Genomic DNA, 72,089 nt, shown 5'->3' on the forward strand with positions numbered 1-72,089 from the left:
TCATTTGCTGAGTAAATGTATGTATTGCAGTCTTTAAGTTTGTAATCTCCTCGGCAACAACAAGTGGAGCCTTTTCTAGCAATTGAATCATTTTATCAAGTGACTCCCACAGCCTTGCACACTTGAGACCAAGCTCTGCATTATTCCCACGATAAGTGGTGCATTCACAAATGGCCTTCCATATCTCATATTTTGTGTGACTATTGTACCCCTCGTAATTTGAGAGAAGGTGTCTAGCTTTGGACCCACCCATGCATATTTTGTTTGGATTATCCTGACCCGGTCGTCCTGACTTTTTAGTATCCTTAGTTAACTTCACAGCACCACCATGAAACCCCATGCTTGAAAGGACATCTTCCAGCTTAGTGATGCATTCATTTGCGAAGATGTTTAGGCTCCATATTCCATGCATAATTGATATGTAACTTCAATAATTTGTCCATTATACGTAACCTAGAATGAAGCGTGCAAATATGAACACGGGAAAGTGGAATCTCTAATATAGGGCTCCATGAGATATCTTCTTGATCACGATTAGGCGGACAATTGGTATTACAACTCATAATGCGATTAACCCACTACATAGGTTTCTTTGGATCTTTGTTTTGCATTGTACTCATTGAAGGTGGTTGTACATTTTTCTTACCCTCTGCAGCATGAGATTTGGTTGTCTTGGTGGCTGCAACCTTGCCTGAAGCTTTGCGACGTTCAATATACTCTGATTTTGAATGGAAGCAATAAATACATGGAAAAAAAGTATTTGCTCCTAGCTTGCATCCTAGCATACACTTCAATGTCTTTAAATCCCCTGCCATGTGCCATTGAACTGTAAATGTTCCTACATCTTCCACATGCAAAGTCTCTCCTTTTGATTGCAATGATATGATGTTTGGGATGCCTGTTCGGGTAAGATACCGGTGCAATGTATCATTCGTCTCCTGTGGAAGCTCAAATGCTGACAACCACCATATATTCTTATCTGATTGCACTCCATCATAATCTTTTCCCTGAGATTGCCTTCCTGTGTTGGAATTTGAGGCTTGTGCACTACAGTCAAGAAGATTATCAACCTGTTCTGGATTTCCTTTGATAGCCCTGTTCATAAGTGTTAGGCTGACTTTCTAATTTTCATCCTTTTATAATTTGACACTCATCAAGCTTTAACACAAACAGAGCCTGACCTTGGCACTCCTCAATGCTTAGACCATAATAAGAAATCATAGCTCTTTGAAGAGTTCTTAAATCAATAAAGACATTGTTGTACTTGTTGTATTCAAATACCTGAAGAAGCTACCAGTTGGCTTTCGACAAAGGAAAAGAAAGCGTCAGTCCCTAGAAACCTTGGCAAGTCTAAGTGGAGCAAGAAAACGACGTGTACAAGCAACAAGGTAACTTCTATTCTTGCCATTCTTTTGCAGGCCATTCTGTTTTGTGAAACGTATTGATGCTATTTTGTATTTATGTTCCATGTAGAGATATTGCTGGGGATATTAGAAGCAAACCCGAAACAAAATTTATGGAGAGCTACAAAATATGGTAAGCCCCATACAGATTATGGATGCATGTGATAGTGCTGGTGTCAGTAGGAAAGGATATGAAGCCATTTACAGGGTGTTTACACTAGGTCATCGTGCTAAAGGACTTCTACGACCCATGCTACCAACTCCATACAGTGTAACCATGGCAAGAAAAAGTGCAAACTCAGACATTGCAAACATGTTACGTGGCTACCATCATGTGCAGGATGCTCTGCCTGTATGTACTTCTAAGGTATTTGAATACAACAAGTACAACAATGTCTTTATTGATTCAAGGACCCTTCAAAGAGCTATGATTTCTTATTATGGTCTAAGCATTGAGGAGTGCCAAGGTCAGGCTGTGTTTGTGTTAAAGCATGATGAGTGTATAATTGTAAAAGGACAAAAATTAGAAAGAGTCAGCCTAACACTTAAGAACAGGGCTATCAAAAGAAATCCGGAACAGGTTGATAATCTTCTTGACTGTAGTGCACAAGCCTCAAATTCCAACACGGGAAGGCAATCTCAGGGAAAAGATTACTATGGAGTGCAATCAGATAAGAATATATGGTGGTTGTCAGGATTTGAGCACAAGAGACGAATGATACATTGCACTGGTACCTTACCCGAACAGGCATCCCAAACGTCATATCATTGCAATCAAAAGGAGAGACTTTGCATGTGGAAGATGTAGGAACATTTACAGTTCAATGGCACATGGCAGGGGATTTAAAGACATCGAAGTGTATGCTAGGATGCAAGCTAGGAGCAAATACTTTTTTTCCATGTATTTATTGTTGCCATTCAAAATCAGAGTATATTGAACGCGGCAAAGCTTTAGGCAAGATTGCAGCCACCAAGACAACCAAATCTCATGCAAAGGGTATAAGAAAAATGTACAACCACCTTCAATGAGTACAAAGATCCAAAGAAACCTATGTAGTGGGTTAATCGCATTATGAGTTGTAATATCAATTGTCCGCCTAATCGTGATCAAGAAGATATCTCATGGAGCCCTATATTAGAGATTCCACTTTCCCGTGTTCATATTTGCACGCTTCATTCTAGGTTATGCATAATGGACAAATTACTGAAGTTACATATCAATTATGCATGGAATATGGAGCCTGAACATCTTCGCAACAACGAATGCATCAATAAGCTGGAAGATGTCCTTTCAAGCGTGGGACTTCATGGTGGTGTTGTAAAGTTAACTAAGGATACTAAAAAGTTAGGACGACCGGGTCACAATAATCCAAACAAAATATGCATTGGTGGGTCCAAAGCTAGACACCTTCTCTCAAATTACGAGGGGTACAATAGTCACACAAAATATGAGATATGGAAGGCCATTCTTGCAAAAACAGTGCTAACGTCATATCCCATGAAAGGAAGGTGGTGCCTACATTACCAACCTGCAATTCATAAACAGTGTCATCATCTTCAACCCTGTAATTGCTAGATGTAAGCCCTTTCAAAAATCCGTTGAGCCTGAATCGGAATGACTTGTCACCATGGTACAGGTGCTTGATTAAGTGGTGGTGGACTCAGGCAATTGGACCACATATTGTGCCACTACATCATTCATGTACTAGACCTGCTGTTGAATAGCCTCTCCGTGAAGGTCTATACTTCTCTGCATATCAATCACCCCCTCAAAAATGGAGATGTTCTGACCTGCACCTGCTGAGAGCCTAATTTTCTCAAGCTTTGCGCGTAGTGAGTTAGAGCTTGAAGCCATGGCGGGATATCGAAGGAAAATAGAAATTGTGAGATCTTAAGAATGAAATGAGCTTTAGAATCCAAAACTTTTTCTTATAAAGCATTCCATTTAAACATTTAATAAATTTTTAAAAACATACTTAAAATTTTCAAAATTAATAAAATTAAAATCCAAATTGGAGTGAAAAATAGAGAACATTGGGGCTATGGTGCAATCAAAATTTTTGTATTCAGAAGTACACCACTACAAATTATCGCCAAAAATCACTTAAAATGTTACCTAAGTCTGCAACTTAATAGTCTTTCAAGCTAAGGACCCTAGGGTGCTCCAATGACACACAGAGTGTATGTTTCTCTGACCTGTGATGCATAGGTCGATTAGAAACAACAAACTTGAATTGGTTCCTTACATTAAAGGACATGATAATACGCTCTCTCAACTGAGCAAAATTCCAATCATCATTAACTACCACTGTATGCTCCTCTCCTGGGTGAACTTCAATATGAAGTTCTACCTCCTCCCTAGCATAGAGATCAGAGTCCAAAGCTTCCCATTCACCATGCGAGCGTTTCCACCTTCTAATTGGGTACACCATAGTTAGATTTTGCTTGCCTATCTGATACCTGCATCTTACCATTGACATTAGCACTTTATTACATCGCCCTGATGTTCTACCACCTTGGTGATCCAATCGCCTTTTAGAAATGTATCTAGCTTCAAAGACCCCATCTTTACTTATCCACATTGTTGGGGTGCGATGGAACTTGCCTAATTTGAAAATAGCAATAAACACATGAAAAGGCATGAAAAGAGATACACTTATCCTGTGGGATCCATATGCAGGCTTTAGGCTTGACTAAATGTCATGGAGAATCGTGCGCTGAAAGCTCTCCATTGTGGTGGGGTCTGGAATGGGCCATTCCGGGCTATAGGAGGAGAAATTGGCTCAAGTGCTCCAAAACTTTCCCTTTGTGGCATATGTTGCAGCAAAGAAAAATACTCCTCTATTTGCAAGTTCGGAACTTGTTTCCCCAGCATACATAAGCCTACCTAGATCAACATGACATGCTTCGAAGGTCCCTGTAAAACATTCTAGAGGCTGCCATTCCACACATGTTGAAGGAAAAACATCTGTATACAATAGAATACATTGGAGTTCTTCATATTCCCATAGTCTTCATGCAAGCATTTCTCTAAAGCAAAGAAACTATAAACAAGTTCTGAAACTTATAGTTAGTTGGGAACTGTGGTGAGTTCTCATCTTCAAGATGTATTTGGCTTGAGGTGTAAACATGTTGCACCTTTGTAAGCCGCTTTTCATCCTTGTTGCAAACTTTGAATTCTAAGATCCTTCCTTTCCAGTGATGGCTTTTGGAAGCTATATACCTTCGGGGAACCTTGTGTGCACCCCTCAAACTGGGTTGCATTGTTATCCACATGAACCGCTTAAAAACGGTAGGAATCCAATAACCTTCATCATCCTGTACTTTGGAAATAGCCATGGACTCGATAGTGGAGGATGGCCTGCGTACACACTGAAGAGCCATAGATTGCCCAAATGACAAGAAAGTTAATGTTAAGAATATGGCAAAAAAGCAAATACCTGCTCAGAGAGAGAGAGAGAGAGAGAGAGAGAGAGAAAGAGAGAGAGAGAGAGAGAGAGAGAGAGAGAGAGAGAGAGAGAGCTAGCTAAAGCTTCAAAGAAGATCGCTGCAAATCCATACACACACACACACAATACACACACACACACACACATGCACACACACAAAGAAAGCTAAAGCTTCAAAAGAAAGCTAATGAGAGATTGCATTAGGTGCCTGCTTGCAGTGAGAGAGAGAGAGAGAGAGAGAGAGAGAGAGAGAGAGAGAGAGAGAGAATGAAATGAAATGAAATGAAATGTTATATTAACGTCTTCAAAAGGCCATAATGATCTATGAGACCAAAAAGTTACATCATGGTGGATCTGATACAATGTCTGGATAAAAAACCACAAAATGAAAAATAAAGTTGATACTACTGGCACGTAGAAAATGAAACTGGAACTGGAAGGTAAATAGAGCTTCCTCTAGAGAGAGAGAGAGAGGCTGATAACAGAGCTTCCTCTGAGTAGCTGGTAGCAAAGAGCTTTCCTCAAGTTGGAGATGAAGATAGGGCTGCAAGTGAGGGTGTAGAGAGTGGTAGATGGGAAAAGTGGGTTAGTCTAAAAGGGAGGAGAGAGAAACACGCCCCTACTTTTGGAGAGATGTGGAGGGAAAAGGGAAGTGAGGGGGGGTAACTTTTTAAAACTGCAGATCTGAAAAAGGTAAGATTCTACCCCACAAGATTTAGGCTCTTAAGCAACCCAACATTTTTGTACACATGTATTTTTTCTATTGGCCTTCACACTAATTATCTCTTTAATCTCATGGCAGCTTAAAGGGCCCCCATAGACCTCAACCTTCCCCTAATGACTAGGCAATCGACAATTGCCTATCTTTCACTACATTTGTCTGATTCTATTTTGAATCAACGATTCATCTAAGCCATCATCCAATTCTTCTTGGTAATCAACATGAATCAACCTTCCAATCGTTTGTAATATAACTGTCCAATCATTTGATTCCTACAATGATCACGGATTTCTACTCCGATCATCAGATTGCTTACACTGATTACACATACCGCGATTGAACCATTGCACCTTTGCATCCTTTTTGTATAAGGCATGGATATTTCCCTTATGCATGATAATCCAACAGGTAAGACCTTGCTATATTATGGATTCGAGGAGACACATTGATAACTTTAATGGGAAAGGGTTGAAAACACATGGTAGACAAAGTGAACATTTTATTGATGAAAAAGGGGCTTTGTGACATTATAAATAAGAAAAAAAAGAAATCAATAACCAAGGGGAGATAGTGAAACATTATGGCTCACTAAAAATGAAAAGCATTTTCCCCATAATAGCTTTGTGGTTACATCTTATCACCGAGGCTAAAAAATGGACATGAGGCTTGGGATACACTTGATACAATCTTGAGAAAAAGGGAAGCACTCAAATATAAGCTTCAAGTTTCATTTCTATGAACTTAAAATGAAGTCATTAGATAGACTCCTAGATCACATAAACTACATGAAGAGCCTTACTCCTCAACTTGCAGCTGTAGGTGCACCAGTGGTGGAAGAAGAAGATGACATTGCGGTACTTCTCAAAACCATTCCCAGTGAGGATTATTCACATCTTGTGTCTGCTTTGAATAACTTTCCAGAACCTAAGCTAGATGGCATGGAGAAACACTACTTGAAGAGAATACAAGAGGTTGCAAGAGAACCAAAGCTTAATCAACAATCATGATGATGAGGCATTCTACACAAAGAAGAAGTCCTTCACCAACAATAAAGGCTCCTCTAGCAACAACTCCAAGAAAGGCTATATTGACAAAAAAACAAGAATTATGGGTTCTATGGAAAGAACAACCACATCAAAGAGAAATACTTCCTGAAGAACAAAATTTAGCTCTCCTTGTAGGAAAAGAAGAAAAAGCTAATGAAGACCTGGAGAAAGAGGCCTCTCATGAGTGAGGATAATTATGCTATTAAAGATTAGGCTTTCTAAAGAGGCCAAGGACGATAACCCTCATTGTTGACTACCCCATAGCATGGGCCCTCACTTGTTTTTGTCTTTGTGAGAGGCAACAAACTACTTTCACACTCATAGTGTGTGGTATCTACGTAACTGACCACAAGGTAATGGGATATTTGTTGAGGAGAGATTGGTAATGTTCACCAAATATCCTTAGTGATTTAGGTATGTAAGAGTCATATGTCTAAGGTCAAAAGTCTATGTAACATTGAGCATTTACATCTTTACTAGTCCATGGATTCTCCTACTGAATCCACAAGTCATCCTAGCAGCAAGGAGCATTGAGAAAGTAGGGTGATTTGAATTTTGGGACTAGATTCAGGGGAGAGAATGTAGGAGATGATTGAGGAGGTGTATGACTTCATCAATGTATTTTTTGTTCTTGTATTTATTATAATTCAAGTAATTATTTTCTATTTATAGTTAAAGTTGGTGGATAATATACATTGGGAGATTTTATTTGATGGTTATGTACTCATGCATATGTATGATTATGATATGTACTAGAAGATTATGTTATGTTATGTATTAGTATGTATTGCACATTTCTTATTAATGATGTAATTATTTATGCATACTTTCTTTTGTTTGTGTATGAGATTATTAGAGATTAAGAAGAGGTGTTTTTTGTGATGATTTGCATAACCAAATACACCATCAAGTTCATGAGACAAAAGATAAAAAGAATTTAGGGGGGCTTGCTTATGCATTGAAAGTGCACGTTGAAAAGTGGCCATGAGCAATGACAGCATTGAGGATTGATGAAGCACAAGGTTGTACCATGGTATGTACAATTGTATGATTATGTAGCCTATTGGGCATCGAGTGAAGTTAATTGAGTTATTGTTAGCATAGTCTTGACTTCCTATAAGTGCCATCCATGTCTCCATTGTAAATTGTGTCTCTACGTAAACATGTGTGATCCACTTGTCATCACTGTTGTATTCACTATTCATGGATCACTTTATGCAAAATCCTTAAGACTTGCTAAATCACTTTCAGCTCTACAAGCATATAAGTATTCACAACTTTGGGCATAAAAGGATCTTCTAGGCTTGAATCAGGGTGAAATTCATTGCAGTGTTTAGACCACAAGATCCCCATGAACATTCACATTTACAAAGGTTCCAAATCCCTTCACCTTTTCAACAGAGACCTTTGCCCTCTATTAAGGAATCCTAATACATTTATTCACATGACATAACCACTACTACATCTTCCACATCATAAGGTATCCATGGTCCACTTCATAGACCCTAATAATTTTACATTTTTCAAAACACATGGCCTACATACGTACTCTTTATTATACATAATGTACTCCCTCTCCACACGGCCAAACGAGAGGGAGAAAAGTGGCCAGGAAGAAAGGAGGATTATTAGTTAAATGAATGTAAAGATTTTCATGCTTGGTCTGGCTACAGCAATGTGTAGGTCACCTACTTGTATATATTTATTGGTCACCTAGTTACATACATAAATATATACAAAGTCAACTACACTTCAAAAGGAGAAGATTAAAGGACTTCCCACATATAGGGTGTTGCCAAGGAGTCATGCATGATGTGTTGATGGATGTGTTGAGATGTGTAGGGAAGTCAATACATTGCCACTGCTGCTCTCAAACTCAGTGCTTTGCTAGAGTTACTAGCTTTTCCTTTTTTCAATCCCAAACCCCAAATTCTCAATGCGTGACAAAGTTAGAGACTATAGCCCCACCCCTCCTTCATAGAGTGTGCGCACAATTGCTATCAGAAAGCCCGGCAATGTGTTGCCTAGTATGGCATGCCTTACTTCTACTATTGACAATCTTTCTTACATCCATGATTCTTATCTAACTTGGATTTTTAGTTCCACCTCTAAGGTTCATTAACTTAATACCCTCTTCTATTCTCTATTCCCACTAAGATCTACAACAGCACAAGATTCTTATCTAACTTTGCCTTTTAGTTCCACCTCTAAGGTTTGAGAACTTAATACCCTCCTCTTTCTTACATCCATGATTCATATCTAACTTAGCCTTTTAGTTCCACCTCTAAGGTTTAAGAACTTAATACCCTCTTTTATCAATTATTGCCACTAAGATTGACTGCAACACCACAAGATATAGAAAGCTTCCACAACTTACGGAACATGACACACACTCACTCAATGCTTGACACTTCTCCTATTTCAACCCACTACTACATATATATTAAGACTCACACCTATACTTAGCACTAAATCCATAGTGTAAGATACTCTCACTCAAGTTCTCTATATGCATGCTAACCTATCTCTAACTAGTTAGAAATTTTCAACACACAATACCTTTAAATTCATCACTTTGCATTATTGCCCACTGCAACTATGATGTTATCTCCCACAAGCTTTACGAATGAATACCAATTGTTAAGAGTACTCATGCATCTAGCAGCCCCATTTTCAAACATCCAAGGTACAATATAAGTTGTCTCACTACACACTTGTTCAATGGCAACAAATAGCACTATTGAAGAAGTGTTAGTGAGACATGTGTAGTGAGAAAACCAATACCAATTGTTAACACTAGTTTGGTAATAGGATATAAATGTGTCCATGGATAGATTTCTATCCTCATTATTACTGACCAACTTTATGGAATTGTTTGGAATACATGGATAGTGAAAATCATAGGTTTCTTTGTTTCATATCATCAGGTACATAGTAAAGGAGAATTGGGATTTTTTTGGAATCATGTTGGTTACCTCTAGGCTTTTCAATTCCATAAGAATTCATAGGTATGTTTGGGCTATATTGTGATCAAAGGGTTAAATTAGCCAATTTCTCATTTCTTTTCAAAGCTTTTAGATGTGCATTAATGGTTCACAAACATATCTATAGTGTAATACAATCCATCTTAGACTCAAAAATCAATTAGAACTACAAAATTTAGGTCTTAATAAAAATTCTAAGGTATTTAGTTGTTGCAAAAAAAAACTCTGAGGAATTTTATAACTAATCAAACAATTATAGAATAGGACCAAATCTTGGACATATGTTCTATACAATGTTATGCTTTGCTAGTGCATTTTGTGAGAGCCAATCACAAAATGCACTAGCAATCACATTTTGTGAGAGCCAATCACATATACGCATATCCTTTTAGGCACTTTGTGTTTATAAATTTTGAACCAGATACATTACGAGAGAATAAGAGTCTACTTCACAGAATTCTAGGCATCTCATAAGGCTCTAAGTGGAATATCTAGCCATTTTATATAATAATAAACACCATTCATAAGTTTCTCACTAGATAATCCAAATATAAGAAAGGGTTCATATATGCTATTTTGCTATCAATGCCGTTTTGAAAGTTAAGACCATCATCTTGTTTTCTAACTAAATTAAGATGTGTAACTATGGATTCTTGACCAATTACTTTAGCGAAAACATTCATTTATTAGTATAACTAAAGTAAATCACCATATAAGCTCACACTATTATCTTATTTATGGTTTCAAAGACTGAACAACTAAAAAGAGATCCTAAGAAAGAAAATTAATTGAATAAATTATTAATACAATCGTTTTTTGAATCATGAAAATTTTATCTATCTCTTAAATTCTATGTAAGATTTAGGATAAATTTATATTGAGTCTAGATCATTTTTTTCTTACATTTGGTAACCTAGTTTATAAATTCGCATCCTATTTGGATTATAATACTGGATATACATCTATTTATATAGTAATTTATCAATTATATATAAGGTTATTTTTTTCATCGTAATAATTTTCTAAGGTTGCCACATTCATGAAGACATGCGTTAGAAGAGAAATGCTAAAATACCGCTCACATTCACAAGATATGATTTCTTTTAGCAAACCCTTGAGAAGACATATTTATGTTCTGTTGAGCTATCAAACTAGTGTTAAGACTAGTGTCCTGTGTATACTAAGCCCCACTGTCAATTATCCAAGGTGCAATATTCGTTGTTGTATCACTACACACTTCTTCAATGGCAACAAATTGCGCTATTTCTACAACACAACTAGAATTTTCCTTGGCCGTGAGTTTGTCATTCTTAGTTTTTCCTTTATTCTTTTGCAATTTGGTCTTTCGTATCTATCACAAATTAATGAGTTTAGTTATTCTAATCTCTTCATCATCATGAAGGGCTTGATCACTCTTTGCTTCCATCCTCCCTAGTTAAGTCAAATTCTACATTGGTATCAGAGCCTAGCTAAGTCCAATTACTGGAGGGAGTTTAGCAAAGTGATCATGGTCTATCTCTATTTTTCTATTATGTCACTTTACATTTAGGGTATGTTCAGGACTCTCCTTATTACTCAAAGTGGATTTATGGGAATCTCCAAGCTATGTGTTAGACAAAGAGCTCAGCTTCCTCTTTGAGTCTGTGTTGGGAACATATAATTAGAGAGGAGGAGGAGGAGGAGAGTGTTCCACTACTTAATATTGTAGCTCCCCGAGCTGCACTGTGTGGACCACAACTTCATTCAGTAAGAGCATCTCAGATTAAGGCAGCCTCATCAGCAAATTGCTAAGTGGAAGGGAACGTCTACAGAGAGTAATGATGGACTAGAGAGGCGACTATCCTTAAAAGAGTACAGAAAAGCACTGGTAGAGATAATTTAATTCCTAGATGAAATTTATGGTTCAGGAGCTTGTCAACAGCGCCCTGCAATGAGTAACACCATTCGTCCACAGCCTGCAGTAGGAGCTTGAGCTCACAAATCCTTGGAGGTGCAGCACCGCAGCTACTCTGGTTGAGGTGGCGGCCTTCATCTCTCTCTCTCTCTCTCTCTGTGGGCAAAAGCATAAACGACCTGCGACAACAGAACTGGGATATCCATCATCGGAGCAGATTGAGGGAGGCAGTCAGCAGGCCGTGTACCTTCTGTCTCTCCTAGATTTTCTTATTATTATTATAAAAAGCCCAAAGTATTCAAAAAGCCCTTTACACCAGCTCTTTCATAAGAGCTTGTTCACATGATGAGTGTAGAACTTAACACTTGTTTTTGGGTTTCCCTTTAGCAAGAGTAGCATCATCAACATGGGCTCCACCATCAACGAAAGCACTGACACATTGGAGTCCTAATTCTTAGTGCTTACTTCATCACTAGTTGTTGGTAGCAAACACAAGATCAAGAGCGAGTGTTAATGAGAAAGTGATTTTGCATAGATGAATGGGGATAATTACTCTCATGTGTGCACGTGTGCACATATTTGAATGGTGGTCTAAAGGGTCATAAATCAACGAGTAAATTACACAAATGTTAAGTTGTTTGATGAAGTAAAAGGTCAAAATGATGGTTTCCCAATTATGTAATCAATGAGCTATCAAGGTGAGGTGTCATAGCCCACATGGGTTGTCACATGGCACAAGAGATAATCAAGGACTGTGGAGAGATTTAGGGAAATGATTGAGGGATGTACTTGGCCGTCTTTGATGTATCCAATCATCTATTTGAGAGCCTCAAGCTAATGTCAAAAGAGTATTTGGATATCTTTGAGTCATTAGTGTTGCTTTGATTATAGTACTTTATTGTTTACACTCGAGTTTTTCAAATTTTTATTATATTAATCTCTTATTATATGAAGGCGGTCACTTGCTTCAATCCTCCCTAGCTAGGTTAAATTTCTAGCATTTTTTTATACCAGGCTAGAGTTGTGATACCATTGTAACCATTATAAGAGAAGATGCAATGTGTGGTGTATACACGAGAACACTCACAAGAAGTAGGATCTTTCATAGCACAAAACTAATACAAAACTCAAATTGTACAATTATCATGAGGTAGTGTATGACCTTACAATGTACTACTACCATATATCTAACAAACCCCCCGAGAGTACAAATGTGAGGTTTACAAAAGGGAAGAGGCCCAAAGCTTTACAGAAGGCCTAAAACTTTTCACATGATAAAAAGACCTCTGACATTATCATGTGTTGTCACGTAAGCTGTAATGCCTATGACCGACGGCAGACCGGATGGCCATGTCCGGGGTTCAGTGGGAGAGGACGCCCATGCGGAGTCATGGGCGGCCAGGCTAGTGTGGACGGCAGGTCACACACTATATAGCCTGGGGGATGAGGGGCAATCCTCATTCTTCCTCTATGGCTGGGTGGTGAGCCAGAGGCCGTCCCCTCTCATGGTAACGCCCGTAGCGGCGTTACGGATATGTAACATGTGTACTTCAATACATCAGATTGATCCTGCATGGAGCCTCTCTTTGATATAGTGATAATACACTATGAAAATATTCCTTGCAATTTCCTTTGCACTCTGGCTATTAGTGAGGATAGGAGTAGGAATGTCTAAAGGGGTACGTACAAAGATCCTCTATCAATCTTCTCAACCATACATATTCAACGGTCACAATGAATGCTTCTCTGTATTTAGCTTCACAGGACAAGGTTGCCACAATTGGTTGCTTCTTGCTTAGCCAAGATATGTATGAATTGCCAAGAAAGAAACAATTTCTAGAGGTGGATTGTCGTGGTACATAATAATCACCTACCCAATCGAAAGAATCATTGAAGGCCTATAGTTCTAAATCAACCCCCTTGGCATAGAACAATCCAAGATCTTCATTACCTTTTGTAAGTATCAGAAGATATGTTTCACTGATTGTTGCCAGTGTTTTATGCCTGGGTAATGCATGAAATTTGAAAGTTATGACACACCATACTGGATGTTTAGCCATGAGTTACATAAATAGATTAGGCATCACCAACAACTTGATCATAAGTGGTTATGTCAAATGGTTTACCGGCATCTGTTTTGCAGACTAAGCTTTATACTAGGTTCCGTTAGTGTAGAGATTGCTTTACAGCTTTCCATATTGAACCTCTTCAGTAGTGCCTTAATGTACTTTGACTGCTTAATGACTATACCATTATCTTGCTGTTGTATAAAAATCATACCAAGTAGTAGTACAAAAGACTAAGATATGATGACTCAAAATTTAGGGCAAGGTCAATCTTGAAAGTTATAATGAAATGCTCATTAGCACATGTCACTAATATGTTATCTACATGAATGACAACAAAAAAAAAATCATATTTATCCTTTTTCACAAATAAAGTGCTTTTCGTAGGACTGTTTGGAAATCTTGATCTAGTTAAATAGGCATGGATCTTTTGGTACCAAGCTCTAGGATCTTGTTTCAAACCACATAAAGATTTATTAAGCTTGCATGTGTTATGTTCTTAACCAATTTGGAAAAATGGCATGAATTTCATCTTGCATGGATTTCACCCAATTTGGATCTTCTTGAATCTCTTCAAAATACTCAAGTTTATCTACATCATGTAGGGAACTAAAAAATACAAACTCAGCTAAAGAATTGGTGCAAGCACCGGATCTAGTTCTACGCTACAAAAAGGAGCAAACAATTTGCTATCCTACAAGGTTCTTCTAAACCACCTAGGCAGCTAGTGTATCATCTAGCTAATCTAAAGTTGTTGCATCAAACCCTTGGGCAATCCTTCCTTGTAACAAACAAGGATCACTAGGCATAAGTAATGACCTATCAAACATGTCCAAAGAACTGGCATAGGCATGCTTATTGAATTCCATCTTTGGATAGATAGAACCCTCTACAAAGACGACATCCCTACTTGAAGATTGTAGAGATGATAACCTTTTCTTCAACACTATAACCATTAAAAATGCATTTTATTACCTTATCATCAGCTTAATTTTGCTTTGTGCTGGCACAAGTGCATATATCAAACAACCAAAAACATGCATGTATTCAACCTTCGGTTTCTTATTGAGCCAAGCCTTAATTGTTACATTATTGGCTCTCTATGGTTTGTTGGGGATGCCCATCCGACCATTGTGCCATGCTTGCAATTAGTATCGTGAGTGATGTCATATTGAATACTACATTGTAAGTGTGATTGGCATATGCTTTGCGGGTCTATGCTATGTATGCTGTGATTGGGTGATGCCATGTGTACCCATGCTAGTGTTGTTGATATTGGTGTTTGATTGCCTCACCTAACATGTTGACTTGTTAAGTATAGGTGATGAGTACGAGGATGCCAAATGAGGAATTGTACTTGTGGGAGGGTCACCGAATGAGGTGTCGCACACAGGCATGAGTGTGCAAGGGTCACTGAACGAGGTGTTGCATACGCGAGGGTCACCGAACGAGGTGTCGCGCGGATTTTGTCATGTGCATGGGCGTTTACATCGCCTCGACATTTATGAGTTATATTTCATTATTGTTGGTTGGCCATGTGCCATTTATTTATACTCGTATATTTATGCACCCCGATGTGCACGGTGTAGTGCGTGTGAACTAGAGGTTTACTATTGTTTTTGGTACACACTAGATGTGTGTGAGAATCCTCTAAAAGGATTGATTATTTTTGTACAAAGAGCCCTATTTTTGGCAAAAGCTTCACGATTTGGCTCAAGGGCTATTTTGAGGAATACATGATTAAATACAGTTCATGTCGTGCAAGGAGCCAGCACGCATGAGGGGGAGATTTAACCCAATCCTTGTTGATTGATGGTGATGTTTATTTTGCGCACAGTTTTCAAGTCTATGGCTTATCTTCCATGTTCATTTCCATGTCCATGTTTAATATGTCTGAATCTGTTATTTGTTTGAAGTTGAATATTTATTCGTGATTGTTGTGTGCAATTTTGGTACTTTGATTCTCTTTTGTGTGGCAAGTTCCTAACAGTGGTATCAGAGCCAACCACACTCAAAGAGAAGGCATCTCATGGAAAAATTGGGCAAAAGCATTACATAAAGGTCAAAGGCTTTGTATATGGTGGAAAGAAGAAAATCAAAGGTCTCAAGCTTGTATGGTTTGGGCAAGGCATTGAATGCATGCAAAAACCACTTTGAATCCCTGCAAAAACGATGCCTAGAGGAAGAAACGCAGTTTTCTGTAGTAGCAGTGCATCTCACACCGATCCAACCGTACAGATCTGATCAGCATCAAGCAAAACCCAAGCTCCTCTTCCCAAAAATTGAAGAGCTCTAGCATCAAAGAAACGCATCTCTGTGGGCCGAGCAAGTGTGTGTGGTTTCTGATATCTCTCGACGGTATTATCCGGGAGAATACGAGTATCATCGGTGCACTTGAATCTCGAGTCGACTCGACTCTTTGCAAATTTCGGGTTCAACGATAAGTATTATCATCATTTATCATCTTTGCTGAATTATTTCTATCATAAATTAATCAATTTCTCTATCTCTCAACTTCATTACCCCTGTTACAATGAATTCGCAACCCCCAACTGTGGAGGATCAGCTGCTAGCTCTTCAAGCTCAGATTTTAGAGGAGAGGAAAAAGAGGGAGAAGTTGGAGAGGAAGTTGAGAAAGAGGAGTAGAGGGGAGGAGTCTGATTTAGTTGATGAAATCCAGCGTACGGTGGAGGCTACCCTTAGAGCCCAGGATTCTAGAAAGGAGAAGAAGATTAGTTGGAAGGCCTTTTCCTTCCAGAATTATGATGGGAAGAAGGATGCCAAGTTAGTTCTCTCTTTGCTTAGTTAGTTAGATGACTACTTTTCTGGGGAAGACTTCTTTGAAAAAGATAAAGTCAGATGTGCTGCTAATCATCTTATAGAGGGAGCTGCATTGTGGTGGAATGCTACCAAGATAGGCCATCATAAGCCTCGTACTTGGAAAGAATTTCAAAAGGCAATTAAGAAAAACTTTTTGCCACCACAATACAAGGCCAAGAGGCAGCAGTGGGATGGCTTACGTCAGTTGGCGAAAGAGACCGTTCAAACGTATGTAGACAACTTTTGGCAGGTTCTCCTACAACTTAAAGCCATTGAGAAAGTGCATGAGAAGGACCAAAAGAGGAAGTTTATAGCGGGATTGAAACCTCACATTAGGGCCAAAGTGAACATGTTCCATCCGCATTCTCTCAGTTCAACAATCTCTTTAGCCATTAATTGTGAGGAAGAATAATGTTCGGAAGGAGAATCGTGTTACCCAGTAGTTTTGTCCTTTTAAATCTCAAAAGCAAGTTTCTTCATCTAAATCTATTGACATGACTCAAGGATGGCACCGCAACTTTGGTCAGTTCAAGAATAAAGAAAGCAACGAATTGGAAAGTAAGAAGACCGATAATATTCCGAAGACAAACAAAGAGGAGCCCAAGCGTGTCGAGTCCGATGTTTCAAACGCAACAAGGAAGCCCATGTGGCATTTGAGTGCCCGGAGAAGAAGAAGAATACACCAAAAGCTAGTGTCAACATGATCGACGATGAGGAGGAGGACGACTAGCTACCCGAGCAACTCCAAAGATGAAGATCTCTCATATCCAAGAGGTAAGCCTAAATCTTTACAAGTCAAGTCTAAATCTTCCTGACCTAAGTCCACACCACATATGTTGTTGAAAATGAAAGGAAAGATTAAGAATGAATCTATTACAGTCTTGCATGATGACGGGAGCACACACGATTTCATTTCTGAAAAGATGGTAAAGGCACTTAATCTTGAAATCACTCCATCTCGTTTATAAGATTAAGTCTTCTTTTCAAAATCAAAAACAGATATCCTATTCCTCGAGTAGACAATCTTCTAGATAGATTGCGAGGAGAAAAGGTATTCAGTAAAATAGACCTGAGATCCGGATACCACCAAGTGAGGATGGTAGAGGAAGATATATATACAAGACTGCTTTTAGGATGCAGACGGGTCATTATGAGTTCTTAGTGATGCCCTTTGGACTCACTAATGCTCTGCTACTTTTAGCCGCATGATGAACCGCATCTTCCTCAAATATCAGAACTTTGAGGTAGTTTTCTTCGATGATATTCTTGTATTCAGTTCAATAGTATTGTTGAGCATGAGAAACATCTCGAGATAGTGTTTAATCTCTTAAAAGAGAATGAGTTGTATCTCAATCCTGAGAAGAGCTCTTTCTTTCATTCAGACAGAGATTGAATACCTTGGTCACATTGTTTCTGCTGATGGTATTCGTGTGGATCCCAAAAAGATAGAGACTATAGTGACTTGTTGGCCGAGACCCATTGGCCGAGACCCAAAGATATTCATGAACTCCGATCATTTCTTGGTTTGTGCAGTTAATATAGACGTTTTGTAAATAATTTTGCTTACATTTCTCATTATCTCACTTTTCTTTTAAAGAAAACAAACAAGTATGTGTGGACTGATAAACAGGAAAAATCTTTTAATGCTTTAAAAGAAGCACTCACTAAAGCACCCGTTCTGCAATTACCAGACTTTGCTAGACCTTTCTCTATTGTTGTGTGAATGATGCTAGTGGTACAGGCATAGGGGCAGTATTAATGCAAGATGGTCACCCCATAGCATTTGAGAGTAGGAAACTTAGACACCCCGAGTGCAAGTACTGCACTTATGACAAAGAATTAACTGCTGTAGTCCATGGCCTAAAGATTTGAAAACACTATTTGATGGGATCAGAATTCATCATTAAAATAGACCAGCAGAGTATCAGGCACCTACTCACCCAACCTTTGATATCTGATAAACACATCAAATGGGTTACTTTTATTCAGAGTTTCCAACCTACTATTCTCTATCAGCTTGGAAAAGAGAATGTAGTCATTGATGCCCTTAGTCGACGGCCTAGTGTTCATCACATCACGGTTGTAGATAGCTCAACCTTTGATGCTATGAAAGACTCTTATGACCAAGACTCAGACTTTTCAGACACTTGGACCCAAATGAGAGATAATGGGTGGAGTCCCCACTCAGATTACTCTTATCATGATGGATATCTCTTCTTTCAGAGGAGATTATGCATCATGAGACCTTTTAGACAGTTTGTTATAGAGGAGTTGCACCAACCCCCATATGCAGTGTATAGAGGAGTATCACCTACTTTACAAACCATTTCCCGAGACTTTTATTGGCTATCTATGAAGAAAGATATAGCCAAGTTTGTAGTTGAATGCATTACTTGCCAGAAGATTAAAAGCTATAAGGGAAAAACTCAAGGATTACTTATGCCACTCCCAATTCCCAATGAACCATGGGAGCATATTTCAATGGACTTTATAACTCGTTTTTTGCTTACTGCTAATCAGAATGACATGATTTGGACAGTAGTTGATAGATTTAGCAAATAGGCTCATTTCATTGTATGTAAAAAGAAATTGACTGCTCATCAAACTGCTCATTTATTTTTAAAGCATATATTTGTGCATCATGGTTTGCCTAAAGTCATTGTGTCAGATAGAGATTCTAAATTTTGTAGCGATTTTTGGAGAACATTGTTTGATAATTTAGGCACAAAATTAGATTTCTCTAGTGCTTTTCATCCTGAATCTAATTGCCAGACTGAAGTGACCAATAGCACTATCCTAGACCTTCTTAGAACCTATGTTTCATCACAGCCCAGGCAAAGGGATAAATATTTACATATTCTCCAATTTGCCTACAATAACACTCCTCACTCTGCCACTACAAAGGCACCGTTTGCCTGGTTTTGTGGAAACAGGGAATGACACTGCTCATCCAATTGCCCATGTTGGAGATGTGCTGTTGTCTGGTTTATCTTCCATGTTTATTTCCATGTCCATGTTTAATATATCTGAATCTGTTATTTGTTTGGAGTTAAATATTTATTCGTGATTATTGTGTGTAATTTTGGTACTTTGATTCTCTTTTGTGTGGCAAGTTCCTGGCAGCGATAGTCTTCAAATCTTTAGTGGGACATCTATTCAGACTTGTTTGTCAGCATATAGCTAATTGCTTTCATCCAAAACTTGTGTAGAAACTACTAACCTTTAAGCATGCATCTAACCATCTCCATGAGAGTCCTTTTTGCCTCTCAGTAACACCATTTTCCTATGGTGTATAAGGAGTTGCACATTAATGCTTAATATCTTTTTGTGCTAAAAAATCTTTAAATGCATTAGACAAATATTCTTCGTCTCTGTTTGAATGGAGAGTTTGAACTTTTCAGCGCTAAATATAGTAAAAAAGTACTAAAAATAAAAAAATACCACTAATTTTTCCTTTTAAGGTAAGACCACCATACTTGCTATAATCATCAATGAATATAACAAAACATATGCCTTCATTGGGCCACCGACATCACTATGTACGAGCTTCAATTTGTAATGAGATCTAATAGATCTTTTCACTAACAAGGCAATCAATGGAAAAGCTTGAGCATCATGTTAATCCCATCCTCTTTTGTCAGTAGTAAGTTAAGAAACTCGATGATGGATATGTTGTCCCTAATCCCTTTGAGGAGTAGTAGGAGGAATTGAGCCAAGGTGAGGCTCATCACCACTCACATGACCCCATAAGCCCTTTATAACAAGGAAATTATCATGTGCATACACATGGACATGCTCATCCCAAAGCTAATTCTTTTAGAGGCAGTAGATAAACAGAGTAATTGATTAGGGCTTGAACAAGGTACTCCTGTAAAAGGTTTAACCAAGCATTTATTGAGGAATTGAGTCCTCTATGGGTTGGGTCAATAGACTAGGACTTCTAGTAGTCAAGACTCTTTTTATAGAGCACCCTAGGACTTGCTAAGATTGTACCCTTTTTCTAAATTATTGAAAATACTAAAAACTCAACGATTTCTCTCTCTTCTCTCCATCTTCTATTTGCATTTTGCATCTACATGTTCTTGAAAAGATGTTCAGGGAAAAAAGAAGACTCGAAGAGCTTCTGCATGTGACATTGGTATCAGAGCATGATGAGGCTCAGCAAGACTAAACACAGATTCAATCCTGCATGAAAGTGCACAGTGCAAGGAGAGTAACACAAGACATGGAAGAAGTTCCCAGGAGGTTGGTGGTGTGCCATAAGACCCAAGGGGAATGGTAACCCTTTGAGTCAGATGCCACTTGGTGCATACCAAGAAAGGCATACCAAGAAGTTCCTAGGAGGTTGGTTGGTGGTGTTCCATAAGACCCAAGGGGAAAGGCATCCCTATGAGGAGTCAGATGCCACTTGGGGCATACCAAGAAAGGCATTCAAGAAAAATGTTCCAACGGATTCTGAGGTGGAGTGAGATTACCAAAATCAATACTCAGGAAAAGAAGACCAAAGAAAGTATCTAGGGACAGGGCAAGAAGGCACGGAGAACAGATGCACAGATCTATAGTAGATTTAGAGTAATTTCAAAGAGAGGGCAGGGTTTTCAGTGAAAAGGCTGCCAGAAAGGAAAGGATGACAAGCTGGGGAGACCATGATGAAACAAGGGGATGAAGAAACTCATCCAGGGTCAAAGGTTAGAATCCCATCATCAAGTTTAGTAGAAGGAGATCACTAAAACACATCGCGAGCACAGTAGTGTTTTTGAAAAGGAAGTGGCGGGGCTTTTAACGTTGCTGAGCAGTAAAAAGAAGCATTCTTTTGCTTCTAAAAACGTTGGTCAGTAGCGAAAAATGATTCTTTAGCTGCTCAGCACAGAAGCAAAAACATGTTACTATATTGTAAAAAACAAAAAAATGGTCACCAACTTGGCCTAAAAAAGGTACTCCTACTTCTTTTGCTGCTGCACCAATTTTATCATTTGAATGTCCTAAACTTAATACCTTGGGTCTTTTTAAGGTTTATGTCTAATCTAGATCACTTCTACCTCTCCTACCCTATCCTTCTTAAGCTTAAGCAAGGTATATCTTCTCTTTTCCTTCATCCTCTTTATCCATTTTTTCATTGCTTAGTAGCGTTTCTAGCAGCAAAAAGACACTCCTATACACTGAAAAGAAATAAAACACAAAAAAAGTTATCCTGCCTCTTTTTCGCCGCATCGATTTTATTATTTGAATGTCCTAAACTTAATATCTTGGGTTTTTTTACAGGTTTATGTCTAATCTATCACTCCTACCTCTCCTACCCTATCCTCCTCAAGCTTAAGCAAGGTATGTCTTCTCTTTTCCTTCATCTTCTATACAAAGAAGCTTTCCATGACCCCATAAGCCCTGTACAACAAGGACATTATCATATGCATACACGTGGACATGCTCATCCCAGAGCTAATCCTTTGAGAGGCAGTAGATAGACATAGTAATTAATTAGGGCTTGAACAAGGTACTATGGAGGATGAGAGAAGGGCATCCTATGGATGCATGGATAGGTTGGTAGGATGATCAGAGAGTTACAGGTAACGTCGACAGTAGACACAATATTTGTGTATTTTCTATTGGCCGACAGTGTCGGCCAGCATAAATGATTGTCCCAAGTACCTACTATAAAAGGTTTAGCCAAGCATTCATTAAGGCATTCAGTCCTCTTTGGGCTAAGTCAATACACTAGAACTTCTAGTAGTCAAGACTCTTTTTATAGAGAACCCTAGGGCTTGTCAAGAATGTACCCTTTTTCTACATTGTTGAAAATACTAAAAACTCAGCTATCTCTCTCTCTCTTCTCTCCATCTTCTATTTGCGTTTTGCATGTACATGTTCTTGAAAAGATGTTTAGGGCTAAAAGAAGACTCTGAGATCTTTTGCATGTGACATTGTTATCAGAGCATGATGAGGCTTAGCAAGGCTAAACAATAATTCAATCTTGCATGAAGGTGCACAGTCCAACGAGAGTACCACAACTCATGGAAGAAGTTCCCAGGAGGTTGGTGGTGTTCCATAAGACCCAAGGGGCATGGAAAACCCTCTGAGTTAGATTTCACTTGGGGCATATCAAGAAAGACATACGAAGAAGTTCCCAAAAGGTTGGTTGGTGGTGTTCCATAAGACCCAAGGGGAATGGAAACCTTCTGAGTAAGATGCCACTTGGGGTATACCAACAAAGGCATTCAAGAAAACGGTTCCAAGGGATGGTGAGATGGAGTGAGATTACCAAAATCAATACCCAAGAAAAGAAGACCAAAGAAAGTGTTCAAGAATAGGGCAAGAAGGAACAGAGAACAAATGCAGAGATCTTCATTAGATTTAGAGTAAAGTCAAAGATAGGGTAGGGTTTTCAGTGAAAAGGTTTCCAGAAAGGAAATGATGATAAGTTAGGGAGACCATGACGAAACAAGGAGATGAAGATAGTCATCTAAGGTCAAAGGTAAAAATCCCATCATCAAGTTTAGTAGAAGGATGTCACTACAACACATCGGGGGCACAATAATGTTTTTGGAAGGGGAATGATGTGGCTTTTAACGTTGTTGAGCAGCAAAAAGCAGCAGTTTTTTGCTGTTAGAAATGTTACTCAACATAGATAAAAAATGTTCTTTCATTGCTCAACAACGTTTCTAGCAGAGCGAAATAATGCTACTATACTATAAAAAAACAAAACAATGCTTACCAACATGCCCTGGAAAAAGTACTTCCGCTTATTTTGCTGCCACATGGATTTTATCATTTGTATGCCTTAAACTTAATACCTTGGGTTTTTTTACAGGTTTATGTCTAATCTATCATTTGTACCTCTCATATCCTATCCTTCTTAAGCTTAAGCAAGGTATGTCTTCTCTTTTCCTTTATCCCCTTCATATCTTTTTTTGTTGCTCAACAATGTTTCTAGCATCAAAAAAATGTTACTATACTGAAGAAAAAAAAGCAAAATACTGCTTACCAACGTGGCAGGGAAAACGAACTCCCGGTTCTTTTTTTGCTACACCGATTTTATTATTTGAATGTCCTAAACTTAATATCTTAGGTTTCTTACATGATGTCTAATATATCACTTCTACCTCTCCTACCCTATCCTCCACACGCTTAAGCAAGTTATGTCTTCTCTTTTCCTTCATCTCCTATACAAACAAGCTTTCCATGAAAGCTTTCCTATGAGTGTTTCCCTTCTCTTTTCTCTCTTTTAAGTTTTTCTTTCCTTTTTTTCCATTCAAATTTCTTGCATTTATTTGGTTGCTAAAGCTTGATCACTGGGTAAAACTCTCCGTCATCACATTCTTCATGGACTTTTCCTCCTGTGACATTAAGCTAACAAGCTCCTAATAGGTAAGAGGGACTACATTGCTTCTCAAAGACAATCAAAGGGAAGTATTGAAATATAATTAAGATTCACACAATGAGTTAAGGGTCATTTTAATCATATCCTTTTCAAGAATGTCTTCATCAATATTGAGAAGTTTCTCTCTCATGTCCTATGATTTTGTTAAATGTTCGTTCATGGACCCTGTTTCTTGTATATTTTCATTATTAAGTTGCCTTTGGGAATCCTTACATTATTTTGAGCCTGATATATAATTTCTAGAGTATTCCAAGCAAGCATAGATGTTTTAACTGACAAGGCAATAAATGGCAAAGCTTGAGAATCATGTCAATCCCATCCTCTTTGATCAGCAGCAAGTTAAGAAACTTGATGATGGATATGTTGTCCCTAATCCCTTTGAGGAGTAGTAGGAGGAATTGAGCCAATGTGAGGCTCATCAACCACTCACATTACCCCATAAGCCCTTTACAACAAGGACATTACCATGTGCATACACATGGGCATGCTCACCCCAGAGCTAATCCTCTCAGAGGCAGTAGATAAATAGAGTTGTTGATTAGGGCTTGAACAAGGTACAATGGAGGATGACAGAAGGGCATCCTTTGAATTCAAGGACAACTTGGTAGGATGATCAGAGAGTTACAGGAAACATCGACAGTAGACATAATATTTGTGTATTTTCTATTGGCCGATAGCATCGGCCAGCATAAATAGTTATCCCAAGTACGTGTAAAAGGTTTAGTCAAGCATTCATTGAGGAATTGAGTCTTCTATGGGTTGGGTCAATAGACTAGGACTTCTAGTAGTCAAGACTCTTTTTATAAAGCACCCTAGGGCTTGCCAAGATTCTACCCTTTTTGTTATGTGCACATTATATGTGCATATACTAGGAGGCTAACCCACATTAGGCTTGTTCCCATGCTCCCATGCTCACAAGCCTAATGTGAAGTTAATGAACTTTGCTTCACTGAGATTACTTCTAACTTGTACGATTCACTCAGGAAAAAATGCAGCACAAATATTTTCTTTGGAAAATATTAAAATTTGGCAAAATTAGGGTCCAACTCTGAAGTAGATCAAAACCTGGTAAAAGGAAAAGCCAACCAATTTTTTCTTCGGAATGGTCTTTCATTTCGAAATGATAATGTTTGCGTGCTGGATGTGCCATGACGCACCATCGGCACGACATCCTGGCATACAGCGTACCTTGGCTTTAGTTAGAACATTTTATTGGCCAAAAATGAAAGATTTTATTCAGAGTTATGTGGTCCGATGTCATCGATGTCATATAAACAAGGCTGAACGCCTTAAATCTTCTGGGTTATTACATCCTTTGGATATTCCGTCTAAAAAGTGGGAAAGTATTTCCATGGATTTCATTACGGGACTTCCACATACCAGCAAGAGTCACGATGCCATTTGGGTAGTCGTGGATAGATTGAAAAAGATGGCTAGGTTTTTACCCACAAAGACAACAGTTAAAGCTTTAGAATTAGCGTACCAATTTGTCAAGCAACTGTTTAGACTATATGGTCTACCTTCTGATATTGTGAGCGATCGGGACTCTAAGTTCACGGGCTAATTTTTGGCAGGAAGTTTTCAAGAAATTGGACACAACTTTAAGTATGAGTTCCTCTGATCATCCGTAGTCAGATGGGAAAATAAAGCAGGTGAATCAGGTTGTAGAGAATATGCTTCATGCATATGTCTCTGGAAAACCATCAAATTAGAAAAAGTATCTTCCACTAATGGAATTTGCCTATAACAGTTCTAAACATATGGCTATAGGTTTTAGTCCATTCATGCTTATGTATGGGTATCAACCTAGGACACCTATTGATGTTGATCTTAAGGACATTGAGCTTGATGCATCGAGGGATTTCTTGCGTGATATGTAGGCAATGCTAATCGAAGCTCGGGATTCTATCAGGAGGATAGAGCACGGTTTTATGCTAATAGAGGATGCTCATCTCGGTCTTTTGAACCAAGAGCATTGGTTTATTTAAAAGTTCCTAAAGACTCTCAGACTTTATCACAACGGGAAAGTGCTTGAAATTATCTCCTAGATATTGTAGTCCATTTTGAGTTATACATCGAATTGGCAGGGTTGCGTATGAACTAAAACTGCCTCCACATGTTAGAGTTCATCCAGTCTTTCACGTCAGTAGTAGATTGAAAGAAGAGAAGCTGGGAGGTGAGGATAACATAGGTACTCCTCAAGAACTCATTGAAGTCGAAGATTTATCTTATGTTCTACACAAACCTAAAAAGGTACTTGAATTCAGGGAAAGGAAACTTCGTAGTCGACTAATCTTTGAGGTTAAAATTTTGTGGAAAGATAGGAAAATAGAGGATTCGACTTAGGAGTCGGTTGAGAATGTTCAACGCAGATTTCCTTCTTTTCATTGCAAAAGTGCAATGTTTTGAGAGAGGGGAAGTATTTTATGTGCACATTATATGTGCATATACTAGGAGGCTAACCCACATTAGGCTTGTGAGCATGGGAGCATGGGAACAAGCTCTAGTGGAGCATGGGTTGGGACTAACCTTAAGGGTTAAGGTTAGGGTCAGGCATCCAAGGGTCACACATGGGAAATGGAGAGTCAAGAGTCACTTGAGGGCCCTCCTATATAATAGGGACATGGGGCACACTCAAGGGATGTTCTCTTGTGTAGACGATTGTATCTACATTCTTGCCATTTCACTATAGAGCTGAGTGCTATTGTATTGGAGTAATACCTCTTGGTGGTATGGGACACCAAGGTTAAGGTATGTGGTACTTCATTATATTTCACGTGCGCAACCCTTGGGCTCGAGGATGGTTGGGTGGTAGAGTTTATGTCTGATTTATGCATGTTGATTATCTAGAGAGATCTTAGGGTTTTAACACCTTTTCTAAATTATTGAAAATACTAAAATCTCAATGATTTCTCTCTCTTCTCTCCATCTTCTATTTGCATTTTGCATCTATATGTTCTTGAAAAGATGTTCAGGGCTAAAAAAAGACTCCGAGAGCTTCTACATGTGACATTGGTATCAGAGCATGATGAGGCTCAGCAAGGCTAAACATAGATTCAATCCTTCATAAAGGTGCACAATCCAAGGAGAGTAACAGAACACATGGAAGAAGTTCCCATTGGTGGTGTTCCATAAGATCCAAGGGGAATGGTAATCCTTTGAGTCAGATGCCACTTAGGGTATACCAAGAAAGGCATTTATGGAAACGATTCCAAGGGATGGTGAGGGAGTGCATTTGGTTATCAAATGGCTCACATACAAAAAGTGGCTTTTAGAGTCTTGTCACAAGTGACTATTGAATATTTAATACTTTTAACTTTAAAGTTTATAATAGATACTCTAGAGTAGTAAGTTGTGACTACTAAACTAGTACTTACATTCTAATTTCGAACTCTCTTAGTTTTTCATAGGATTGCTCTTCGGGGACATGTGAGAGGAACTGGAGTTCCTACTCACTCATACACACAAAGATACAAAACCATCTCAGCACCATGCAGTTAGAGCGGCTTGTATATTGCTATGCTAACATGCACATGGTGGAGAAGATGCATGACATGGAGATCTCCAAACAGGTAGATATCTCCAAAGTTCAAAGTTCGACTCATTAATGATGATTCATAGACTATAGCATGTGATGAATGATGAGTCCTGGAGTAATTATAAATGTTTGAACTTTGCTTTCAGGTGAATGTCGAGACGAGTTCAAGCTGATAGTGGACACTCTTAAAAGTGTCCACAAGGAGCAAGATTCAGATGAGGAGGCCATATATGCGATCTCTACATGGAGCTTAAGGAGATTGACTGTCAAGTTTCTCGTACTCGTAGAGGTCATGCAGCTAGAGGTGGCACACAAGTAGGAGGCTGCTGATGCACTAATCGGTGCCCTACTTCGACCGCGGTGGCTACATATGTGAGGCATGGTTCCGGCTTGACTTTGAGGGCACTTTAGCACCTATTTTGTTGAAGAAGAGGATGCTCCTATTGTAGGCAATAGAGAGCCTGAGTATGATGACAAGGGCAATGTCCTTAAAAAGGAAAGTTTTGGGTTAGCCTCTGATGATGGGAGCACCCATAGTGAGGGCATTACTTCCCCTAGTGATTTCTTTGAGGAGGACTAGTCACTAGTGTCTAGACCCTAGACTCTATACATTTTTGTACTTAGTGTTGTGACTAGTCAACACACTTTTTTGTATTTCCTATTATAGGCCGTGACCGCAACTCTTATTTATGGCATGTTCAATGTTCATTGTTCATGACTCTTGAGTCTTTGTAAAGTACTAGTGTTTTAACTTTTTTCTAGTTTATGACAAGTTACTTCTCTAGACTTTGCATCTCTAAATGTGTACAAATATTTATTTTTTCAAATGTTTTTAAAAGTGGTTCGTACCTCAATTAAACTTATTTTTCAAAATTACCTTCATCTCGTATGTGACAACTATAGTCCGATTCCTACTGCTGCTAATTTTTAGCATTTTGAAGATTGTTCATCAGTACTACCAAGTGATTTCAGTTCAAGCTTACTTTTCACAAATTTCCTTCTTAAATTCGCCAACAATTAGGTATGGCAAACAATTATGCAAATGATTTGTTTGGTATCCTTTCCAAAGAGGATAGAATAGATTGGCCAAATTACTCCCTATGCAAATTTATGGTCAGAAATGTATGTCACATGGCGGAAGCTCTAGGAGTCTTTTTTTAATCCCTCAATACCTTCCCAAGAACATGTAGATGCAGAATGCAAATAGAAGATGGAGAGAACTAGTTGAGTTTTTAGTATATTCAATAATGAACAAAAGGGTATACTCTTGGTAACTCTAGGCTACCCTATAAAAATAAACCTGCAAAAAAATCTCGGAAAGAATGAGGAGTTCTCACAGAACTCCCTAGTTTGCCCTAGCTTTTTAAAAAAGTTGTTTATCCCAACTTTTTTTAAAATAAAGAGAGTAAAAAGAAGTGAACAAAAACATATATTCACTGAGTTCAAACGATTACAAAATATTGATAAGGCATTTAGCCATATACAAAATAAAGCTAAAGGGATGACTAATCATCATCCTCATCTTCATTGTCATACTCATCGCTATCGATATATATAATGTAAAACTTTACGAATACAAAAAAAAAAAAGATGATTTTGCAATTCATACTTGGAAAATGTCATAATTATACTATAATACTTGGTAAAATTTTATGTGTATGAGTCCAAAAAGGTCATATACAAAATAAAGCATAATGAAAATTTATGGAGTTATGGGCCACATCAAGGGGTCCACATCTCATGCATTTCGATTATTATTGTCCCTTGCTCCACACTCTTCTCTTACATTTCCATTACTTCTCACTTGCACATTTGCTCCATTTGTAGTAACACTGTTTATAGTAATACGATTCTAAAACACAATAAAACTAACACAAGTGAAAATCATATTACTTAGGTAGCTCTATTGGCAATATTACTTAGGTAATATGACAAGCTCTATCGGCATGCCTAGGTAGCGCCTAGTGCATGTCCGTAGGTACTGGCATGCATTAGGAGTTTTCGATGCATGTTGGTAGTTATCAACATGCCTAGGTAGCACCTGTCATCATGTATTGGGATCTCTTGTTGCATGTTAGTAGCTACCGACATGCCTAGGTAGCACTTCACACAGCATGCATTGGAAGCTAAATGGGATCTCTTGTTGCATGTTAGTAGCTACCGACATGCCTAGGTAGCACTTCACACAGCATGCATGCCTAGGAAGCACCCGATATGCCTAGGTAGCACTTGGCATACATTGTGAGCTCCTAGTGCATGCATTGGGAGCTCTCGGTGTATGCTAGTAGCTATCAGAATGCCTAGATAGCACCAGGCATGCCTAGGTAGCTCCTAGAGCATGCCGATAGTTATCGGTATGCATTGGGAGCTCTTCGTGCATGTCGATAGCTACTGGCATACCTGGGTAGCTCCTAGTGTATGCCGGTAGTTACCAACATGCATTGGGAGCTCCTGATGAATGCTACTAGCATGCCTAGATAGCACCCAACATGTATTAGAGGCTACCTAGGCATGTCGGTAGCTACCGGCATGCTTAGGTAGCACCCAACTAATGCACAAGCTTTATGCATAAAGCTCATGCATATTATGTATAGGCCTCATGAGCATTCATAGCTAGCACACGAGGTTATGCATAAGGTTAAGAGACGAATGAGCTCTTGGAGGAAGTCTCTTTACTCATGGACGGGAAGTATCCTAGGCATTCCGATCGGAAAGTAGCTCCTCATGAGAGCGAAGAGCCTTGGTACTTTTTTGTAGGCGCGATGCAACAAGGCTGCAAGACCATGGATAGGTCTATGCATCCATCACCACCTCCTCTCCACAAAGCGCCACAATCAAATCGCATCGTGGAGTGGTTGGAGGATCAGTGGGATCCCTAGAATGAAAAAAATTCACTTTAAGGTTAAGCCTTTAAGGAACGAGAAGGAGATGTGAAAACGAGATTTGAAAACATATGGGTTTACCTAATCCACTCCATAGGAATGTGGGGGTCCTCCTCATTAAGCACGGTGGTTGCACGAATCCCTGCTAGACCTTCTCGCATGAAGTGGGTGAGTAACCCCAATGTGGCTCTCCCATGTCAACCATGCACAAAACCCTATACAAGGGAGTCACTGCTGCAACGACAATGGAATGCACCTCGTGCCAAAGGGACTCCCTCATGCATAGTCATTGAATAGCTTGGGCCTCGTCTGCACACTAGTCACCATCCCCTCTTTTAGCCATGCGACAAAATCCGGGGAGACCACAGTTATCTGGAGCTTTGGTTGCACGTTGTATAGCCTATCCAAGAGAAGCCACATGTAGGCAAACTGTGTGGAAGAGATATTTTTAAGCTCCAAGTCGATTTGCTCATCACGAAACATAGCAAGCACCTTTACCTTTTTTGCGAAGATATTCACAATGGATAGGCCTTGTGCGACCACCCTCTTCACCACTCTAGCTTCCCCACATCCTCCATGAGTAGGTCTACATAATGGGAGGTGCAAGGAGTCCATACAAAGGTGAGAACTCCGCCTCTACCAAGCACCCCATTTTGCGGCAATTGAACGTGTTGTCCATGATGACTAGAATGACATTTTCATGCCCGACCTACATGTAACACAATGGCAAATGCAATGACATTCTTAGAAGCTTGAACATAGATACTAGAGAGTCGAGACTTGAGAGTTAAAAATCTCCATGCACAGTTGACATAGTACATACCTCTATGCTGGCTTGCCGGATGTGACGATAGATAAAGTCACCCGAAGTTTTTTTCCCCACCTTTCCGGTATCCATGGTTCCTAAGAAGTATGTGCCGAGAGCGCATGAAACAAGGATATTTATGATACCCCTCTTCTTTTGATCACTCCATCCATAGGAGAGGATAGAGCAATTGTACTTCGTGCATCCTTCTTGCACGGGTGTGAGTTTTTTGTTGAGATCCTTTGCCTCTCGTTCATCAAGCGCGGTGGTGCGCATCTGATGGTAGGTGATACCATGCCATTTGCAATGGCATGGCATTACAGGGCCCTACTCTGTAATGACCTTGACCATTTTGTGCCATTGTGGAACCTTGAACACATGAAAGGAGAGATTGCAATTGATGAGACCGTGCATGTAATCTCCTCATTCGCGGGTATCATCTTCACCTTCACATAGGTGAGGTTGTTAATGTTTGCACCGATGGCAGTTTGCCTCATTATCGAAGAGCTATAAGATTTATAGGAGATGGAAAAGATGAATTGTTAGGTTATTGTCACATCGCCTAATTCATCAAACATTTTGCGCTGCAAGTAAGTACAGTGTTAATCCCATTTTGGATTAACAACATGATCCTTAATTGAGGACATTAATAAGTGTCATGAAAAGGCACTATAAAGGTTGTACATTATGAGATATTAGCCACCCAAGGCCTAGTAATAAGTAAGTTTTGGGGTACCCAAGTGTGAATAAGGACCAAATGTATATAAGGCATTTTCTCATAATGTAAAGACAGAATCCCCTTTGTGCTATTCAGAGCTCTCTCCTTGTGACTTGAGAGAGATTGAAGGAGTGAGAGTATTCTAGCATTGTACCTCTTTCATGCTTGTGTACTTATGCTTGTGTGAGAGAGTGAGCGAGAGAGTGATTGGCCTATGTGATGGTTTAAGTGACTCCACGGTGATAGTGTGGAGGTGGAGCTTGGACTTTGGAGATTGACAAGCGAGCTTGGCGGCCTCAAGGGACTCAAGGTTGAAGCATTGGTAAGTACCCTGCAATGGTTGTGATCTATTGCTCATCCATTAGGTGAATGTGTAGAGTTCCCTCTTGGAGGTGTGGTAGCCCATAACATTTTTGGCATCGTTGCCTGGGAAACGCCTTTGTTTCTTCCATCCTATTTGAGTTTCAGCTTCCATTGCATAGGATTCATTATTGCCTTTGCCTTTTGGTAGTGCATTGTGTGGTGGAAAATCAAGGGATAAAAGTCAATATTAGATAATTTGGAAAAAATGTCATATTTTGGGAATCAATCACTCCATTTAATTTTGGGTATATCTTAAACATGCCAACTCCAAATTTGTCAGAGATTGTAGATCTAGATTCTACTTTGAAAGATCTTTCCAATGATATGTCACATAAGAGGGTTTTGATAAAATTTTGGACAAGTTCACCATGATCCCATTTTTCAAATGGGAATAGGATCTTTCCCGAACTATCTAATATGGTGTTATAAGGTATGTGTGGTACAAAAAAAGATATGGGTTATGATGCTGTGTATGTTGTAGTGAAGTAGTTTAGGAAAGGATTCACTAGTTATTCTTGATAATTTTGATTTTTGCATCACTGAAAACACCAACGTCATCGTGAAGGAGTAGGTTGGGTATGGTTTTCTTTCTTTTTTAAAAAAATCATAAAAATAAAAAACATAAAGGACCATTGATTGAGCCAAGAACTTGCATTTCATTCCTTAGGAGTGGCACAATCTAATTGTTATGATTTGGATAAGTATTATGCACCCAAAATCACAAACTGTCGACGTATGAAGTTCCTCGTGAGATTAAAAGTGCAACAGTCATTCACTCATGAACCATCTTTTATAGTTTTACGCCGCAAATTGCTCACTTAATTAGTGCCCTGATTATCGATCGAAATCACGGGATTACCTTCCAAAAATAGAAAACCCTATCCTAACACCTCTGACACGGTGTAATCCGTCGAAATTTTGAGCACGTGAAAGTCAGTAAACCGTTCATGCCGTGAACCATTTTTGAAGCGGTTCACGGTGTGAAACCCTTACTATTTCTCACGACGTGAAATATTTCCTTTGTAGATTCCCATGTAGGCTAAACCAATGGATAGACAATACCAAGGCTACGAGGGTCGGCTAAGGAAAGTGACTTCGACTAAAAGAAGAAATTTAACACTGTGGAAAAGTTTTGAGCACATGAAAGTGCAGGAAAACTGTTCACGCCGTGAATTTCCTACAGTTTCACGACGTGAAACATTCTCTGCTGTTTCACGGCTCTTGGACACAGAGTAATAGAATCAGAAGTGAAATCAATTTGGTTGGATTAATAGCTTATCAAAACGTATATACATGCACTTAAGATCTGGAAAACTCATTGGAGACGATCTTACGCCTGACGATAGTGCATTGAATCACCCAAGAACTTTCTATCAAAGAAGTGTGGGTTCCCGCAAGCACACACTTAAGTGTTTTGAGAAACCTGACCACCGTCCCGCTGAAACTAGTAGTAAAGAATGCATGGAAGAAAGGCAGAGGTACGCTTGGTTTGGGGAAGAGGATAAATCACATTCCCCAACCAAGTCTAGTGGGATCATTGATATCGCCTGAGGATTTTTTGGTCTCCAAACCAGTCATGATGAAGAAGCGCAATCTGCGGGCATGGGTCCGTCAACTAGCATTAGACTTGGTCCAAGACAAGAGGTGCCATTCCAAACGTTGAATTCTAGGCTGTCGAATACTTGCACCCCTCAAATTAGACGAGATGTGGAAAGTGCGGCTAGTGATACTCGTAGGACAAGAGATGAGAGAAAGGAGACATGAAGTGTTAACCCACTCCAACCACAAGGAAAGGAACCTGAAATAGTTATAGATAGAAGTGAGGGAGAAATTCCGAACTTGGAACCCATCAATGAGGAATCCAGAATGGAGGAAGGGTTTACATCCAGAGAAGAAGAGGATAACCTAGCTAACATGGCAGTAGAAGTAGAGGACTGACTCTATACTAAAAAGGATATTGAGCTAATGATCAATAACCCTACATTCCTACAAGACATGGAGCTCTTAATTATACAAAGACGCACAGAGGCGACTTATGGGGAATCCCACCAGGGTACCACAAAACTGGACCATTCCATGAAGAGCCAATACAGGTAGGGGACGAGGTCTAGGAAGGGGGGGAGCGATTCCCCAAAGGCCTACGAATGATCTAGCCATGGACCTTAATGTGGCCACAAGGGCAAACCTGTTAAATGTGGCAGTAGAGATGGGCCGGGGGATGGTCAGGGAACTAGGCTCTACTCTAGAACCCCGACCTTTCCAGATGAAACCCCATATCATTTCAAAACTCGTCCAAAAGCTCTCTAGGGACGGGGATCCTATCCAACATATAGAGATTTTTGAATCCCCATGTGAAACCTGTGGACCGGTGAGTGATGTGACAATGATACATGCCTTCTCGCTGACCTTAGAGGGAAAAGCTCATCAGTGGTTCCGAACCCTTAAGCCTGAGGATAAGGTTAACTTCACAGATGAGCTCAGTAATGCCATATTAGAAAAATTAAAAGTCAGGGAGAGAAGAGAAACATCTGGGCATGGGCATAACCACCTTTTTGGTGTGGTGCTCTATGTACACATTAAATCATACCACCACCAAATGTCTACAGTTAAGAGCAAGGCCATTACTCTATTGTGCTTACTGTGTGAAATTGGGAAATCATGACGCTTCAATGTGTAGATATCCAAGGTTTCAAAATGTGGCACAGATACCAGCACTTAGAGCCCCATTGGCTTTGCCGACACCACGTATGTAGATCACCGCACTGCTGGACAACCCAACTCTTCCTACATACCTAGGGGGATGTTCCGGGTACAAGATGCTTTGCCATTGCCACCACTAGTTCTACCGCCAACCACCATAAGCAAAGATCAATCAAGTACTGATTGAAGAGCCATCAAAAGATGTTGACATGGTGTGGGAAATAGAACTTAGCAAGGAATACTATTAGGACACGGCTGAGGTTACGCCAGAATACTACGTCCTACAGAATAACACGCCAATACCTATGATTCAAACCACGGTACAATGGAAAGGCAAGGACATAAACTCAAATTTGAGAAGAGGACCTTTACAATGCTTTGGCTGCGGAGGGCCACATTGAGTAGCCGAGTGCCCAAACAAGAATATGAATCATACACATCAACCACAACAAGTGGCGGCCTCACCCAATGACATGCTAGTGCTCACCTGCACTAAATGTGGAGTTGATCACTATGATGGAGGCCTTTACATAATCATCACTTTCTCTTCACAGATTCCCTCATCCGACTCTTATATCAACGGCTGCTTACCTATTTGAACCAAAACTTGGAGGGAATGGCAGAGTTCGTTGGAGGGACTATTTTCGTCTTTTTAATTTTTCCATTCCGGCTTTGTGGAGGAAAAGTGGCGAAAAAAATTAAAATAAAAGAGAGAAGCATGGGAGAGCGGGAAACCCCTTTTTGGGAGGCGTCGTTTTTTTTCCCTTATTTTTCAAGCGCCTTAAAAGCCAGCCAGCACCATTGGAAAAGTTCTCGTTGGTCCACAAAAAAGACTTCACCCACTGATTGCATTTTGCCACGTCACGGATGATTTTTGGGACATCTTGTTCGGTGTGCTTACAGAACTAACAATGCACGTTGCTGCTCCCCCTCCTCAAGCAAGGAAGCACCAGGAGTTGCCACCCACATGGTAGTAGTTCCCAGCAGATTAGTGTGAATAATAGTACGGATAGCCAATCATATTTGGAACTAGAATGCTTGGGTACCCTTATCCTCTTGATTGCTTGCACCTGTGCGTTGTCAACATACTTTGTGTGTCCTTCTGTTCACGTATAAATAACTTGAAGTGCTTGAATGAAGATGGACATTGCAACCATACCGTTTCTAGAGCACGTCTCTTCTGTATAGGTAAGGGGGACACACGAGTTACAATCCAAGACGGATCCGAAGAAGATACAATTGATACCGGATCCACCCAATCAAAGAAATATGGGGATCAAGGGATCAATCTTAGAGGATTAGCCCAAGGAAAGCATGAAGAACAACCAATAACTCCTAAGGGGGTTGGCGAATATCCCAATGCCACAACGAAGAAATAAGAAAGTTTGAAGATGCCAAGGCCTTAGTCAAACAGTATCAAATGACTTCATGAAACTAAGCTAAGGACCAACCGGGTAAGGGATACCGTCTATCCACAAGACGAGCCAATCCGGATTAGGGTATTGAACATGCCAGCCCCGATTCCGGAAAGAACAGAAGAGGACTCCCAAACACACACAATGTCTAGAATGTTTGAGGAAAATGAGTTGGGGGAGTCCATCCATTCCTTCCCTATGGAAGAATACGAGACACTTACATGGGAAGAACCCTCTATATCCAAAGAACCCAGGGATATAGGAACCCTCGCGGCTGTACTATCCACACCTGTCCAAATTCCATTAGGGAAACTGCTACGCAATTCACCAACCCTATGACGAACATAAAAGAATAGATAGAGGGTGGCGGTCTATGGCCAGCGCTCGCTGAGACTATAAATGAAACTCTGCTACTCCTGGCAGAAAGAACCTTGAAGCATACAAAGACAACCCGAGTCATTAAGATACAAGTTAGCAATTGGGACGATATTACGAGAGTGACGACACAAATGCTACCATTCTGATTCATCATAATGGATACCAATCATTGGCTATCCTGGATGGAGGGGTAGGGGTTAGTATCATTACAAAATGTTGCTGGGAAAACTCGGGGAAGCCTAGTCTAAAAAGAGCAGATCTGGTCATTAAAATGGCTGACGGAACATCTTCAAGACCCATGGGGCTTCTGGAAAATGTTAAACTCAGACTTTTTGTATTCCGTTATCATCATACATTCATTGTCATAGACTTCCTGCATCAACCAGATACATACGACGTAATATTGGGAAGACCAATCATGAGGAAGTCCAAATTGGTGCATGATTGGACCTTGGATCACGTGTATGTACGTAGGGATTTGTAAATCTTAAATATTGACCTAAGAACATGGAAAGCCCACCCCATGGAGGGGCAGTTGTTTGGTAACGACTCGGTCACAACAAAATGAACAACTTCTATACACATATGCCAACCCGCAAAGGAATATTTCAAGGATGAGGAGGAAATGAAAATGTACGCATCACTAGCCCCTCCGGACTTCAGTGAAAACCGGATGCATGTGTTGGCTACCATTCATGTAATACAGCCCAAGGGAGCCTAGTATTTGGAATCTAGAACCGTCTCCCTACAACCTCTATCTACATGGTTAATTGGCAGATCATGGATGAGAACTCAGGAGGGGAGACATCGAGTACAGAAGGTACAGTAGCACGAAGCCATACCAATGGGGAAAACAAAAACAATATATAGACCGACAAAATGCCCTATTACGAAGGAAACCCACGGATGCCTAGTGGCTCAGATACCTTGAGGCCACTAAAGTACACGATGAGTTCTCAAAGGACTGGGGCAATGAGTTGAGTAAAATATTGTTGGAAGGAAGGCACAAAGAGAAAATCGTCCTTCAAGAACTTGATGTGCCCAAGCTTACAAAAGCAGGGCACCAAAAACACAACAAAGCCCTAGCAGAGGCAGAGCGTGAGGCCAAAAAGATCATGGAAAAAGCCAAAAGTGACGATGAAGACAAGCCGTACTTGCTTTCAGTACCTGACCATTTCAAGAACTATACGGTTGACGATCGGAGAGTTGTCCGGCTGACAACTACTAGGGTGAAAGAGGAGGGGTTGTCTGCATCGTATACGATGGCCCAGTAGAAGTCAAGGAGGTTGATATTGCGGGACCAAGGGAAGAAGCACGGCCTATATACATTGCTAAAGATTTGACTTCTGTAGAGGAAGATGAGCTCATTGTTCTCCTCAAAGAATATAAGGATTGTTTCGCCTGGAATTACAAGGAAATAAAGGGGGTACCGCCTGAGGTGGTACAACATATGATTCCATTCATGGAAGGTTCGAGACCAGCCAGGCAGAAACCTTACCAGATGAATCATAAGTATGCAGCAGCAATTATAAAAGCAGGAAATTGATAAGCTTATTGCTGCGGACTTTATCTATGAGATCGAACATATGGATTGGTTGTCACCAATTGTGATAGTGCCCAAAAAGAATGGGAAGCTGAGATTATGTGTCGATCTTTAAAAAGTAAATGCAGCCACTCGAAAAAGGACCATTATCCATTACCTTATACCAAACATGTTTTAGAAAGAGTGTCTAGGAGGGAAGTGTACATCTTCTTGGATGGTTTCTCCGGTTATAATCAAGTGTCCAAAGCACCAGAAGACCAACATAAGACAGCCTTCAACACAATGTGGGGGACATTTGCTTACAAGGTTATGCCATTCGGTCTCACAAATGCCCATGCAACCTTTTAATGGTTGATGTGCACAACTTTCAAGGACTACTTGCAAAAGTGGTTGGAGGTATTCATTGATGATATATGTGCGCATTCTCGATGGGAAGATCATCTCGCCTGCTTGAGGAAAGTGTTCGAGCGTTGTCGATTATATCGTATATCACAACCCCTTGAAGTGCCAGCTCTGGGTCAAGCATGGTGTGATATTGGGACACATTATCTCAAGGAATGGTATATCCACTGATGATAGCAAGGTCAAACTGATCTTGGAGCTGCCACCACCTACCAACTACAAAGGAGTGCAAAGGTTTATGGGCCATGTGGAGTATTATCGACGCTTCATAATTTTTTATGTTGATATAGCCAGACCCTTGTACAAACTTCTCATTGTCTTTGAGTGGGCTGAGGAGTGTCAAGAAGCATATGATCGTCTGAAGCAAGCATTGGCAAGCGCCCCTATTCTGCGACCCCCCAATTGGGATCTCATATTTCATGTGCACATCAATGCGTTAAATTTTGCTATTGGTTGCGTGCTAGCCCAGCCTGGTGAGTTCAAATTGGACTATCTCGTTTGCTTTGCTAGTCATATCTCAGAGTATCTAGCTTATGGTTTTCCACTGGACATACCTTTGAACAAAGATAAGATGCGCTGGCTTATCAAGCTTGCGGCACCTTATCAATTGATTGTGGGAGAACTATATAGGCTAGGAAAAGACAATGTGCTCAGATGGTGCGTAAGAGAGAATGAATTCGTAACCATATTGGAAGAGTCTCATTCAAGGATAGCAGGCGAGCATTTTGCTAGAGAAATTATAGCTCGAAAAGTGCTTCAAGTAGGACTATGGTGGCCTATGTTATTCGGGAATGCCATGGAGCTCGTCAAAAGATGCCGCTAGTCCCCATAATCATAAGGCAACCATTTGAAAAATAGGGGAAAGATTTTTTGGGACCGATTAGTTGAGCAGCACATCCATCCCAAGCCCAGTACATATTCATGGCCACAGACTATTTCACGAAGTGGGCGGAAGCCGGAGCTTCAAGGAAAGCTGATACACAAACAACTGTAAAATTTGTATATGAGCAAATCATATCAAGGTTTGGCTACCCATTAGAATTAGTGAGTGATCGCGGCTCACATTTTATCAATGAGGTGATTAATCATTTACTGGCAGGATTCTTAGTGATCCATCGAAAATCATCACCTTACTATCCACAAGCCAATGGCCAATGGTCAAGCAAAAAGAACCAACAAGATTTGTGTACTATTTTGACAAAAACGTTGGAAGCAAATCAAATAGATTGGGAGCATAAGCTGACAGCAGCTCTCTGGGCCTACCACACATCATATAAGGTAGCGACGACGGGATATACTCCTTTTCGTCTAGCTTATGGTGTTGAAGCAGTTATGCCCATGGAATAGCTAGTCCCAAGCTTAAGGATTGCCGTACAAGAGCGTCTAACTGAGAATGCATTAGCTGAAAGGCTAATTGACTTGGAAAAACTCGATGAGACCAGGTTGATAGCATCACATGGGCTCATGGTCGAAAAGTTACGTAGGAAACATTGGTTTGATAAAAACCTTAAGCAAAAAGAACTAAAAACGGGGGACCTTGTCCTTATGTATGGTGTGGGAAACGCCAAGAAAAAGAAACTTAAATACCGATGCCTGGGACCATTCCGAGTATCAAAAATCAGACCACCACAGGGGTTTGTCCAAATAGAAACAATTGATGGCATCCAAATGGAGGGTTATGTCAATAGGAGTAAACTAAAAAAATATTTTGGACCATTGACCCAAGAGATACTCTTACAAGAACATCTCTTAAAACAATAGACACAGCTTGCAAAAGAAAAAATCCAACAAAAGTGCAAGAAGAAGCTAAGGCTAGGCAAGTCAAAGAAGCTAAAATGCATAAAGGCCTGATACATGTCAACATGGCTTCCGTAACCCTTGTGGACAAAGGGGATCTAAACATTGAGCCAGCACGAGTTAAGTTGGGACTCACAATATTTAAGGGCATTGCCACATGTATTGCATTAATAGATACAGGGTCAAGTTATAACTTAATCTCATATGATACTTTCGTAGCCTTAGAAAAACCACACCTTGAACCCACGGATGCGCAAGTTTGTAGTGTGCACCTGACAACCACAAAGGCCGAGGGGTATTTTAATGTTAATATTTCCATCATTAATAACTCCTTGGTCGAAAAGGTGTTTGTGATGCTGCCTGCAGATACAATGGAGGAAGAGATGATCCTAGGGGACGATCTTGGATATATGCCACCAAATGCAATATCCAATGAGAAGAAGGAACATCGTTGAGCATAGGTGAGAAGGTCACGTCCGTGCTTTTATGGAACTTGGCAAACCAAGGGAAGCAAATCAATGGAGAGGCGACACCTCAGAAAATAGAACCCACAATACCCAACATATAAGGGTACACATAAATGGGTGCTCAAGAATCAACTTAAGGATCAACCAGATAGGAAGGACACAATGAGTAATGTAAGGATTGAGGGGAAAACACAATTCAAGAGTCTGACATTGCCAACACCTACCAGGTGGCAGAACTCCAAGCATTCAAAGAGGCCTCATGAATTTCGTAAACAATGGGTCCAAAAGGACCTACTGCGAGCACAAGGCTACTATCAAGGCAATGCAACAATATGGGTACCCAAACGCAATTCCATGGCCAAAACCACAAACGGTTTGAATTACCAACCAAAGAGATGTGATGGCTTACGACATCAACTTCCCGATCGAGCCAGCACCACACCTACTCGTGTGAAGGAGAAAGAGAAATCATCCCAATTGAATTGAGAATGACCAAGGCAACAAGAGTACCCGCTCTCTGACTACATAATCGAACAAGAAATTTGAAGATAGAAGCAAAGGAGTTCCAAATGGAAGCCATCCACAACTAGACATAGCAACAAAATTGTTCAGTTGAGTAGAAGGAACAATAAGGAGCTCCCACACAGAGCTAAAACGACTGCATCAGCAAATGCCCAAAAGTACCCAGGTGAACCCTTGGTTTTCATCGTGATAACAAAAAGTAAAAGGTAAGCAATGCATCATCATATGCATGTTTGACTGTTTGAGCATAGTACGAAAAAGATTCAATCTTCTGCCTTCCACGTGAAACTGCAGAAAAAATGGCTCACACCATGAACTGCACTACAGCCGTTAACATCGTGAACTGTTTATTAGTGTTTCATGTCGTGAAAGAGTTTGAGGAGTTTCATGTCGTGAAATGGTAAATTTTTGATAGCCAATTATGCAGTGACACATGGCATTCTTCATTAAACAGAGCCGCCATGTCCGACGGTGTGAGGTGAAAAAAAGAAAGAAAACCCTGCCTCTATAGCCCTTCACCTCGCAAACTTGGAATACACACACACCAACGGGGGCACCACCAGCCACCGGCTAGAACACTCTCTCACACTTTACCACCCAACCCACGCCAGACAAATAGCATAAAACAGGGGCACCATAGACAAAACAAACACCCAGCAATATATTTCCAGAAAATACTTCATACAAGCTTCTCCCGACACAAAAGCCTTACTCACACAACCATTACAAACACTTACTCAGGTCTGTCTCACTGCCGAGGATACACCACATCCCCAATCACCGTGAACCTCTTGCCTGCCTGCTGTACCAATCACACCAGAATGAACCCGGCCACTCACTCTCTTCAGAGGGCGCCCCACCAGCTAACCCTCAACTCTCTACAGCCCATCTTCCGTATGTGTCGCCAGCAGTAGCTACCCATCATCTCTCTCTCACTCTCTGTCTGTGTGCTGATCCTCTGCCACCTGCAGCTTATCTGCAGTGCTACCGGCCCACCACCAAGCAACAACACCAACCTTTCTCTCTGCTTCACTCGGCACCCTGCTTTGCTGTCCACTGTCGGCTTCATTTACGAGGCCCACACCAGCCTACGCTTTGCCTGTTCCCTTTGCTTCCATCCAGCTGCACCTGCACCTGCAACTGCAACTGCACATCCAGCTCTTCCTCACTCTTCGCCTAGCCTTTCACAGCTCCTAGGCGGCTCTCCCTGCCAACAGCTCCTCTCCCACACAGGGCTACGCCTTCTTTCATAAGCCTGCAGCTGCACTCCAGAACCTGCAGCTCTTTAACACAAATAGCTGCGCATCACCATGCTTTCTTTATTCTTCGCCAGCCCGTCGGCTTCACCTACGCCAGCTTTTTCTCTACAGCTCTCTCTGTTCGCAGCTGCGCTGCAGCCACCAACCCAAAGACGGCCTCTACACGCCTTGCCTTCCAGCCGCCGCCGCCCTCCACTTGTCGCCCAACACATAAGCCTTCGCTTGCTAACCCTCCCACACACGGCTGCGCTCCAACCACGCCAGCCCACTTTTTCACACTCTTCTCTTTACACGGGAGGCCCCACCACTAGTTGCAGCCCGTCAACCAAGGCGCCTGCACATACGCTGCTCTCTGGCCTTTTCGAACCTCTGGCCTCTCCCAGCCGTTGCTGCAGCTTTACCCTTGCGCCTGCGTACTCCACCGAGAGCCCTCGACCTTTATCACAGGGGGCCTTCTCTGCACGCACCCAGCAGCTACCTGCTCACACTCGTCACCACTTCTCGTACCCCAGGGCGACCACCCTTCGCCTCAATGCTTGCGTGTTGCGCCCACCTGCTCTCTGCAAGGCCGCTACTTGCACTTCCACTGCTCTGCTCTGCAGAAGCCTCCCCCGCCTCTACATGACGACCGCCTCTACCACACTTCTTCTCTGCAGAATGACGAGGCTCCCTAAAAACAAACAAGGCGATACCTTTTCTATCTCCCCGGCCAACTCCATGCTTTGCCAGCTTCGTCGATCTTCTGGAAGATGCGTTGGCGGCCAAATAAGCCTCCACGCCAAGTTTAACAGCTGGCCAGGTCATCCTTTCTTTTATTTTATTTATTATGAAAAATGGCCACCATATTATTCCTTTTATTGTTCAATGCTACCTTGGCCCTTTTATCATCAATAATCCCCCCGATTTTCCACACACATTTCACATATAACTTCGTGTGCCCACTGAACTTCTAGGACGCCCACACACTTCAAGATGACCGAACAGCTGAAACCACCTGCATCGAACCCTGTTTGGGACAGGCCTGCAACAAGCCCAAATCAAATGTCGTCCACCCTGTACACCTGGCAACGCCCTCAAAAGCAAACTCTTCACACAAGCCATGCATCCATATATACACGAGCCCAGAATACCACTCAGAAAAACGCCTGACATACTTTGCCAACCCCCCCATCTGCTAGAGCATTCGTGCTCAGCAGCAGCAAAAAGACAAATGTCTGATAGCTATCCACCAGGATCAAAAGGAAACAACTCCAACTCACCATCCCATTTCCCAACATCTATGAAACACCATGGCTGCATCACTGCATACCAAACATCAACCATAGCCACAAAATCATTTCTGTCCATCATCTGATCAGCATTCACAGACTTTGACGACACAGCATCATCTTCAAGGCTTTGCTCTTCACCCACAACCAACCTCCCCGTCTTCAAAACCTGTGTCATTGCAGCATCTAGCATCCCATTCATCAATACCTGTGAAGGCCAAGTTTCAACATCTTGACCTTTCTGCACACAAAAATCCACATCTCTTCCAACAGCAGTGTCCACAAACACTTCCAGTTCCTGCACTTCAGGCATCTCTTCAGCTCAGCTGGTTTAGAAGCTTTGTCATCCATATCCATTTCTGGCTCCTGTTCATCAAGGCTAGCAACTTCCCATATATCATCCTCAGGCACAATACTCACATCACAATGCTCTTCATCAGCCAAATCCACATGCATACCTTCTTGAGTGTTGCCAACCCCCCTGGTATCATCGTCTAAAGACTCCCCAGCACATAATGCATCCAATGAAACAATATCCACATCATCCATCGCAGGTACCATACCATCAAGCTGTCCAAGAAAATCCATAATAATAGGATCTTCCTCCACACAATGCTCTTCATCTGCATTACAAACCATCTTCACTTCATCACAAGTCTCTACCCCATCCTCCTCCCTTGTAGAATCTGACAAAGAATCATCCTCAAAGCATTCTGTATCCAACTCCTTTCCCTTCTTATCATTAGCCAATCCCAAGGCATCATCCTCTTTGCTTCCATGTGCATGCATGTCATCCACATCCAAAGAAGAATCCACTGGCAACTCCTCATTTGCACTTTGCTCCTTCACCTGTTTCTCATCCACCTTCACCTGCTTTAAAGACTTTGGAAAAAAATCAGAAGGCACATAAAACATCCCCCTTTGCACCTGTATCGGCCTTTGAGGCTCGTGTCTCATCAAACTTTGCATAGGACTCTCATTCACCTCAACCAAATTTACCTGCTTATCCCTTGTAGACACAACACCTTCATACGAATAAATACCCATCTCCATCTGCTTCAAAACCTTGCCTTCCTTTTCTCTAGCAACCCTAACTGCATCATCAAATGACTTGATTCTTTAACTCAACCCTGACCTTCAAATGGGGTAACAAACCATCAATAAACAAGCTCTTTTTCAAAAACATTAGAGGAACTTCTTGCTTCAATGTCGTACACCACTTACCCCACAAACATATAAATACCTTCACAAAATCGTCCAGTGATTGCCCATGGACCTGCTTCAAGATGCTCAACTCCTGCCAAAGCACACTAGAATCCTCCACTTGCTGAAAACGCTCCAAAAGGCCTTCCTTCAACCTGTCTAAGATCAAAACACCATGTAGCTCACCTGTCGCATCCTGTGCTTCAAAATCCTTAAGCCAGCATCGGGCGTCTCCCTTCAAGAAAATCCTTATCAGCTTCAAAACCTGCTCTTCCTCCGTCACATGATTGCTAATGCATGCCAACTCCATCTGCTCCAAAAAGTCACACACATCTTCACCTTTCCTGCCATGAAATTCCAGATAAGACCACATCATGACAAACCTGCAAGAATCCGTGAGCTCTCCTCAGTGGAACATACGCCCTTCTAGGCAAAGAACAACGCCAGAGCTATCCTCAGTGGGGGCACCAGAAGGATGTGAGGTGAAAAAAAGAAAGAAAACCCTGCCTCTATAGCCCTTCACCTCGCAAACTTGGAATACACACACACCAACGGGGGCACCACCAGCCACCGGCTGGAACACTCTCTCACACTTCACTACCCAACCCACGCCAGACAAACACCATAAAACAGGGGCACATACACAAAACAAACACCCAGCAATATATTTCCAGAAAACACTTCATACAAGCTTCTCCCGACACAAAAGCCTTACTCACACAACCATTACAAACACTTACTCAGGTCTGTCTCACTGCCGAGGATACACCACATCCCCAATCACCGCGAACCTCTTGCCTGCCTGCTGTACCAATCACACCAGAATGAACCCGGCCACTCACTCTCTTCAGAGGGCGCCCCACCAGCTAACCCTTAACTCTCTACAGCCCATCTTCCGTATGTGTCGCCAGCAGCAGCAGCTACCCATCATCTCTCTCTCACTCTCTGTCTTTGTGCTGATCCTCTGCCACTTGCAGCTTATCAGCAGTGCTACCGGCCCACCACCAAGCAGCAACACCAACCTTTCTCTCTGCTTCACTCGGCACCCTGCTTTGCTGTCCACTGTCGGCTTCATTTACGAGGCCCACACCAGCCTACGCTTTGCCTGTCCCCTTTGCTTCCATCCAACTGCACCTGCAATTGCAACTGCACATCCAGCTCTTCCTCACTCTTCGCCTAGCCTTTCATAGCTCCTAGGCGGCTCTCTCACTGCCAACAGCTCCTCTCCCACACACGGCTATGCCTTCTTTCATAAGCCTACAACTGCGCTCTAGAACCTGCAGCTCTTTAACACAAATAGCTGCGCATCACCATGCTTTCTTTATTCTTCTCCAATCCGTCGACTTCACCTACGCCAGCTTTTTCTCTACAGCTCTCTGTTCGTAGCTGCGCTGCAGCCACCAACCCAAAGCAACCTCTACATGTCTTGCCTTCCAGCCGCCGCCCTCCACTTGTCGCCCAACACATAAGCCTTCGCTCGCTAACCCTCCCACACACGACTGCGCTCCAACCACGCCAGCCCACTTTTTCACACTCCTCTTTACACGGGAGGCCCCACCATTAGTTGCAACCCGTCAACCAAGGCGCCTGCACATACGACTGCTCTCCAGCCTTTTCGAATCTCTGGCCTCTCCCAGCCGTTGCTGCAGCTTTACCCTTGCACCTGTGTACTCCACCGAGAGCCCTCGACCTTTATCACACGGGGGCCTTCTCTGCACGCACCCAACAGCTACCTGCTCACACTCGTCACCACTACTCGTACCCCAAGGCGACCACCCTTCGCCTCAGTGCTTGCGTGCTGCGCCCACTTGCTCTCTGCAAGGCCGCTACTTGCGCTTCCACTGCTCTGCTAGAGAAGCCTCCCCCGCCTCTACATGACGGCCGCCTCTACCACACTTCTTCTCTGCAGAATGACGAGGCCCCCTAAAAACAAACAAGGCGATACCTTTTCTATCTCCCCGGCCAACTGCATGCTTTGCTAGCTTCGTCGATCTTTTGGAAGATGCGCTGGAGGCCAAATAAGCCTCCACGCCAAGTTTAACAGCTGGCCAGGTCATCCTTTCTTTTATTTTATTTATTATGAAAAATGGCCACCATATTATTCCTTTTATTGTTCAATGCTACCTTGGCCCTTTTATCATCAATAATCCCCCGATTTTCCACACACATTTCACATATAACTTTGTGTGCCCACTGTACTTCTAGGACGCCCCCACACTTCAAGACGACCGAACAGCAACTGAAACCACCTGCATCGAACCGTGTTTCGGACAAGCCTGCAACAAGCCTGCAACAAGCCCAAATCAAATGCCGTCCACCCTGTACACCTGGCAACGCCCTCAAAAGCAAACTCTTCACACAAGCCATGCATCCATATATACACGAGCCCAGAATACCACTCAGAAAAACGCCTGACAACGGCATCCATATATACACGAGCCCAGAATACCACTCAGAAAAACGCCTGACAACGGCTACGTTATAAATTCCAATTTTCTTCTTTTCGTGGTCATTTTACATCGTGTGTGAGCAGTTGTTCATTCATCGCGTATCTCCGAACCTTCTTCCATCGTACAACCACCCAACCGATCCACGAGGTGGGAGCTTAACCTCTTTCTTTTCTTTTCTTTCCTTTTTTCTGTTTTTTATGATATCAATCAATTGTATGAATGAGTTCCTGTCCTCTTGTGTATGATATCAATCAATTGTATGAGTGAGTTCCTGTCGTCTTGCAGTAATATGTAAAAATCCATCCTTATAAACCATACACCATAAGCATGTGCAAACATAGTTGTTACAATCATGTAAATTCACGACCCATGCCAGTCCCTACATTTTCATGTTTGCATATTAAGGTGAATGTGTTTCACGTCACACTGTTTCACGTCCAAGTGTTTCACATATAGGTGTTTCACGTCACATTGATTCATGTCCAAGTGTTTCACATATAGGTGTTTCACGTCACACTGTTTCACGTCCAAGTGTTTCACATATAGGTGTTTCATGTCACATTGTTTCACGTCTACATATTCACATGGATGTGTTTCATGTCACACTGTTTTACATCCAAGTATTTCACGTGTAGGTGTTTCACGTCACAATGTTTCACGTCTACATATTCATGTGGATATGTTTCACGTCACACTGTTTCTCACGTCTAAGTGTTCACACATATGTGTTTCACGTCTGCCTAATCATGCCACACTGCTTCACATCCAAGGGTTTCATGTGTAGGTGTTTCACGCCACATTGTTTCACATTCAAGTGTTCACGCGTATATGGTTCATGTCTGCATATTCATGCCATAGTGTTTCACGTCACAATCTTGTATTTTCACACCTTATACATGGACATACTCTGACTATTAACTAATCACTAGAATCCCAATACACTAACATTCTCTTAATCCAGACTAACCTACTCCCACTAAATTACTAACCCAAAAAAAAAAAGAGTTAACAACCCACCAGTCATTCGACTGATTTTATATGCCTGATACAGATGTCGATCTCGGAGTCTGAAGCCCGCGAGCACCCATCTACCACTCAAGCAAGCAGTGCTACGGGGTTCCCAGCCAGCCCCACAGACAACAAGGGACAAGTAAGCCAAAGATGAATTTCTTGTGCCCTTACGCCCAATCATTCCAGGGCACCCTTATCCGGAAGGAGATTATCACACCCCACGGGAAGGTAACTCTCTAGTCCCACAACCCAGAGTGTCTCCACATATTAGAAGATGCGGAAGTAAAGGCCAAACTAGACAAAGTCAGCCTCGGGAGAATGGCGGAGATACTTCTCCGTGTGATCGTCACACAGACCTCTGCGCGGAGTACCTGAAGACTTATGACAAGCAAACCAAAAGAGGAAGAATTGCAAAGGCTGATGGCACCACTGAACAGGTCCTCATCACCGCGGAGGACTTAATAAGAGATGCCTTGCAACTTCCAGCTCAATCATAGCCCACAAACACAACATTGGTATGATGCCCATAAAGGATATGTTCAAGAAGGATTCCTATAATTCAGATGGAGCCAAATACGACAATATCCAAGATGAAGCTACAGAGAAGGCATGCAAAGCAATGTCCCTAATGATGCAAATAAAGCCTGTAGACATATACAACTGAGTGGGCTTAAACAGGATTGCTAAGGTTTATGAAGAAAAGGAGGAGGATTGGGCATTCTATCTGCATAAGGAGATGGAGAACTACTTAAAGGCCCATCAATCAAAGATCAGCAATCCATACCTCCTCACACAGGTCATCAACCATGTAGCAAGGAGACATCTGAGAAAGCTTGAACCTGAAGAGCAAATGCAGCTGGCACTCATGCTCGACCAACCTAAAGAAGCAACTGGAAAGGTAGAGGAAGGGCAAGCAATATTGATGGAGACCAAGGATCTCATAAAGCAGAGCAAAAAAGATCGAAGAAAGAAAACAGATAAAAAGATGAGAGGAATACTCGTCGACATTGCGACCGAATCACAAAGACTGGAAGAGGCGGTGGCAACAAAAATCTGCACATACCAAGAGACCCTTCAAGAACAGATACTCAGCCTACCATGCAAGAACCAGAGCAACAAATCACCCCTCCAACAAGCCCAGCACAGCTCATTTTTAAAGACCTCTCTCCTCTCAAAGGTTCAAGCCATAACATAGAGTCCAACTTCTTGTAGTCCAAAGTGAACATAGAAAGGAAGTTTTAGCATTGGAAAAAGCTTGTGCAGAACAAACCAAACTTGTAGAGGATAAAAATAAATGTATATATGAGCTTGAGAAATAGCTAAAAGCTTGAGAAACAACTAAAAGCTACTGAGAAAAATGTCAAATGTACTCCTCTTGGTCTTAGGGAGCGTCAAAGAAAATTCAAGAGCATTACCAACTTAGTAAGAGATGGAGGTGGTAGGAAAAGAAGAATGAAATACTCAAGGACAATAGGCGGTTTGAATTGCAATAATGTGGAGCAAAGAATGTCAATAATAAAATCAACTCTGTGCAAAAATGACATCCCTAAGATTCTTAAAGACCCTAGCTTTCAAAATGAACGCCAGATTGTGCTGAAAGATGTAAGTTTAGAATGTACAGTAAGGCTAAAGAAGGTAGTTAAGGTATGTGATGAAACTTCCATCAGTAGAAATGATTATCATGCTATTTCCAAGTTATTGGCAAATTGCATCAAACCACACCGTTTACATGTGTTTGGTCTTTCCTATCCACACAGGGTTGTAGTGCAAAGACAGAATTAGAATATGACTATTGTAGAAGTTCTTGGTAAGTATAGACACATTTTAGCTTGCATGCCTTTAAAGAACCCCGTCCCAAACAAAAACAAAAATGTGACAAATGTGCACTCATTTCAATATGATGAGTATGATAATAGTTAAAAAAGTCTAAACTATAATGGTGAAGGTGTATGAAATGTTAATGGAGAAAACAAGTGGTAAACTCATTCTTGTTTTGAAATGAGATGAGGCACATGCTTTGAAACATTAAAAAGTGGAAAGAACCAGCATTGCCTTGAAGAACAGAGCCTTAAACTATGCAATGGGTTTGAGTGAAGATACATTATAATTCAATGTTCAATTAGAAAATGAACTATGGTGGATAACAAAGGTTCCAAATGAGAGTCATGAGACTCTTAAATGGCTCTTCACTCACATTGATATTCCAGACATCATAGATGCTCAGAATAAAGGAGAGCCTCTAATACTGGAGCACACTGGTTCATTCACTGTAGAATGGCACATGAGTGCTGACCTCGAAGCTCTTGAATGCATGTTTGGAGTAACATCAAGTCCAAATGCAGCATACGCATGCCTATACTGCATACGCATGCCTATACTGCATGAAAGGACAAAAAGATGACTGCTGGTGTGATACATCAAGGAACCTAAGCCTATCTCCATCAAAGGAGAAAGTGATGTTGATGCAAGCCAACCTCTTTCAAAAATAGAAAACCAAAATCAAGCTAAAGAGAAGTCTAGGAAAAAAAACAAAAAGCAAACAAAAACCATTATCATTTTGGGATCCTATCTTACCCATTAACCTTAAAAGGGTTCACATATGTACTTTACATGCAAGAGCTGAGAATAATAGATAAACTAATCCAACTTCACTTGGGTAAAAAGCAAGGAAGGTCCTGGATTCAATGAATTGTCTGATGCATGCATAGAAAAATGTGAGGCTGAATTGTCTGATGCATGCATAGAAAAATGTGAGGCTTTGTTTATCAAAGATGGGTTTCCATGGAGGTCAATGTAATTGTTGCATTTCTTCAACTTGTGGTAATTATTGTTTTAGGCCTTTCATGGCTTAGGCTTTTATTGTCATATTTGATTTGCTCGAAAATCCTCTCTCTCTCTCTCTCTCTCTATATATATATATATATATATATATATATATATATATATATATAGAGAGAGAGAGAGAAATCAAGTGTTAAACCCTTATGCTCGAACAGTGGTATCTTATTTGATGTTTAGATAGCATAAATTCACTCTTACCTGGTTCAAATCAGCGGCACAGCGATATGTTTGCAAGGAGGAAGAACGACTCCAGAGTCATTTTGCCCACATACTTGCCGACGGCCTTGGTACGTTGATGTAAAAATCAAGCGAATGCGTTGGATCTAGCTTTTATAACCAAATCAAGAGCAAGCTTTGGCCCTAGTTTGATTGGATTAAAGGGCGGAATGCTTTAGTAAATAATACGCTGAGTGCAAAAGGCGAGCGGCAGAGTTAGGAGCTTACCTGACTTAAGCACGCCAAGGGCTTGCAAATCACCTGCGGGTTAGTTGACGACACATGGAAAAATTAATATGTAAAACTTGAGAAACTTGAAAGAGCAATACAAAGAAGGCGTCCTTATGATTACCATTTTGTGTTATCCAAGTACGATATCCTTTGGGGGTTTAGCAAAAGCCAGTATGGAGCTCTTCCTGTACAGAAGAAACCTGAGGGTTTTAGCTTCGCAATATTGATATGCGACGCGGCTCGGGAAGAGGAGCTGACAGGGTAGAATCAAAGGCAACACGAAGCGCGTGAATTAAAAGATAAAAGAAAAGGGTTTAAAAACAGTTAAGCAGGAGCTAGCGCTTGTGTGCATTTCATGTGATAGTATTGACGATAACCACAAAGTGCAATGCGGAAGTCTGCGAGAGTGCGAGTGGCAAGGACCATCAGTGGTGCGCACTGTCTACAGCTGCGCACCATATTCGCTTGGCCAAGTTGCAGTACTGATCATAATCTCGACATTAGTATTATTAAGTTAGGGTTGGCGACGGAAAATCAACCCTAAAGGCCATCCAACTAGCACATAATACACTATAAATAGAGGGCAGGGGGTTGATAGTCATTCATGTAGACTTTAGGCATGTGCTCAAAGATAGTGGGCATCCAACAAACTTAGGTAGTCATGTTGCATTAGTATTAGACCCTATAGCAAAAGGTCTTGCAAAACTAGGTTTTGCATTCGAGTTTGTATTTGTGTTATTTTAGCTAGTAATTTCACATCATACACAAGTTTCTAGGTCATTCTAAGGGTTTCCAAGGTCAAGCCAATTCGAGCATCAATTTAAGCCATCATCTAGATCAAATCACCCATCATTTGGAAGCTCCACAAGTTAAACACCTAGGCCTTCTTCAAGCTACAAGCTAATGCATTGCAAGGCATCTTCATAAGAAGATCACCATAAAACTAATTGTTAAGATGTAAAGATCAATGTAGTCTTTTTGGTTTAGGATCAAGAGACAATTACTAAGTGAAATAAAGACCCCTTCTTAATTTTCAAGGGGCCAAATTTTTGGAGTCCAAAAAGTGTGGCTACACCATGAAAGAAGAATCCACAATGTTTGGTGCACTCTCTAGAAGGTGAATTGTGATGTTTGGTGCACCTCTTTATAAGGTGAATTGTGATGTTTGGGGCACCTCTCCATACGGTGAATTGTGATATTTGGGGAACCTCTCCATAAGCTTCCCACAATGTTTGGTGCACCTCTCCATAAGGTGAATTGTGATGTTGTGGAATACGCACACATTGACATCACGTTGAAGCTCTTTAAGCATAATCACCTAATAGCTATGTAAAAAAATGTTGTGTAAACACTCAATGGACAATCCACATGGCTAGGAGAAAAGGTTGTGATCTCTATTATCTCATAAAAAGATTGATATAGGCTACAAACCCACTAACGTAGCAAAGATGTGTGCTACCAAATATTACTACTTAGTGCTAGGTTGGATTAAGGAGGTCTTGTCATAATTTAGGCTCCTATATACCCTTGCCTTTTAACAACAAATGATGTCAAAGAAATTGAAGAAATGGGCTTCTCCTAGTATCTTCTACTCTTTTTTAGGGGTTTGCTGTTGTGTGCAACTGCTCCTACTTTACCTTTTGTCTAGGGGTGCTGTTAGGGCAAGGTGGAGGCAAAGTATGTTTTAGATTTTCTATGATCCTCCAAGATTTTGGGTCTAGATTACCTAAGGAAGTTTTTTACCACTATGAAACGATAACGTTTCTTTAAAAATAAAATGATGTTTACTCAAATTCTAATAATTTGAATATATTGTGAAATAAGTGAAGTCAATATGAAAAGAAAAAGTATAATTAATACAACCTTTTTTTTCTTACATACATGTAAAACTCTATTTCTTGGCTAAAAATACTATAAGTAAAACCTCCTAGCCATCATCTATTTGATGCTTCATTGTTCAAAATCCTCTTAGCCATCATATGCTTGATGTGTTACTGCTCAGAATCTCTAAATAATAAAAGAATAGAAAACTCTTACTGTCTAGACGTCACCTTTGTTTGAGTGGCCATGCTTACATCCTAAAAAGGAAAGAGAATCATTAAGAATAAAAATGTAGTGATATTCTTCTGACCAAATACTAGTATGTAATAATACTTTGGATACAAAATCTACACATGGTAAGAATCAATTGAGAGAGCAATAAAAAAGCATTATTGCTTAAAACTTAAGACGATGTCCATGAATTGCTTGCTCTTTTAACTCTACAAAAAAAGATGATTTTCCTACATTGAAGTGAACATTCAATGTTGATCAATGTTTGTTTCACCCCAAGTGGAGCATGATGGAACCCCATAGCACAAATCTACGACCTCAAGCAAAATAAGGATGAATCTATTTGAGATTCCATTGCACAAACCAAAGCATGTGTAATGATAGAGAGAGGATTGATGATGAGTCTCTCATTTCAAGTTACCTTTTGGATTTAAGGAGCACAAAACTCCATCATCTTTGTCGGTCTAGGCATATATCCTTTTATAGGTGTTATGAGGAAGTGCTAGACCTCTCTCTCTCTCTCTCTCTCTCTCTCTCTCTCTCTCTCTCTCTATGAGTGCATGGATAAATGTGTATGTGTGTGGTGAATAATTTTTTATTTCTTGAAAAAAGATACAAAATTAAGAGAAATTAACTTAATCTAAAAAATAAGGTTTAAAAGATTCAGAGAATATTTGAAACTTATAGAGTAAACGACATAGAAGATAAGCAACATATACAAATGCAATGTCAGTAAGCATGAAAGAATCAACTCTTAAAGAGTTAACTCTTAAATGATATAGAAGATAGGCTACATATATAAATGTAATGTCAATAAGCGTGAAAGAGTTAACTCTTAAAGAGTTGAAGAAATCTTAAGAGATGAGTTGAGAATGATATAGCATAATCTTCAAAGGGATTTCCATCAAAAAAAAATGAGGAACATGAACACATATAAGAATAAACGCCACAAATTAGAATAGGACCATTGTTTGCTTCAATATGGAGTATGAAACCAAGTCATGAATGAAGAGAGTTTTCGAAGATACATGAAAGATCATATGTGATGCAAATGTTGTATGCCAAGTAAAAGCTCAATAAAAAAGGCATGGAAAAGCTCATATCTAGGAGTTTTGAACCCTAAAAGCACTACCTAGGTCTCATTTTCATAAGTGAATACAAGCATGAATATAAAGAGATTATTGGCCCTTTTTTTTAATGGCATGTTGGAAGACCCTTCATGGACTAGAGAATGCTCATAGGTGATCTTTTCCCCCCAAAAAAATGGGGGGCCTTCCATTTGTTTTATGAGGAAAAGATCAGGCTCTGTACTGGTCCCATAGGCCTTTTTTTTCCCTCTTGAATGCTAATTTTATGTGTGTGTGTATGTGTGTGTGTGGATAAAAATCATTCCATGCAAGAGTTTATGATCTCAAGGAATGTAAGCTCGAGTCTTGAACTCTTAAAGTCTATGCAAAGCTTGAGCTATTGTAGATTTAATAATATATTATACTATTAAATCTAGAAGAAGTTATATATTTTCACTATAAAATCGATCTCATATATCATGTTTGGCCTTCTATGGATAATAGAAAGAACTCTTTGTTAAAAAAGGATGAAAGTAGGAAAGGGCACATTATCTAGATCATTAGGCAAGAGGTCAATGCTACAAAAGAATGGCCTCTAATGGAGGAGCTTAAAATACCATAATATTGGATTTGTACTGAATGTTCACCTAAGCTAATTTGATGTAATTGTTGCAATTCTTCAACTTGTGGTAATTATGGTTTTAGGCCTTTCATGGCTTAGGCTTTTATTGTCATGTTTGATTTGCTCGAAAATCCTCTCTCTCTCTGAGAGAGAGAGAGAGAGAGAGAGGATTTTCGAGCAAATCAAACATGACAATAAAAGCCTAAGCCATGAAAGGCATATATATATATATATAGAGAGAGAGAGAGAGAGAGAGAGAGGATTTTCGAGCAAATTAAACATGACAATAAAAGCCTAAGCCATGAAAGGCATATATATATATATATAGAGAGAGAGAGAGAGAGAGAGGCTTTTATTGTCATATTTGATTTGCTCGAAAATCCTCCTCTCTCTCTCTCTCTCTATTTGAGAGAGAGAGAGAGGAGGATTTTCGAGCAAATCAAATATGACAATAAAAGCCTCTCTCTCTCTCTCTCTCTCTCTCTCTCTCTCTATATATATATATGCCTTTCATGGCTTAGGCTTTTATTGTCATGTTTAATTTGCTCGAAAATCCTCTCTCTCTCTCTCTCTCTCTCTCTCTCTCTATATATATATATATATATATATATATATATACAGAGAGAGAGAAATCAAGTGTTAAACCCTTATGCTCGAACAGTGGTATCTTATTTGATGTTTAGATAGCATAAATTCACTCTTACCTGGTTCAAATCAGCGGCACAGCGATATGTTTGCAAGGAGGAAGAACGACTCCAGAGTCATTTTGCCCACATACTTGCCGACGGCCTTGGTACGTTGATGTAAAAGCGAATGCGTTGGATCTAGCTTTTATAACCAAATCAAGAGCAAGCTTTGGCCCTAGTTTGATTGGATTAAAGGGCGGAATGCTTTAGTAAATAATACGCAGAGTGCAAAAGGCGAGCGGCAGAGTTAGGAGCTTACCTGACTTAAGCACGCCAAGGGCTTGCAAATCACCTGCGGGTTAGTTGACGACACATGGAAAAATTAATATGTAAAACTTGAGAAACTTGAAAGAGCAACACAAAGAAGGCGTCCTTATGATTACCATTTTGTGTTATCCAAGTACGATATCCTTTGGGGGTTTAGCAAAAGCCAGTATGGAGCTCTTCCTGTACAGAAGAAACCTGAGGGTTTTAGCTTCGCAATATTGATATGCGACGCGGCTCGGGAAGAGGAGCTGACAGGGAGGAATCAAAGGCAACACGAAGCGCGTGAATTAAAAGATAAAAGAAAAGGGTTTAAAAACAGTTAAGCAAGAGCTAGCGCTTGTGTGCATTTCATGTGATAGTATTGACGATAACCACAAAGTGCAATGCGGAAGTCTGCGAGAGTGCGAGTGGCAAGGACCATCAGTGGTGCGCACTGTCTACAGCTGCGCACCATATTCGCTTGGCCAAGTTGCAGTACTGATCATAATCTCGAGCCTTGGGCCTGCAACAGATCGCTTACATTTCGAAATGCTACAAAAATCTCAAGACGGCGCGCATGAAGATTAGCGCGCTGCAAATATACTTAATTTTAAAAAAAATTATGGGACAGATTTTGTAGGTATCGATGTGACCGAGATTGCAATTTTTTTTTTTTTTTTTTAAGAAAAAGAAAAAGAAGAGAAGCACGGAGCGAGATGCAGGTACCTATCCTCATCAAATAGATTGGCTTAATGGTTTAAAACGATCAAATTTAGCTATATAATAATATGCGCTGGTCTCAGCGGTAGAAGAGAGGAAGCACAGCCCTATCTACCTCGAAATTATCCGAAGATATGCCTTGTGGGCTGTGCTCTCTCTCTTCTGCACCTGAAACAAGTGTCCTCTGATCAGCACCTCTTGCATTGGGGTTTTCTCTCCTAGAAAACTCTCTGGTCTGGATTGGATGGTCTACACGCGTTTGTTGGGCCCCTACGGGAAACCCAGACAGAGGTTGTTAACTTTCTAGTTGGGATACTTTGATTGTTGTCAAGGGGGCTGCAGGAGAGAGAGAGAGACGTTTCTCTGTGTGTGTGTAGAGAGAGAGAGAGAGAGAGAGCGCCGTGTTGAATTTGAAGTCCGCTGATACTTCCCTCCTTTATATACAAGTGCACACACTTGCAGCCCTTTATGAGTTGCATGAACCAAGTCATCCAGCACGATTGAAGAATCTTGAAAAGCTTACCTGCCCATCCCCAAAGAAGAGGTCCTACGTGCAAGTGTGTGTACTGGGGGCAAGCAAGCACAGAGTTGATACCATTCATGTCAGGAAGGCAGGTGCAGCGCCTGTTGATTCGGATGGGTAAAGGTTAACAAGACAAAGTGACGAGAGAGAAAGAGAGAGAGTGTTCTGCTAGTTTGTATTAAAACTACAATCGTCTTTGAATGTGGTAAAGATGGAAGGGAGTTGATCTCACACACACACACACAGAGAGAGAGAGGGGGGGACTGATAGTATTATCGTCCCGTCATGCCGAGTACTTCCTCTGAGACCCAATCGAGGATTTGATCATCATCAGCATATCAAAAGCGACATGTCGAAAACATATCGGAGCCAACGTAGGGTAGTGTAAGAATAGATCAGCTAGTGCGTTATTCCGAGAGAGAGAGAGAGAGAGAGAGAGAGAGAGAGAGAGAGACCATGTTTGGAGCATCTAATGATCTTAGATTATGAGACCGATGTATCAATTTTAATGATAAACCTTGCATGATCCAGGGATTTAGTGATCAAATTATCCAGACATTCATAGCTCCAGGGACACTTGGAACTAGTTAAGCCTAAGGTTTTAACCTTCAATAAAAACATGTTAAAGGGGCAATGATTCAGACATTAATTGGTCGATGGACACTAGGAGCTAGTTGATCCGAAGGTTTAATCTTCAATAGAACATTTCAAAGGGTCAATGATTGAGTCTACATACATCGGTGCAGGGTGGCCTTGGGTAATCGTTCGCACGGAGTTGAGGAGGAGCCCCCCAGCGTTCCTGTGTCATCGGAAAGCTGGCCATGTCACAACCCAAAACACACGCTTTTGTTGTATGTCCTTGAGTCAGCCCACCACCTTCTTGATGCAAACCAGTACTCCTACACTAGTGATACCGTTTTGGCGCCTCCACATTGTCGCTTCCCCCACACAACATAACAACGGCGACATCGTCGTCGTAAACAGCTTAAAGCATTAACAACACGTAGTACATCAAATACCCAATGAAAAGAAAAGAGAGAAGGAATTACCTTTCCCGCAATCTTGCCTAAATCCCTCCCTCCCTTAATGTAGAATCGATTCTCGGCGGTGTTGCTAATGCCGCCTTGCCTCTCTCGGCTACTAATCATCCAACTCACCCTTGTAAAGCTTCAAGGGTGCTCCACTTTGAAAAAGCATATACACCCCTTCTTTTATTGGCATCATACAAGTTCCAATAATAATGGCAAAAGTGGATGGATAGGAATTTTGTTGCCAAGACCTCCCTCTTTCTATACAATATTTGAAGATTCACATTATGTTACACACATGAAGCGATTGTTTCGGCCGTTTCCATGGAATTGTAATAGGCAAGCAGATGTATAGGGTAAGACTCACTCCATAAACTTGGGTGGGGAAGATCTAAAAGCTAAACACGAGATATTAGCACTTTTTTCCCTTTTTTTTCAATTCCACCCATAATTTGTTAAGGCCTTCAATTGTGTTGTTTATTTATCCTACTATGGCTCTCGTTGATATCTCATGATCTCCAAGCTTGGCTTCTATAGTCTAATACAATGGTTTCTACTTGGGTGGCAAAAGTGAATTCTAACAAAAATAGTATTAATCAATCAATTGGTATATGCCTGATCTTAAGTTAAGCTAGAGTCTTATGCATATCAGCACCAATTGTGTACATAATTAGATTTACATTGTGCCAACAATTATCTTCTAGTAATTCATACAACCTTTAAGAAACTTCAAAAATCTATGTTGAAGATGAAGGATCACTATGTAAGCTTTGAATGTGTGTGTAACAAAACTGTAGTGTTAAGAAAATCTTGTGAGGGGTTTAATTAATTTTAGTTTTAATGCTGTTTTTTCATTCCTCAAGTTTGTAAAGAGTAGATTACCTATTTGCTAGGGATTTAATAAAAATGAATGGCATCATGGGAAAACAAGTAGTTGCATGTGAGATAGAACATTTCTTTTCATATTGGTCAAGATTCCTAAATGCCATATATTTTATTCTTGGTAGATTGTTGATTTCTTCAGTCCATTATACTATCTAGATCCCAGTTATATTCAAACCAAGGAGAAATACCTAATATATTCAAACCAGGGAGAAATATATTCAAACCAAGGAGAAATACCTTGTTGAAATAGAAGTGGAGCTTAGAAGTGTTCATGTTACTTTTGTCTCTGTAGGAATTCATTCTTTGGAAACCTTCCGTACTTTGTGCAGTTCAAAGGGCTCTCATCACTTATATTTATTAACCCATTTTGATCACCCATACGCACACGCACATGCACACACACATAAGCGCACATAAAATAAATTATTTTATTTTATGTGATCACCCATATGCACACACACACAAGCACACATAAAATAAATTATTTTACTCCCTAATATTTCTTACACATATGGTTAGTGTATCCTTGAGTGTTTCCTAATATTTCTTACACATGGTTAGTGTTCTTCCTCAATTATCCTACTCTATATAGCTCATTCAATAAAATTAATATTTTTAAGACCTGGTTCATTTTCATTTAAACAAGTGATTAACATGAATATAATAGTTCTTATTGATTAATAATACATTTGAACTTACCATTGTTGTATACTATTAATGCTTTAGGAAACAATGGATGTCATCCCATCTAAAAAATAAATAATTTTTTTCTCTCTAAACTAACATTGCCAGTTATGTACTATTAAAAGTTCCATACTTGGCATATTAGATGACTAAGTAAATTATCTACTCTGGAAAAGGATAAAGTTTGATGACTAAGTAAATTATCTAATCTTAAGAAAGATAAAGTTTTCTTAATTTTTCTTACTAATGCTATATATTATGGATCAATGTCAAGATCAATGGTAATGGGAAATAGGCTTTTAGAGAAGATAGAAGTCCAAATATATGAGGCCTGGAAGAAAGAGGCCCACTCATTACATGGAGTAGACAACAAGGGTGTAGGTCACCATCCTAGATGTCATATGGGAGAAGCTCACCATGAAAGCTTGGGCACAAGCACCAAGAAGATATAGATGTCTATAGAGTGAATATGATAAAAAGGTACACTGCCTATGAGCCCTAGGCCCCTATGCCTAATATAGCCCAAGGCCCTCCAAAAGTACACATGTAAATGAGCCTAAGCCTGAGTGCCTAGGCCCCATCCCCCATGTGCATGTGCAACCAAATCTACTTCATTACAAGCCATCCCTTTCTATAATGATTTCGTCCTCTAAATCAAAGGGTGGTCGCGCACATATATAAGTGGCTATGTATAAAAGCCAAAAATCACATCCATGGCCGAATGTCAATGTAGCAAAAAACCCATACGTGAATCATATGACCCCAAGGGTCAAATGGAAAGGATGAAGGGCTCCCGTCAATGATGAGGCTATCTTTGTAATTGCCTGGATCGAAAAGAAATCTGAGGCATGAAAAATCCAAGACAATGGTCCCACGACAATCTGGTGCAAGTGGAGAAGATAAGGAACCATTGTCGATGATGAAGCCAGTCGAGTATCCTCCATGATCAAAAGGATATGTATGGTATATATCCTGAACTGTTGAAGCTGAAATAGTAGTAGCTCCTGGGTCGAAAGGAAATCTTAACTCCGAGGCTATAGTAATAGTAGCTCCTAGATCGAAAGAAAAATCACCTATGTCTATGATGTATCTTGCTATACCTCTGCCTAGGTAAAATGGATAGCCAAAGTGTAGACCATCTAACCATGGAATAAATGTGTGACCACCTGGATGAAAAAGGTACAATGCCTAATGTGGCCCAAGGCCCCCCAAAAGTACACATGTAAATGACCCTAAGCCCAAGTGCCTAGTCCCCATCTCCCATGTACATGTGCAGCCAAATCCTCTCAAGCTCAAATAACCGGCCATGATATGAATATGCCACTTCGTAATAACGAGAAGATGATGAGTCCGGATTTAGAGGTCTAAGCCTCAATGTACTGAAGGTATGTGCTAATGCCGCAAATGAGATATGCTCCCTCACACAAAGTGGCAAATTGTGATAACAAGCGTAGATCCACGAAGACAATGCATGTGCGACCCTCCTAACATCAGGATCTGAGATGCTATCATAGAAGAGTCGATGCTCTATGATGCGCTTTGTAAGCACTATAATGATTCAACTTTTACAACCAGCTGAGTCGATTCTCTGCACTGCGCTTTGTAAGTACTATAATGATTCAACTTTTACAACCACCTGAGTCGATTCTCTGCACTGCGCTTTGTAAGTACTGTGACGATGTATCGACTGAAAGAAAGCACAACTAACGCTCAACTGGAAAAGGATGAAGGACTCGCCTGTTGCCTGCAGAAACAAGAATAGCTGACAGCTTCCCACTCGCTGCTGCTGTCTACAGAAGTTACGGCAACTGAGAGCTTCCAACTCGCTCTGCTGCAAAGTCACAGCTGACTGAATGCGAAGCTGTGATGTGCTCTCTCTCTCTCCTCTACATTGGGTTGGTGTCGACCATGGGGTGATGCCTACAAATGTTGTGTGCTTTTTTTTGTGTAGCCGTTGTGCTAACATGAAACGAATCAATGTCTAAGCTGTCATCTAATTGATATTGTCAATCATACTCAACAAGATGGTATGCGATGTGTAGGTTGGCTCCCTTGGTTTCTTTGTAGAGAAGCCCACTAATATGCTTTAGCCAACCTTCTTTCTTCGTAGAGAAGCTCACTTGCCCCCCCCCCCCCCCCCCCCCCCCCCCCCCCCCCCCACACACCAAAACTGCTGAACCCCTTGCCTCCACTTAATGGGACACCAAATAGCTATCTTTGAAAAGTGCAAAATGACCTGACCTTAAGATCAGCCATGGTTCCAGAAGTTGGTTACAGCATATGCTCCTTAGCCTTATGCAGTTATAGACCTTGTACCTTTTCGCCTTATACTATTGAATAAACTTTTCATGAGTGGCCAATGATGGCTGCTCTCAACACACGATAGTGTTCTTTAACAAGTTGTTGTAAGCCTTGTATGTATCGTGGCATCAACCTATGTGTAATGCCTTGAGCTTGCCATGATCTTACAGTCTAGCAATCTTCTTGTGCTACTATCCAAACTTACTTTGGTAGATCTATTACCTTGTGACTTGTGCTTCTAAGTGACTCCACATGTAGCATTGATCCTTGATTTCATGCAAGTGTGACAATTTCAGAGGAGGCACTTGTTGAGATCTTCCTCTTTTTTTGTTTAGGAACTCTGAGTCACAGTTTGTCTTCTCAACCAACTCTGCACTATTGCTTGGATATCTTCACACTCAAGAAACCTTGCATGTAAGTTAGGAGAACCCTATGGTGTATGGGGCACACTGGCATACACTAGTGGACTCGGTTCAATTCCCAACATGGCCATACTTGCAAACACAATGTTAACCAATAAACTTTTTGAATTTCTGCACTTGAAATTGTAAAGCTTGTAAACTTGTATCAAAACTAGTATAGCTTGATCAATCTTTGTTGTAGAAGTATGTTTAGCATTAATATTTGAAAGATTAATGCTAATCTATGATAGGACCTTGATTTTCCACAAATCTGAAAAGATTTAACAGTTTCTACACACTTTCTTGCTCAAGAACTGCATCATTTTTTTGTTGTTTTTTGTAATTCACTACTCTTGAAGCTAATTCACTACTCTCTTTTTTTTTTTGTAATTCACTACTCTTGAAGCTTTCACAATTTTTTTGCAATTGTTATGTAATTTTTGTCAAAAGTTGTAAAGATTCACTTAATCTTTCTCCAAGCATCTCTGTCTTTCAATTTATTGCTTGTTGAGTAAGCCATAGTTGCACAATATTCAAGAAACATGAAATGAAGTTAAAGTTTGCGCACTTAGTCTAAGATTTGTTGAAAACTCCATAAATCTTGAATTGTAGTAAAGTCTGCACTGAAATCTGTTCAAAACTGTAATGAAACTGCACTCAGCACAACACTCTGCAATAATAATTTGAAAACTCTGCACAACAATGTGAATATTCTGCACAATAATTTGAAAACTCTGCACAATAATATTCAGCACTCAAATTTGCAAGAAAATTGTAAAAACTCTACAATAGATTTTTACTTTGTTGACTGTTGTTGAAAATTGCACCAAAATCTATAATATTTGTAGTTTGTCTCCAATATATTGAAAACTGGCATCTTTCTTGATGAATCTTTTACCAAAAACTGCACAACAACCACGAATCTTCCAAAAAATGCAAAGAACTCAAAGGATCTTGCAAATGATAGTAGGAAACTAGGATTTGTGTGAAGATTTGATGAAAATAGACTCTGCTTCATGTAAAAATTCTCTAAAATTCAAGAAAATCAAGAAGATTTTCAAGAATGTCAAGAAATCCAAGAAAATTAAGAAAGTGCATTTTGAAAACTATGGAAATTCCTAATCGAAAAATGATTAACACTAATGATGATCAAAGAAATGCATTTTGGAAAATTGAATTAGCAGTAATCCAAAAATAATTATCACTAATCACGATCAAGAAAATGCATACTAAAAAATGGATTAAGAATAATCCAAAAATAATTATCATCTAATCACTCCCTAAGCAAGGATCTAAGCCAAGAGCTCTGATCCACTGTAAGAAAGAGGCCCACTCATTACATGGAGTAGACAAGGGTGTAGGTCACCATCCTAGATCTCGTATGGAAGAAGCTCACCATGAAAGCTTAGGCATAAGCACCAAGAAGATATAGATGTCTATAGAGTGAATATGATAAAAAAGGTACAATGCCTATGAGCCTTGTGCCTAATATAGCTCAAGGCCCCAAAAGTACGCATGTAAATGACCCTAAGCCCAAGTGCCTAGGCCCCATCCCCCATGTGCATGTGTAACCAAATCTACTTCATTACAAGGCCTTTTGTTAAAGCATGTCCTTGACTTGAAATTTGCTCTTAATAAGGGCATCCAAAGGATATAACTTATCTATCTAATGTTTTTATGTTTTTTATGGGTTGTGTTGGCTCCTATCACAAGATCACGTGCACATTAAAAGCTATTTCCATTACTTACCTTTGATTTTGTGGTCTTCAAGCCACACAGCATATGCCTTAGTCAATACCCTAATCATAAGGAGCACTATACCTTTGTCAGTACCCTAATCATAAGGAGCACTATACCTTTGATTTTGTGGTCTTCAAGCCACACATTATATGCCTTGGTCAATACCCTAATCATAAGGAGCACTATACCTTTGTCAGTACCTTAATCATGAATTTTCTCTAGCATAAGATCCATGGCACATATATGGGCCAAATGATGGTTATCCTACATAACAAAAAGGATTCATAAAACTTTATGAAAGTGAGTTAAAATTGTAATTAAAACCAAATGTTTAACTTTCTTTTGTGGTAGGTCCTTCAATCTCTAGCATGCAAAACACTAATGATGTATGCAAAGAATCAATTGCAGCAAATTGTGCACTTGATCATGTTAGATAGGAGATCTAGGTTTAACTTTTAGCATGCTCTAAGACATGAACACATGTTAATAAGTTTAACTTTTGAGAAATAAATGCACAAATTTGTATGGTCAGCATTATTAAAGAATCTAATAATCTGTAATTGAAAACTCTTGTTTTCATTAAATAACATCCTAGCTCGATCTTGAGAGAGATTTAATAAAATCATATCATATATTAGAAAATAAAAAATATATATATTAAATTACTTTTTGAAAGATTTAGAAGAGCACAAATAAATGTTTTTTATAAAGTCACCGAGTCAAAATTTAACATAGTAAATTTTGTATTTTAAAAAAAGTGATCCATATATCATGGTGGTTAATCTTTCTTTACAATGTTAAAGGGAAAAGTATATATGGTGGAACCTCAAGCCATCAATAAAATTAATGAATCTTTTCAGTTCAAAAGAAGAAAGAAATCTACTATATGTTGTCTTTTCATCAAAAGAAGAAGGAAACCTATTGTGTGTTGTCTCAAAAAAAGAAGGAAATCTACTATGTGTTATCTTTTCGAAAGAAGAAGGAAATTTACTTTTTGTTATAGAATTCAAATTGTTCCTTGTGAGAGGATATTTTAGGCTTAGCACTAGTCTTGTAGTTAAAAGCCAATTTCATGGCTTTTATAGATTTTTGAAAAAACTTCATTTCACTTTAAGTATATTTTTTTAATCAGAAAACTGCTAGGGAAATACTTTCAACACATAAGCTAGAAAAAATTATTAAGTGCCAGAAAACACAGCTTTCCATGGTCATCATTAGCCACTTTGTAACATAGAAAAGGATAAAAAAAACAGCACCTTACCATGCTTCTACCCAGTAAAAGACAAATGTTATTTCTATAAAAAGTTTTATTGCATTTAGAAAATAAAATCACAAGACTAGTTTTAAAAGAGATAAGTATGATTTCATGTTCAATTTTACATTTTTATATTATAATGACATGTTTTGAAAAAATCTACATTTGTACCACCTATGTATGGTTCAATAGTGACATGGACATTTTATGTCAAATACAAGGAGATCTACAAGGCAAGCTTGGTGAAATAAGTCATGCTTGAGTCCCTACCAAGTTGTAGTTCAAAGTCCATTTTTTAGTATGGAAGGTCTCAAAATGACATCTAAAAATAGGTGAGACCAAGTTGGTACAAGACCATTCAATGTTTCTGAGACATTCTTGGTCCACTTTAGCTTCAATGGTCCAAGAGCACTAGATCATACTAAGCAATAATTAAAGCTGCAACCAACACTTTATTCGTCTTTTGATTACAAAGACTTATAATCATACCAAGATCAATACCGACACTTTTTGCAATTGTACGAGCACCAATCCTTGGTTCTCATGATAAGGTAATATTATATTTTATACCCCTCAATTCTCCTTCATTATTCTTGTTACAAAAAGGGGTTCATGTAGAACATAGATCGCTTGGGTCATGTACAATGAAGAGATTTGGTCCAAGTATCGTAGCCTTGTGACTTCAAATTTTAACTTCTTATGAGTTCTTCCACCTAGTATTTCATTCATAAAGAAATAAGCACATCCTATAAAAGGATTTCATAATGTAACATTTTAATTAACACACATTTCAACTATATTGTGTTATAACCTAATATTTCATGCCATGGAGGTAAGTGCACTTCTTACCAATGATTGATTCTTGATCAACCAAGTGTATTTGTACATATCACATTTGCTAGACATTAATTTTTTAAAGAAAAAATTAAACCTACAAAATATCAATTAGAACACTTTGAAAGAAATAAGTCAAGTTAATCATATTATGTAAACTCGCGATGTTTACATGTAGTACATTAATTTTAGACAAAAGAAAAAAGATTATGTCTTTACGCACACACATACACATAATTACAAAAACCAAAGCGAAAGTTTTTTATTAAATAAATTAATATTGATAATATGAAGGAGAAGGAGGAGAACAAGCAAAAGAAGAAGAAGAAGTAAGGAGAGAGAGGTAACTTTCATATTTATTTTTGACATTATACCATGCTCCATCAATAACCCCAAGAATATTATCTTCTTCATTAAACCCATCAATATCAATGATAATTTTTGTAAATTTTTTAAAAATCCAAAAACATCTAAAAAATATTAGTTGTTGGCAATGGTTAATATTAAATTATCATGGCTACAGTTAGGTGTTTGCATAAAAGTGTTTGCCAAGTAATGTTTTATTTGCCTTTAAAAAAAACCAAATCCGGCCAACTAGTGTGACCTATAGAATAGGTTCAATTTTGATGAGTGGCATGGGGAAAGAGAACCTATGGAATAAGGCATGGATCCCCCACTTGCTCCTTATGAGGCAAGTTGTGGTGAAAGGCATGAAGAAAGGGATGCAAGACCTATGGAATGAGGCATAGATCCCCCACTTTCTCCTTATGCTTGAGATAATGAGGAGGTACTATGCCCTCAACTATCACCTCTCTCTTTCCACCATTAATGGATTCAATGAGACAAGACATTTGCATGAGTAGCACATGTTTCTTACTCTCACTCTACCCCTTTCTCTCTCTATCTCTTTCTCTCTTTAGATCTCCCTCTCTCTCTCTCTCTCTCTCACTCTCACTCTCTCTCTCTCTCTCTCTCTCTCTCTCTCTCTCTCATTGTCTAGCTCTATCACTCTTACTCTCTCTCTGGATCTCTCTCTCTTACTCTCTATCTCTAGCTCTCTCTCTCTCTCTATCTCTTACTCTCTAACTATGTCTCTTTATACTATCTCTCTATCTAGCTCTCTCTCTCTCTCTAGCTCTCTCTTACTCTCTCTCTAGCATTCCTCTCTTTTTTGCCATAAACTTATCCATTTCCTTTGCCATAAATCCTTCAATAAATATACTCGTGGACTCTAATGTTTGAGACTCTTTGAACTCCTCCCATGCTTCTTGGGCTTTCACTCGATTTTCATTAGATGTATCTTGTAATGCTTTTTCTTATCATTCACAAACTTGTGAGCTGCATCATGGAACCAAGAATGGCTTTGCTTTTCAAATCTTGTTGTTTTAGGTTTCTAGAATTTACCACCCTTAGGTTGCTTGGTTTATCACTTTGGAGTAACTATTAAGATATTATGTGCAATCCTCAAATGGTTCATAAACTTCTCCCTTTTATAGTGATTTATATGTCACTTAGGACATGCCTCGGAGGCTTGACATTGACGAACCTCCTTGCCATATTGTAGTGTCATGTTTATGTAAGGAGGCATGGGTAGAGTTACTAATTCCATGAATATGAACTACATAACAGAACCAATATGTGAAATGCTAATTAGATAGAGTTAAGCTCATATGCTATTTCCTATTTCAACTTTCTTGAAATGAACGCATTTTATCTTACCCCTTGCCTTGACCAAGCCCCTCTCACAAAGCCAAATTGTAATGGTTATGAGAGAGAGAGAGAGAGAGAGAGAGAGAGAGAGAGAGAGAGAGAGATCGGAGAGAGAGAGAGGCTTATTGTGAATTGGCATTGAGGAGAAAAGAAGCTTTAGTGAAAGAAGCCATAAACTAGGCATAGTAATAAATTTGGCATAGTAAACTGAGGAAAGTAATAAACTTGGCTTAGTAACTTGGGCTATCAAAACCTGAGAAAAGGCACGGTAATCAAGCCTTTGTCCATGGTGAAATAGGAATTAAACTCAACTATGGTAAACTTTGGGGGGGGGCAAAACCTATGAAAAATCATGGGAGGGAAAAAGAAAAAGAGCCTTTGTAAAGAGAAAGGTGAGATTTTGAAATGGTGAATCGAATGAATTTGGGTGGTTGATTCGCATATAACCCAAAGATACACAAATATACAAAGTAAAGGTGCTTGCATGCATAATATGGTCATCTAGCACCTACCCTGATTTGAAAATCGGGACATGTGCATGATGGATTCTTTTCCATAGTCACCCGGTATTTTTCATTGTACACTAGTGATTCCTCACTCTCAATTACAAAAACTTTCATCTGCCCAGCTTTAATGAACAAATGCTCAAAGACCTTAGATGTACTTGAAATTGCTGAATCTATTTGCTTGGCTACCATATCTAATATTCCACTTCTATACCTTTTGAACATTGGCCTACATCATTTGCTTCCTGACATTGTCCCTTTTGCAACACAAACCCACCAGCCTCCAATTCTCAAATCCCATCCACAATAGGTTTGTACCTCGTCCCACTGGCCAAACAACCGGGATTCTAGCAAGTGATTGACAGATGGTGTTACATACTCTCCAAGTATGATCCACACTACTATTTCAAAGCCGCGTGAATTGACGCCTTTGCCCCCCAAACCATTCTCTCATACCATAGAAAGAAGGATCTGGAACACCTTGCCTGTAGTTCTTGTTGGTCTTTTTGCACTTGCCACCTAATCTTGGCCACCTAACCATCCTTGGCAAGTTACCTTGATGTGTAGAGACATTCGACGTATAGCCCACTCCACAATTTCCTGCAACTCTGCTTCAGTTGTCTCTCCCTTTGCATTTTTTTGACCACATGTAGTTAAAGGAATAGTGGGTGGAAAGCTTAATCTCCTACCTTGTTTCTTGCATGGCTAGTTTTCTGTGACATACTATGGATGATGTGATGAGTTATCTTCCTCAAGCTTTATAACTATGGATTTTTGACATCGACTAACAGTAATGTTATCACCAAAAAAGTTTGGTTGCACATGCATTGGTGTGCCACTCACTGCTTCCCCCACCAATCTACTAGTGCTTGACGGACTTGGAGCTTTTGATGTTTTGGACTTCTCCATCAACTTTGTTATTGTAGGGCCTACTCCATGATATTTTCCTTGCATGAATGCATGTTTCTTTGTGGATTTCAAGAGGGAATTAGCAAGGTCTGAACCAGCTGCATCATATAAAGACATGATTCCCTTGAAACCCTCTCATACTAACCAACTTGCATGCTTTGTTTTTGCCAGATTAGTGGCCGGCATGTGTGGCACGCAAGCATCGTCGACATCCTATAATAGGAAATTAAGTTAATTACATCATCCAACCACATTCTATAACTAGATAGTTAAGTTGACAATTTAGATTCAAAATACAAGTTATTCTTTTCGAGAACCAAGAAAACAATACTTACCCCTACAAGATGTTTCCTCCAATGGGACATCTAGTATGCCACTAACTAAACCAAAAATACATAGCTAGTAAGTTTGCACATCAGTGACTTTACCGTTCATCCACTACGATCTAATGTGTCTGTATTTTAAAAGTGCCTCTTCCTCATTCAATGCACAATGCCATTGACTACATAGTCGCTTGTTCTCTTCCTAAAAATTCCTAACTACATATTGTACTATATGGATGTTCAAGCTTTGTTCCCAATGAAAAAGACACGAATGCTCACGACCTTCCAATATATTCTTTGGTCCATTATTATAAACAGTCCTAACTGCCCTCAAGTTGGTCCAGCCTCATCAGCCCCACGAAGCCAAAAAAAATCTAGCTTGGAGAAGCCTTTTTGGACCACAACATTGTTAATCATCTCCCAGAAAAGCACTTGTGCCACTATGTCCTCCTCTTTCATTTCACAAGTTACAATTTTCATGAGCTCTTGCAAGCTACATGCCATCATATGACAATTGGAAAAGTACTAAAAATAAGATCATTTTTTAAAGAACTTAACAAGACCAAACTCTACCTTGGATCATAAACATCCAGCCATTTAAAAGTAAAACTAAACCATCAAAAATACAATTCATTTTTAAAAATGCTAAAATATCTCAAAAAACACTATTTTTTAAACCAAAAAGAGCACGAGCTCCTAAAAAGCTCAAAAAAAATTGTTAAAAAGTGCAAGTTTTACACTTCAATACTTTGAAAGATGATAGAGTTGCTCATAAAATCACACATTTTTTAAGAAAAAAAATACTCAATTTGCAATAAAATAATAATGTCCACAAAATTGGTTACAATGAGATGTCTTATGCCTCTCGTGTTAAATCTTTGACTTTCTCCAGAAGAATTTTTTGGTTTGTTCTCGTAGATGACCCGACTTTTTCAAGGTAAAACTATAAACAAGAACTTCCACATCCTCCATGCTTAGGCTATTCACGTGACGTTGACTATGATTTGCTTTCTTTCCCTTTTTATTTACTTGAATCATCTCTGGATAATATTTTCCTGATAATGCATCATCTCCATTGACCTTGTACCAGTGGACCTCAATTGAGCTTACTTTTCCATTTTCCTCAAGGACTTTAAGTACCTTTGCCAACCAAAAGGACATCCGCTTTCATCATCTATTGCTAACACTGCAATCATTGCACCTACAGTGAGCTCCTCAATATTTCCTTCCCACATTTCCTTCTCTTGCAGCCGTCGTTGGCTAGTCCTTCTAGCACCAACATACGCTTCGCAAGTCTCCCCATGCACCAATGTTTGCAATTCTTCAGGCAATTCTATTTGTTGATTTGGCATTTGAATATTATCATCACGGTCTTCAAGTTCTTGTACCCTCCAAAGAAAGGGCTCCAGATTCATCAGTGATCTTTGAACTTCCTCAATCAAGATTTCTTGCTCATGAAAAAATGTATTCCACCATCCAAGTGAGCAAGCTGGAAAATACACATGTGCTGATTATATGGTCTCTTTAATTTCTATCAAACATTGCTGATAATTGATGGCTCGCTTTTCTTTTTGAGCTTTTGCTACTTCAATGCTTGATGCCAAAAGCATTTTTGTTGCCTGAAGAATTTGTCATTCTGGGACACTGAGTAAAAACTTCAAACCATCTTGAGGATGCCATGCCTCTGAGTTAGAGTACTTCTTACACCACAAACGTGTTTTAGCTTCTTTTTCTTTTATTTTGAATTGATGTTGGAAACTATGGTCATTAAGCTGAGCGAATGCAGGGCTTGCAAAATCTCCACTTGTTGCAAACTCTCTAAAATCATAG

At 39.9% G+C, this 72,089-nt stretch overlaps 2 long non-coding RNA genes across 3 annotated transcripts; both read right to left on the reverse strand.

Moving 5' to 3' along the window:
- Nucleotides 1–4,660: 4,660 nt before the first annotated feature.
- LOC147630759 (uncharacterized) lies at nucleotides 4,661–52,258 on the reverse strand. Its single transcript, XR_015267618.1, has 4 exons — nucleotides 51,889–52,258; nucleotides 51,765–51,797; nucleotides 51,519–51,680; nucleotides 4,661–4,775 (listed from the first exon to the last, which is right to left on the reverse strand). It is a non-coding gene; the product is annotated as an uncharacterized LOC147630759 (long non-coding RNA).
- A 39-nt stretch (nucleotides 52,259–52,297) lies between these two features.
- LOC147630760 (uncharacterized) lies at nucleotides 52,298–57,835 on the reverse strand. Of its 2 annotated transcripts, XR_015267620.1 has the most exons (5): nucleotides 56,880–57,835; nucleotides 56,578–56,709; nucleotides 56,454–56,486; nucleotides 56,213–56,369; nucleotides 52,298–53,845 (listed from the first exon to the last, which is right to left on the reverse strand). It is a non-coding gene; the product is annotated as an uncharacterized LOC147630760 (long non-coding RNA). The 2 variants fall into 2 exon arrangements; XR_015267619.1 differs by having other exon boundaries at nucleotides 56,578–57,834.
- Nucleotides 57,836–72,089: the final 14,254 nt, after the last annotated feature.

The sequence above is a fragment of the Cibotium barometz genome, chromosome 16 (genome assembly GCF_041138505.1).
Source record: "Cibotium barometz isolate CiBa-2024 chromosome 16, ASM4113850v1, whole genome shotgun sequence".
Taxonomy (NCBI): domain Eukaryota; kingdom Viridiplantae; phylum Streptophyta; class Polypodiopsida; order Cyatheales; family Cibotiaceae; genus Cibotium; species Cibotium barometz.